This window comes from Terrapene carolina, unplaced genomic scaffold, assembly GCF_002925995.2.
Source record: "Terrapene carolina triunguis isolate 2854851 unplaced genomic scaffold, T_m_triunguis-2.0 Scaffold113, whole genome shotgun sequence".
Taxonomy (NCBI): domain Eukaryota; kingdom Metazoa; phylum Chordata; order Testudines; family Emydidae; genus Terrapene; species Terrapene triunguis.
In genome coordinates this window covers 20,080,248-20,152,336 of record NW_020664464.1, presented here as the reverse complement: position 1 = coordinate 20,152,336, position 72,089 = coordinate 20,080,248, and the positions used below count along the sequence as shown (strand labels likewise).

The window sequence follows — 72,089 nt, the reverse complement described above, 5'->3', positions numbered from 1 at the left end:
CTCCATCTAAAGACATGTCTACATGAGGTATTAGTGCATCCCAGATGTGGAGTAAATTCTGATACACACTAGCATGTCACACACTTGCTGTCTACGTGGACCCGGCTGGCATGCACTTAAGTTTCTTAATGTCTAAGTCAGTATGCACTAAGGAGTTTTTAGTGCACACCAGCAGGGTCCACACAGCAAGTATCTGCATGCTGGTGTGCACTAGAATTTACACTCCAGCTGGGGTGAACTAACATCATGTAGACAAGCCCTCAGCATTTATCTAATTTTGTAAAACCCTCTCTGTTGTGCCTCCTCTCTCTAGTGAATATTTACTGAAGGTAAATGCAATAGTGTTGACTCTTTTAAAGAAGAGAACAAAACAATTTCAATGCAGGCAGAGGAACTGGATTTTAGAGCAGGCAGAGTTGGGCTTTAAAGAGAGCTGGTTTTAACCTTAACCATAGCAGAGCTGGGGCTCTGCTATAACTGATAATGATAGAAGCTAAGATATGAAGTGGCCTTCAAAGGAGCCTGCAGTTGATGATAATCTTTGTGCAATAAACTTTTTTCAGCAACTTCTAATTTTTGAATGGGAAGACATCTTGATGACTTATGGCTGAATTATCAACTGCAGTCTGATTTAATATCCTAGAACCACTTTACTCTAATCAGTTTGATTAAAACTTTTTTTACAATGCAGTCGGGGGGGGGGAGTGAGTTTTACATGAAGTTGTGAAAGAATAAGACTGAGTCATTCCTTGTGGGATTTGTCAGTACCAGTGTCTAGGCAATCAGCTAGTACTACAGTGAACTGCTTAATGGTAGCATCAGAAAGAAGCTAGTGCTTATTTTCTTGCAATGATGAATATAAACTGAAGTTACTGCACTGTAACCTACTTTTAATTATTTTGCATATTAATGACTCTCCAGATACTGTACTTAGCAGGTCTCTAGAAATGCCTACAATAATGACCTGTTTTATTAGTGAGAAACTTAATGGAAACTCTACTAATTTGACAGCTTACAGCAAATAACAGAAAACATGTTACCCAAAAGGCCTCCAGCAGCACAGAGTAGCCTTTTTATAATTAGGAAATGAATTTGTTAGCACTAGAGAAAATTGACAAAACTTCTTGTGTTGTGAAATAGTTGCTGTAAAATGGAAGTAAAACCTCTCAGTGGACTTACAAATGACTTGACTAGCTATCTTGACTTCAGATATGGGGGTGATCAACACTGGAACCTTACACTGGCATAGCTATGTCTCTCAGATAAAAATCCACATCCTGAGAGATGTAGCTCTGCCAGTGTAACACCTGTGTAGAAAGTGTTGGATTGCCAGAAGAATTCTTCCCTCAGCCTACTTACTACCTCTCAGAGATCAACTGCAGCACTTTCATGCCAGCTGAAAACTGTGTGAGCCAGCATGGAGAATTTTGTGTATTGAACTTTCTCATGTTCTTGTTTTTAAATAAAAAAAGTTTATGTACAGATGTGAGAACTGTACCCATTTGAATTATGGATGTTTGTCTGACACAGATAGCTTTGTCTGACCATTTAAAAACTGCTCCAGAAGCTTCACTCAATACAGTATCTGTGTAATTTGTTTGGAGACTGAGGTGGGAGCACTTTCCTTTTCCTCTTGGCCTTGGTAGGAAATTATCTTCCACTGAGGTGTTTGTTCAAGTCATGTATAGATGGGTGAGAAATACTATCACATGCCTTTATCTTTTGAAGCAGTGGGGGATGGAAGGAAATTGTTGTGAAATGCTCCGTTAAATCATGCTCGTTAGAAGGAAATTGCAGAATTGAATATCGAGCCATACTGACTTTAAATGTGCAGACTGGACAAAACAATGGTAATTTGCCTTCAAGATTTAAGAAATACCCAGTACGATAGTGTCCATTCCCAGCTCCTGCTGATGGGAACAAAACACCTGTCATCTCATTGGAGAAAGTTTGGCATGGAGGAGCACGAGGGCTTGTTTCAGTAGTGCATGGTGCCTGCCATATCTCTCATTGTGTTCTTGGAGCTGTTCTGTACAGGCCAGAAGATGGGTGGAGACAGCTGGAGGGGTGGGGAAGATGGGCAGCTTCAGTGGAAGCTTCCTGCAAGCTTCCACTAGCAGAATTGATGCATCCTAAGCTACAAATAAAGCTACCCTCCTGTGATGGAGCTGCTGGGAGGCAGCTGTGGAAATTCCCCAGGATGCAGTGGTGATGTGGGTGTAATTCAAAAGCCCTGAACACAAATAAGGGTTGACTAATCTCTAATGCATAAGCTTTCTAATGAGGTCACAAGAGACAAACCTCATGAAGGAGGCTGGCTGAAGCTAAGAGCAAGGATTTTTAGAGCTGCTACAGAAGGAAAGAACAAGCGGTCACAGATAATCTCAAGTCATAGCTATTATCTTGAAGAACCTGGATTCATTGCTACCAATTTTTAGTCCTTTTAATTAAGGCTTAACCTATTCCAGCAGAGCTTGTCTAATTATAGATAATGTTTAAATGCTTTTTGTATTTTTCTTAAATAGTGAATATCTTGTAGACTTGAGACAATAGTGGCTGTATGGAAATCTCAGAATGAAGGATCCTCTATTTTCAGGATAGGGGGAGGAAGAGGAATCAGGCAGTTAACTGGCCACTAGATCAAAACAATTGAATGGAACTGTAGTCTCATCCAACATTGGAGAGTTTACTTTGTGCCATCCTAGACCTCCATCTTCTATAATAACTTTTTTGGAAGGGCCAGGAACAGTGCTCCTAATCTTACAAAATGCCATACAATAGAACCGCAGATTTACAAACACCAGAGTTACAAACTGACCAGTCAACCAAACACCTCATTTGGATTGAAAGTACACAATCAGACAAAAAAAGCAACTATAGTACAGTGTTAAACATAAACTGCTAAAGAATACAGGGAAAGCAGCATTTTATTTCTGCATAATAAAGTTTCAAAGCTGTATTAAGTCAATGTTCAGTTGTAAACTTGTGAAAGAACCATAACGTTTTGTTCAGAATTATGAACAACCTCCATTCTCAGGGTGTTTGTAACTGAGGTTCTACTGTATTTTTGTTCCTCATGAGAATCTCTTTCCATTGCTTTAGCTATGGAATAGCTGGTTCCACCAATGTGACAGGAGACCAAGTAAAGAAGTTGGATGTCCTTTCCAATGACCTGGTGATTAACATGCTCAAGTCATCCTTCACTACGTGTGTTATTGTGTCAGAAGAAAACAAAAATGCTATAATAGTAGATGCTGAAAAAAGGGTTAGTAACTTACAAAACTTGTCAATACTTGGATTCAAGTTAACTTTTACAAATACTTTTCTTCAAATATGTAAAAATTGAACTGGAGTTAAAGATTTCAAAGGCACTTAGCCAAAGATGTGTGTGGTTTTTTTGTTTGTTTGTTTGTTTGTTTGTTTGTTTTTCCTGGATACAGGAAAATATTGACAGCTACATTTTCCATTCACTCCTACCTGGTTTCTTTCCTCCAGTTCTGCTCCCACATCTTTTGAGCTTTTCTTCCCCCTTTAGTCCTAAATTCGGTATTGTTTGTACTTCCTAACCTCTGGAGCAATTTGTATGTGTGGGTTGTGGTTTTTTTTCCTCCTTCTTCCCCCAGATGGTTCTCAGGCAGGCTCTTCCTATAACATTTTTCTGACTATTGGACTTATTTTTATGGATCAATCCATAAAGGTCCTTCCTCAGGCAAACTTTTCACTGAAGTCAGTAGGAGTATGACTCAGCAAAATCTGAGTGAGGACTTCAGGTCTGACTTAAAGAATTGACGGTGTCATTGAATTGTAGTATAAGTGTGGGTTTTGTGGGTTTATTTTAACTGCTTTGTAGTCTTTCCTAGAAATATTAAATTTCTACCAATGTTCTCCTGCCTCTTCAAAAATAAAAACCAATAAAAACAAGTTTTTGAATTTACTATGTGGCCTATACAGCTGCATTATTTATATGTATTTGCAGGAATGTATACACTTGTGAGAGCAGTATTTGTGAATTGCTCCTGACTCATTTTGATGTCACCATGCCACAATTGTGGTGGTGGTTTGCTAATTTTTTCCTAAAGAAATTTATCAAAGTACAATAGAATTTGTTTTGTTGGAACACTTTGGTGCCTTATGTCCCAATTAAACAGAACCTCCAGTTGAAAAGGCTAACAAGACTCAATGCTGGAGCACCTTAACTTTATTTTTTTTAATTTTATCTGAGACTCTGTGTTAAAGCATTTTGCTGCTGAATCTTAGTTAACGTGCTCTAGCTAACACAGAAGTACTGCCCCTGTTAAAGAGCCAGCACTGCTATTAAGGATTGCTGGACTTAAATGAGCTTCTGGGATCATGATGATTAAAAGGATACAATCCACTTAAACACTTCAATTTTTTTTTACTTTTATGAACTACAAGTAACTTGTAAGTAAAAGATTAGAGAAATTTCCCTTTGTTGGTATCCCTTGTGTGAGTCTTTCATGCAGCAGCAGGAGGATTTTTTTTGTAAATGATGGTAAAGCCACAAATTGGCAGTGGGATGTGTGAGCAGGTGTAACAAATCTCAGTTTGGTGTTTCTTTGAAGTACACTGTACATTATTCAGGAGTTAGGTGTTGTTGTTGACCAGGTAGGTTGTTGGGTTTTTTTTTAATGGCTCAAATTATGAGCCTAAACAAAAACCAATCTCAATTTTTCTCATGCTACTGTGTAAATTAAGGCACAATTTCTTTTTATAAAAGATGAAAAGGTAAAACACAGCTAGGGTGCTAGGTGTTGCAGGGCCTCCCTAACAGTTGCTGCTTACTGTAAGTGTAGTAATAACTAAGCATACAGTGAGCTAGGGATGACCTTTTAGCGTCAGTATTTTTCTTTGTGGCTGTAGCAAGACTTTACTGCACTGCGTGTGCCATTACAAGAACAGTGGCATCATCTGTTCTTTCAGTTAAAGATTTCCCAAATTGTTCATACAGACGCTCAAGCAATTAGCGGTGAAAACTTAGCCAAAAATAAACCATCAAAATAGTATTCCACTTCTTGAGAATATAGCTCCATAACATTCCCTTAGGGCTTGTCTACACTTACATTTTATAGCGCTCTAACTTGCTGGCTTGTGGGGGTGAAAAATCACCCTCTGAGCGCAGCAAGTTTGAGCGCTTTAAAGCGCTAGTGTGGACAGGCTCAGAGCGTTCGGAGCCGGGCTCCCAGCACTCGGAGCTATTCCCCTCCTGGAAGTGGATTACCAGGAGAGCTCTCTCATGACCACAGTCAGACCTCAAAGCACTGCTGCAGCAGTGCTCTCTCTGCAGTGCTTTGAGGTTTCTAGTGTATACGTAGCCTTAGTTTAAAATGTTCTTGGCTAGAAATTAGTCTGAGTAGATTAGGTGGCAAAACACTTATTTGGGGTAGATGGGCAAATAACTAAATCCAGTTCCTCTGTCTTTATTTTCCAGGGTAAATACATAGTCTGCATGGATCCTCTTGATGGCTCTTCTAACATTGACTGCCTTGTTTCAATTGGAACTATCTTTGCCATCTACAGAAAGGTAAAGTGGGATGCTGTCATGCTAAGACAGTTGGGGTCGGGGGCGAGTAGTAGTTCTTCACACTTAAGCAGCTCATGATGGAATAAAGTTGGATCCGAAGACTTAATGAAATCCAACTAAATCTACAACTGCTCAGTTACACAATACCTTTGAGTGATACACAGCACTTGGTTAATAGACCTACATACATGCAATCCTGACATACTCAGTTAGCCAGTTAGATTCCTCTAACAATGACAAGGATAACAGGAGTTAAATGCTTCATACTCACTCATACAACTTGAGACCAAACGAAACACTAATTTCATCTACCTGAGTTACGTGCATTCTTCAATTAAACTGGTTCTTCCATCTTGTACAGGTAGTCCTATCAGCCTGAGGACTGGCTTCCAAGATGAGATTCAGTTTGAAACATTGCTTGTAAATTTAACATGCCTAATTCATTCTGAAAGATAAGTCTCATTTGCAGGCATATGAAATACAGGATTAACATGTCTCAGTCATGGAAACTACTGTGAATTCAGACAAGACACACTGTCCATCTTTAACCACCCTGACCCAGGTTTTGATGCACCTGAAAGTAACTTCTTTGGGCTCACTTCCCCTGGGAGCAAAAGAAAACAAGTTCTTGGCACTAATCAATTGTAAACATTATGACCAAAGTTCCACTTTGGTTTTTTAAATTCTGCCTCAGATTTCTGCATCAAATTGAAGGTACTCATTATTAAGGCTACATTTTTTTAGTAAAAGTCAGACATTTTATTAAAATACCCGTGAATAAAATGTGGGGGGGGGGGGGCAGCACACAGCCTGGGACCCCTGATGGTGCAGGAAGGAGGGGGGTTGGTGGGGCCAGCAGGCTCCTTATCTGGCTCCGCACCTCACCCCCATCAGCAGCAGGCACCGCGGTTCCTGGCCAATGGGAGCTGCGAAGCCAGTGCTCTGGGCAGAGGCACGCCGCAGAGCTGCCTGGCTATGCCTCTGCCAACAACTGAGTGAGGGGGATGTTGCTGCTTCCAGGGAGCCCCCCAGGTAAGCGCCAGCCAGAGCCCACCTTAACTCATCCCATGCCCCAACCCCCTGTCCCCTTCCACACCCAAACTCTGCTGAGGGGTAGGGGGGTTGCGGGGTCCTGAGACTCCAGCTGGTGCACCTGGCACAGGAGCTGCCTGAGCTGCCCCTGAGCCAGGCACACCAGACACTGCAGAAGTCACGGAATCCATGACAAACTCTCAGCCTTACTCATTATCACTTTCAAGACACTACATATTTCTACCCCATCTTATTTCCTGCATTCCACCCTAATGTTTGACTTCTCACTTTGGCCCTGATCCAGCAAAGCTCTTATGAATGTACTTTAAATTTAAACATGTGAGCAGCCCAGTTGACTTTAAAGTTAATCATATATAGAAGAGCTTTGTCAGATCAGGGCCTGTCTCTCCTTTGCTTTCATCATGAATTATTTGTATAACTATAGCACCTAGGAGCCCTAGTCATGGACCAGGACCCCAATATAGTAGGCACTGTGCAAACACAGAACAAAAATGGTCCCTACCCTAAAGAGCTTAGTCTAGTATATGACCAGAGAAAAGATGGCTGGGGGGGGTGGGGGGCGGAGAATGGGGATTAACAAGAAAACAATGAGATCAATGCCTATCATGCTGACCAATATTGTATCACCACATGAGCAGCCTAATAGTTGTGAAGTTTTTGTCAGCATTACAGAACAGCAGAGTTTTAAGGAGAGACTTCTGATTTTTTTTTCTTTAATTAGTGACCTTACTCTAGCAATAAGCTAAAACAGGTATCAAGTTATTGCTGCTCTTCAGCAGTTGAAGGCATGCTGACTTAGGCCTGGTGTTCCAAAGGCATGCACTAGTAGCCTGTTATAGCAGCATATGTTGTTGTGGTTCTATTACTGTAAATAAATGAAGCTTATAAAATCAGGGCTTTGGAGCGGAGCCCGGGGCTGGAGCGGAGCAATTCAAAAATTTGATTGCTCCAAATCCCTGTAGATCAGTGGTTCCCAAACTTTAACAACCTATGAACCCCTTTCACCAAAATGTCAAGTCTTGCGAACCCCCTCCTAAAAAAGAATATTTCCAGGGATTTTCTCCTTTACCTAAGTATAAATTATAAAAGCAGTGATCTTGGAAATATAAAATTTGTTTTTGACATGCTTATTACACACTATTATCATTTATCATTACAGTATTTTTATTACTGTATGAAAATGGCAACACTCTTCCAAGATCTCACTTTCGTAGCTTGTATCACTTTGAATAAGCTTGTTATAAGACAAGGCTCCTATGTTTCATCAAGAAGTATCAGATGTGAAACAGCATGAAGGTATCTAAGAAGCCAACTCAAAGAGTTCCTCTTATACAAGCATTCAGGTCTTGAGCAGTTCAAGCAAACAACGCACGTTACAACAAAGCTTAAACTTGTTCTTCATAATAATTTAAAAAACAATACTAGCTGCCTATTTAATTTTAAAAACAGCAAAAAATATCCACCTCCCTTTCCATTTCTTATAAGGAGTCTTGAAGTTTAAATCTCCTCAGTGTGATAGATATGCTTGCTTTGATCTGCTTAGCTCTTGGAAGTCCAGGGGCTCCGTGCTGCCCGGGGTCCCTAAGGACAGCTCAGTCCGCCATTAGGGAATTTTTTCCCCGAGAACCCCTTGTAACATTTCACAAACCCCAGTTTGGGAACCACTGCTGTAGATGAACCATAGGAATTTTTAGTTTAAAAAAAAAAAAAAATCTTGACACTCTTCCTTCCTATTCCAGGCTTCCCCTGAGGAACCTTCTGAGAAAGATGCTTTACAGCCTGGACGTAATCTTGTGGCAGCTGGTTATGCCCTCTATGGGAGTGCCACAATGCTGGTGCTAGCCATCGAATCTGGTGTCAACTGTTTTATGCTTGACCCGGTAAGGAAGCATACATCTGGTATGAATAGCTTGCTCTTGTAGAGATAACACAATTCCAGAACAAATGTTTCCTAAGTGGATCAATATACAGAGCTGCTTCCAAACTAAATCTTAACATCTGAAGATGCAGTACTAGTAAGAGAAGCAATGGGAGTTGATATGCCTATAAAAATAGAATAGATAAACCCCCAAAGGCTTCTGGCATTCTTCCCCTCTGCTGGAGACAAAGTGGTCATTAATAATCTCACTCAAAATTGATATTTAGTCAGAATAAAGTATACATGTGCCACCTGATGTGATGAATATTTAAGCATTTTTTGTATTTGCAGAATTTCCCTTAAGACTGTCTCTTGTAGTTTAGTACATTCCTTAACTCTAGTACCTTTAATCTTTTAGTAGGCTAGAGATGCAGAAATACATTTAATATTCTCTTACGCTTACAGATCATCGTGATTGTTTAAAAGAGTAAGTATGGAGTGTGTATGCATGTGTTTGACATCCTAGAAGCTATTGGCCATCTGACTTTTGAAATAAAGTATGTTTAAGGTCACACAGTGCGGTTGTCTGCAGTGATTCAGTTTAATTTAAAGCCATTCTATTGTAAATCTGGTTTTGCCAGTTACTTTTACCAATAGTAAGTCATGTTTGGAATATGCCATGGCAATAGTTTCAAGGAAGTAGAATTTGATGTTTTCCATATAGTAATGGTTTAAATGTCTGCATGTATTACCAACTTTTTAGTTTGTCTACAATTTTTTTTTTCCCTCCTACAAATGTTAAAACTTACTGCAGTAGAGACTAGATACCTTAGACATTTAGTAATTATATAGTATACCTTTGGAGGGCTTTGGAGCTGTGCTCCGGCTCCGCTCCAGCCAAAAACCTGCAGTTCCACTGCTCCGGAGCTGCTCCATGCGCCACTCCAAAGCCCTGCTATATACAGATCCTTTCATCACTACATTACTGTTTTCATTCTGGTCAGACTAATAGTGTCAAACTTGTTACCATCTCATGGCTAGTCAAATTGAGTTAGAAATGTCAGTCCAGCTCCTAATGAATAGGTCTTCTCAATCCCTAAAACCTGCCCACAATTGCACCTGGGCCATCAGTTGTAAAAAGAAAACAAAGAACTGAGTGGACTTGCATCAAACTACTCTCTTGACACAGGATAATTATTTTGGAGATGGGGAGTGATCATGTTAAGAAATTTGCATGAGTCAGGTCTTTTGGGATATCTTATATGAGTACGCAAGACTTTTGCTCCAAGACTACAGAGCTGTACTCTTTCTCCCACCCCCAAGTACTGAATTGTAAAAAGAAAATGGAAACTTCAGTAGGTTTTCACTAAATTGTATGTAGCATTCACTTGCCTTTAGCCTTGGGAAGAACATGCACACAGTTATTGACTTGCTTTCTCATTATTGTCAGGCAATTGGGGAATTCATTTTGGTTGATAAGAATGTGAAAATCAAAAAGAGAGGAAATATCTACAGTCTCAATGAGGGCTATGCTGCATATTTTGATCCTGCAGTCACTGAATATCTTCAAAAGAAGAAATTCCCTCAGGTAAATGTTCACTTTCTAGAGAAATTTTTCTAAGATAAGCAAATGGTCAGTGCCTCAAACTTTGACACCCTGCACGTATGCATGATAACTGAATGTAAATGCCAAAGTTAGACAAGACTGAACACTAATAGTGTACAAATCAAAGTGCACCAACTATTCCTTAGGCTTTGTTTAACTTGGCAATCTCTGAAGTCATTTTATGGATCAGTAAGCCACCATAGCTGACTATTTGTTTATACAAAGTTAGAGAGCTTGTTTTTCCCTCTCTCATATACTTTAAGTCCACCAGCATTTTGTGTTAACTTCATTTTTGTTAGGGTAAGGAGCACCACACCACACTCAAGAGTGGCTGATTCAAAAGTTTCAGCAGCTAGTCCAATTAATGGTGATAACCATACAACCTCCACCCCCTTTTTTGATAAAGCACTTGTATTTTTTCATCCTGTTTCCCTTGCTGCTGTAGCCAGTGCTGGGTCTAGAAAGGAGTTGGGGTTTGAGGCTATGCTCTATGGTGGCTGAGTGGAGAGGAACTCTCATCCAGTGCTATAGGAGCAGCACTTAGGAGGAAGTGAGAGGTCAGCTCCTTCCCTCCCACAACACAGGTCCATTTGATGGTAATTGGCTGGAGTACTGAATGGGTGTGGAAACAAGACTTGTGCTTAGTGCTGCAGGAAGTTGACTATGATGACTATGACTATCCTCTTGCTTAAAGGACTACTCAAATGGCAGGGTCTGTTTTAAAGCTATGTGAATACCTGCCGTGAAGCCAGAAATTGATAGGTGCCAATAAGAACCTAGATACATTCCCTCTGTCATACCCAACTGGATGTTAACTTCCTCCTTAATTACCCAGATGGGAGTCTGGCCAGATCCCCAGAGCTACCACCCACTGTTAGAAAACTCACATGGGAACCCTAGGGACAACAGGTGGCTTTACATCTTATCTATGTTCAGTGCTAATTGCATTGGCTGAGTACTACCTGATGAATACCTTAAGTCAGGGGTGGCCAATGTGAGCCTAAGAAAGAGCCAGAATTTACAAATGTACATTGCCAAAGAGCCACAGTAATATGCCAGCTGCAGCCCCCCCATCAGCTCTGCCTCCTCCCACCCACAGCGCATCCTGCCTGCCAGTAGCCCCGTGGATCAGCACCTCCCCAGGCCTCCCCCCTACTGCAATCAAATGTTTCATAGTGTGCAGGAGGCTCAGGGGAGCAGCCAGGGTGCAGCATGGGCCTTGAGGGAAGTGGTGGAGAGGGGGCAGAGCCAGGGGTTGAGCAGTGAGTGCACATACACACCCCTGGCACATTGGAAAGTTGGTGCCTGTGCAAGGAGCCGCATATTAATTTCTGAAGAGCTACATGCAGCTCCAGAGCCATGGGTTGGCCACCCCTGCCTTAAGTTAACAAAAAACCCTAAGGTTTTATTTAACTTGTCAGAGCTAGCAGGACCTTGAATTGATAAACTGACCCACTGAGAATCTTGATAAAATTAAGAAGCTCTTTGGAGTTAGATCTGGGCTAACTTCAAAAATCAGACTGAAGTAAAGTCAGCTATTGCAAACGTGAAAGATGCTGCTTTATCAGTAGCAGTGTTCTATGCAGTGATTGATCTTCCTTTGCTATCAGCACAGCTATAATAGGACATAATTTTTTTTTTTTTTTTTTTTACAATACAACATGTCATCTCAAAGACAGGCATATTTTCATGTGGATTTTTATAGGGTTTTAAAATAAACTTAGTTCTCACTTGACAGCTTTGGAGACACATACACGTTACAGTGTGATATCTGAAATTCAGGCTTCCCCATACTGCCAACTGTCTCTGAGCTAGAAAACCATCTCCAAAGGTACATCTACACTGCAGCTGGGACTGTGCTTCCCAGCTAGGGTAGACAAACGCATGCTAGCTCTGCTTGAGCTAGCATGCTAAAAATCGCAATGTGGCTGGGGGTAGCCACCTGATTGCAAACCCAGCTGGATGCCAGGGTATGTAGCTGGGTGGTTAGCCCAAGTTGCCACCTGTGTGCTACCTCTAGCCACATTACTATTTTTAGCATGTTTGATCAAGCAGAGCTAGCATCTGTCTGCCCCAGCTGGGCAGCATGCTCCAAGATGCAATGCAGAGTCACCCTAAGAGTAGGAAGAAAGTCTCCACTCTCATTAAGTCTTTGATTCCTCTCTGCTGAGAGGGCTAATAAAAGCTTTCACAAAACTTAAGAGGCTACTAACAAATCATTCCAAGCAGATAATTAGATAACCTTTTTCTCTGTCCCAAATCCTCTTTGAATTGGTGGCCTTGAGGGGAAGTGCCACATCTCCTTGCTAAGCCATTCACTGTTAGTTTGTGAAGATTTTTCAGAGGAGAACAAAGCCTAAAGAAAATCTGTCAGTCTAACTTTTATAGTTTCTGTCTGCCTAGCTTTAAACTAAATGACCTAGCTTTCAGCCTTCTGGCTCAATCCTCTGGTTTCTGAGGGCATGTCTTCACTACCCGCCGATCCGGCGGGTAGCAATCGGTCTATCGGGGATTGACTTACCACGTCTAGTGAAGACGCGATAAAATCGATCCCTGATGGCTCTACCGTCGACTCCGGAAATCCACCGCGGCAAGAGGCGGTAGTAGAGTAGACGGCGGCGCGGCAGCGGTCGACTTGTCCCCGTCCTCACAGCCAGGTAAGTCGACCTAAAATACGCCACTTCAGTTACGCTATTCACGTAGCTGAAGTTGCGTATCTTAGGTCGACCCCCCGCTGTAGTGTAGACCTAGCCCCAGAGGGGATGCTTTTAAATGTTACTTGTCCTGAAGCTTAGTCCAACTGCAGGTTAGAAGCTACAACATCACACTCTGCCTGCTGCAAAGCTGAAAACTAATTGGAGCCAAACCAGCACTTCTCTCTCCACAGCAATCTGTGGGGCCCACTGCCACACTGGTTGTTCTTGATACAAGGGACTAGTTAGACACCATTCAGATATCATGAAGAGGCAGGAGGATGGGATGTTGAATCCCCTGCCCCTAATCATATCAGAAGGAAAGGAGTTGCCAAGGAAAAATCCATGACAAGAGGTACCAACACAGAGGACTCTTCTCCCCACTGCATTTAACCATCGAGCAGAGTTTGGAACACCTCCCCTGCCACCAGTAGGGTATGAAGGGCAGAAGTAGTCCCCACTGGAACCCATAGAGCAGTGGTCACCACCCGTCAATCACGATAGACTGGGAGAGTCTCCAGGATCGACCAGTCAATCACAATCTCCGGCCGTGGCAGCGCAGCCCCACACTGTTCCCTGAAGTGGCCAGCATGCCCCTGGGGGGTGAAGGGAGAGCAGAGGGGGGCAAGGGTCTCCACGTGCTGCTCCTGCCTGCAAACACCGCCCCTGCAGCTCCCATTGTCCAGGAATGGGGAGCTGTGGCCAATGGGAGCTGCGGGAGCGGTGCCTGCAGAGGGGCAGCCTGCAGAGAACAGTAGCATGCAGAGCCACATGCCTCCCCCAGGGGCCGCAGAGGCACGTTGGCCCCTTCTGGGAGCGTCATAGCTACATGGTGCACTACTGGCTGGCAGGTTGGGGGGTGGCCTGGCTCGTGATAGGGAGGAGGTGCTGACATGCTTGAGTGGAACCAAGCCCCACTGGGCTGCCGACCAGGAACCACCTGAGGTAAGTGCCCCCCTCCCAAAGCCAGTGCCCCATACCCTCTCCTGCACCCCTACCCCAACCCTCACCCCCCTCCCAGAGCCCACACCCCCTCCTGCACCTCATACTCTGCCCCAGCCCAGAGCCCCCCTCCTGTACCCAAAACTCCCTCCCAGAGCTTGCACCCCCCCCCATGCCCCCTGCCCCAGGCTCAGCCCGGAGCCCCCTCCCACACTGCAAACCCCTCGGCCCCAGCCCAGAGCCTGCACCCCCTCCCAACCTCCTGCCCCAGCCTGGTGAAAGTGAGTGAGGATGGGGGGGGTGGGGTAGATCCTGGATTGTCCTTAAATTCAAAAAGTGATGTTGAGTGTAAAGAGGTTGGAGACCACTGCCATAGAGCAAAATACAATAAAACCTCTATTGACAAACACTAGCCTTATGAACCATTTTTCCTGACTGGAGGGAGTGTGGGGGAGGGAGGTGGAAGTACTAATAGTACTACTACTAAGAATAATTAATAGTGACCTCAAATGTCAACAGCCCTTCAGATTCCAGTGCATTGGAAATTGCTTTTCAGTGCTTTGAAGGACATGAAGAAAGTGATGATGCACTGGTACCTACTGCAGTTTTGAGATTTTGCAAGTTATGAATTTGATCCTCCCCCATTAGTTCATAAAACAGGGGTTCTGCTATAGATCTGATTTAACTTATAGCTCTGAAGTGGTGTGATCTGGTGGGCACAACTTGATGGAGAGGAGCTAGGAACAGCACTGGGCTTGGGGTTTTTTTGGTTTGTTGGTTTGGTTTTTTCTGCCCAATGGAAGATGGCAACTCTAGTTTCTAACATTGTCGTGTCAGTACTAAGAAGGTAGCATGCTTAAGGCTCTGGAATGGGAATCTGGAGTCCGTGACATATTTGTCTCTGCCACTGACCTTTTGTATGACGTAGATGCAAAATGACTTGCCCAGTACCTCTGTTTTCCCATCTGTAAAATGAGGATGATAATTAAGCTTTCTTTGTAAATTACTTTGAGTTCTGTGGATGAAAAACACTATGCAAGAGCCAAGTTATTACCACTAAAAAGCTAACAAGATTTAATCAAAGGTTGTTTATCAAATGTCTTTATACAGGATGGCAGCTCTCCGTATGGTGCGAGGTATATAGGTTCTATGGTAGCTGATGTACATCGTACTCTAGTGTATGGTGGAATCTTTTTATATCCAGCCAACTCCAAAAGCCCCAAAGGAAAGGTAAAAATGAATTAACCTAATTTTAGAAAGTATGTAGTCTGATGCAATCAGTGTTGTCTAAACTATTCTAAGACTTTTACAAATTAACAGCCAGTTTTTAAATGTTTTATAGTGCACAAATTGCAAGAATATATCTACTGCCATGGCTTGACACTGCAGGGTTTTTTTATTTTTTTAAGTAGCATTAAAACACATTAAGAACTAGGTGCTCCCCCAATAAGCCAGTCAGTTCTGCCCTCTCACCATATCATTGTAGGATTCCTCTGCTGCTCTCCTGGTTGTGCCAGAGACCCAGGGGTTCCCACCCCCCTAGTCTCTCCCAATCCCCTGGCCTCTTTCATAGATTCATACTTTCCAAGGTCAGAAGGGACTATTGTGATCATCTCCTCTCACCTCCTGTATAATACAGGCCACAGAATTTCCCCAAACTAATTCCTAAAGCATATCTTTTAGAAAAACATCCAATCTTGATTTAAAGATTACCAGCAATTGGTAAATTGTTCAACTGGTTAATTACTCACTTAATGTACACTATTTCCAGTTTGAAATTGGCTAGCTTCAACTTCCAGCTGTTAAAATAAAAATCTCCTGGAGATGCCTTAAAGCAGTGGTTCTCAACCAGGGGTACACATACCCCTGGGGTACACAGACCTTCCAGGGGATACATCAACTCATCTAGATATTTGCCTAGTTTTACAATAGGCTACATAAAAAGCACTAGCGAAATCACTACATACAAACATTTCGTAGTCAATTATTTGTTTATACTGCTCTGTATACTATACACTGAAGTGTAAGTACAATATTTATATTCCAATTGATTTTATAGTTAAATGGTCAAAATAAGTAAGCAATTTTTCAGTAATAGTATGCTGACACACTCTTTTTTTGTATTTTTATGTCTGATTTTGTAAGCAAGTAGTTTAAGTGAGGTGAAACTTGAGGGTACACAAAACAAATCAGACTCCTGAAAGGGGCACAGTAGTCTGGAAATGTTGAGAACCACTGCCTTAAGGGAGCTATTGCTTGCAGACCATTCTACTTCTTGTTCCTCTACTCTCTGTCACCACTCTCATTCGTACTCCACCCTCCCATCCTTACAGAATTGGTACAGCTCAGTCTGCTCTCTTCTCTGCTTTCCCCTTTCTCCTCCCAAGAATAGGGGAGGACAACTGTTTATTCAGCAAAATTTCAATCTGTTTTGAAAACTTCTGGGTGAATTATTGCTTCAGCTTGTAGATAAGACTCAGTTATTCATTACACAAACAAGTACACAATCAGTTTTTCTCAATGCAAACTTCAGTGACCTGTAGTTGTTTTTAAACTTAACTATTCATTAAGTGTTGTGCACACCGTCACTCACTCTACAGCAGTGATACTCTACCCCTTTCAGGAGGCTGTCTCTTGCAGATCCCTAAGTTTCACCTAACTTAAACTATTGCTTACAAAATCAGACATAAAAATACAAGTGTCGCAGCACACTATTACTGAAAAATTGCTTACTTTCTCATTTTGTATGTATGAAAGTTGTTTGTACTGACTTTGCTAGTGCTTTTTTTTATGTAGCCTGTTAAACTATGCAAATATTTAGACGTTATTGTACCCCCTGAAAGATCTCTGCACACCCCCAGGGTACCCATGCCCCCCTGATCGAGAACCACTTCTCTACAGTACTCAGCATTCACTCAAGTGCTGCACTATGCCTGCAGTTAACAGGAAGGTGAACAATCTACATAAAGAGAGCACGTGGTAACACTATGTTCACAATATGGGAGATGGGGACAAATATAGACAGTGATGTTTTGGCCATACTAGGAAAAAAGGGACATCATGTATAAGCTTGATCTTTGCTTCAAGAGGTAAATATGAAATATTTACTGCTGATTTTTCTACTTAGTATGATTAATACTAGAAAACTTTTATATACATTTTATACAAAATATCCTGCAATAACGTACTCTAGTGGTCACTATAATTTTGGCTTCTGTCTTCCAGCTGAGGCTTCTCTATGAATGTAACCCCATGGCCTTTGTAATTGAGAAGGCTGGGGGAATGGCTACTACAGGGAACCAAGCAGTGCTGGATATAGTGCCTGAGGATATCCACCAGAGAGCACCTATTGCTCTGGGATCTCCTGATGATGTGCAGGAATACATTGACATGGTCAAGAAGCATTCAGCCAAGTGAAATAGTCTTGCTGCAGTACAAAGAAGTGCCTTACAATTGGACCAAACATACTGTGAAGTACTACTGACCTAAGCTATTGTAGGAAAGCAAGAGAACCATATTTTCATTGTGTTTACCAAAAAATAAACTGTTAATATGTGCAACAAAAATGCATTTTTTTCACTGGCATTAAAGCAAAACTTTAAGGGAATAATGTGCTTCCTCTCTTACCTCATAACTACACAAAATCCACCATATTTGATAAAGAAGTTTTGTGTTGTAGGTACAGTGGCCATTTGCAGACAACCCCCTCCTACCCCCACCCCAACATCCCATTTCCCTCCAGTGCTAAAGAATGCCACAGCAGAGGGCCTTTTACAGGGAACACCATACTTTTCTGAAAGATTTCTCCCTGCAGATGGCTGACTGCAGTTTCCTTGTAGGCTGACTTATTGGGCCTTGTAAATACTAGAATCTTCAGTCCTGTTGCAACATTTGTAAATGCTAATCTAGATATTCCACAAACACTTGTTCCAGGACACAGATGTTTGTTCCTGATTATGGTCAACCTAGGATCATTCTGATCAGCAACAAATATTTGTGGTGCATCTAGATTAGCATTTACAACGGTTAGCTGACTGGCATTCAACTCTAGTCTAGATGAGGCCTTTGAGGCTAATCTGGATTTGGAGAGACTATGTTCAGAGGGTATAGCTCTGCTGTACTTAGCTCTCTGACCAAAAGCAGGCTGCTGCATGTTGAAGCCTCACTGTTGCTGACAAGTTCAGCCCCAGTTATTGTTCCTAGAGGTGTCTTGAAAGCATGGATTATGATAACAGGTGTACAGCAAGACGTGGTTTGTTAGTGAAGGCACGGAAAGGCACTTTTGTGCCCCTCAAGCAGCCATAAGTCCACTAAGACCTTCCAGAACCACACACTAACCTGCAATTGGTGAGCTCCTATGAGTGCTCCAAAATCCTCACTGTCTGCTCATCAGTCTCTGGATAGAGTGTAGGGTGTGTGTTATGACCAATAAAGCCCAAAGCAGCCTGGGACCAGCCTACCTGAGGGAAGCGCCTCTTCCTGCTGACCACAAGAGGGACCCTCCCCCAACAAGAGGGAGCAACTTGCAGGGCATTCTGAGGGCTCAGACTCTGGAACTTGCTCTCTCTGGTCTGAAATAGTCTGAATTTGGTGACCTCCAAATATATGGCAAGATGTATGATACGGTTTTGGGAAAAGACTAAGGGTATGCTTCCCGGCATGATAAAAGTGGATGTGTAAAAGGAATTTCTGTATGTGTCTCACTGAGTTCCTGTTGAAATAGCTCCTTAATGCTGCTGAGACTTCACTGCATTATTAATGTTGGGGCTCTAGAGCCTTGGGTAAGCATATTTTTGTTTTTAAATCTAAACAGAGGCTGAGGACATAGCTCCTACCAGCTCTCTCTCGAGGCTCCCTGCAGCTTAGAAGTGTCTCCAGGGTTTTTATATTTAAAATTCGCATTAGAGTGACTAGCCAATCCATGCACATGAAACGACAGGTACAAGGGGTACTGTACCTGTTAGTATTTCCTTAGCTGTATCTTATGCTGAACTACATCAGGAATTCCTAGCTGGCCCATATCTATTTTTAAAAACTACACCCTGGCAGAAGGTAAAGGTTATAAAATGAAGGACAGTACTGCCTAATCATAGCAGTTCAGTTTTTAGATTAGGTAGTGGGGATTTTCTTTTGGGGAGGGAATGGAGAGAGATACAGACTGTCATTTGAACAAGTTAGTGTTGAACGTTAAGGGGTTGGTATTAGCTGTAAGGTATACAGGGCTAGTATGAAAGCTCACATGACTTAGATTGCTTTTTAAATTTGTTGTAACCATTTACAGAAAAATCTGCAAGATACTTATAAATCCATTGGCAGAATTAGCCGTTCATACTGAATGGAAGTGAAAAGATTACTCTCACTGGAGTGTAAATCTTTAGCTGCAATTGCCATATTGGCTACTCTTCTGCTAAGACATTGAAGAACTTTGGCATTTGGTGAAAGGTCATCAGCTCTGATTACAGCCTATATATGTAACTCAAACTACTAACATTTAAAATTTGGAGGGGGGAGGGGAGGGGAGGAGAGGGTCCAGGGGTGTCATGTTTAAGAAGCAGCTCTAGCCCCCCCTCCTAATAGAAATGTGAATCATTACCACTTCTTTTGTAGTGATTGTCAGGCAAATCAAGAGAAGAATCCTATCAAACTGGATCTTGACAAGGCTTTATGTATATTTTAAATTATTTTAAATGTCTATAGCACCTCTATCTTAAGGGCCGCTCAAGCATTTTTATGAACATAATTGCACACCTGAGAGGTTTTATTCCCCTCCCTCACATTAAACAGTATTGATCATTCACAGTATTAAACACTTATTTTGGCCACCAAAACAGTTTGAATACCTTGTCCTATGTGACCTTGCACATCTTTGGCAGAACCAGGAATAGGACTCAGATTTCCTGATACCCGGTCTTGTGCCTTAAACACCAGTTGATCCTTCCTCTTTGTTTCCACTCTGAACCCACCACTTGTCTACAATAAATCTCAAAGTTTGCAAGTAGACTCATATGTGGAAATTAATGCAGTGTTGTAGGGGTGTATGAGTGCTCGTTTATTGCCTTTCATTTTATAAATACAAAGCATACTGACATTTATTACCTGCTTTAAGATTTAATGGACTTTGCACCTGAAAGAAAAGTTCAAATAATGGTTCTATTAGCTTCAACAACACCCTTGAACCAACTAAAACAAATTTTTGATTAGAATTCTTTACTGAACTTTATCCCCATTCCAGTGTGGGGACATATAGATACATGGGTTCTGAACCTGGGATAAGTGGAACAGGTGAAGTGGATCATAACCATCCTGCCATTCTTGTGTTGCTAAATGGACTGTGGTTGGATGGGCCCAGCAAGATTCTGGCTAGACAGGACAGAGGTTTAGGGTTAGAAGGATTCCAGTATGGAAATGGTTGAGAATCACTGCTTAAGGCTGCATGTACAACTTTAACTCTGTCCCCTTGTGAATATGCAGTATAATAGTTTAATCACACTCTTCCTGAAGTAACAAAATATTTTAGGTTTTTCTCTTCATATGGAGTCTCTTCAAAGAAAGAAAAGTCGTACAACCTGGCAAAAGATGCTCCAAAATATCACAATAGTCAGCGGCACTGCTATGGGTACCCGCATGGCCCCACAGTATGCAACATTTTTATGGCTGACTTAGAACAACGCTTCCTCAGCTCTCGTCCCCTAACACCCCTACTCTACTTACGCTACATTGATGACATCTTCATCATCTGGACCCATGGAAAAGAAGCCCTTGAGGAATTCCACCAGGATTTCAACAATTTCCACCCCACCATCAACCTCAGCCTGGACCAGTCCACACAGGAGATCCACTTCCTAGACACTACAGTGCTAATAAGCAATGGTCACATAAACACCACCCTATACCGGAAACCTACTAACCACTAAACTTACCTACATGCCTCCAGCTTTCATCCAGACCAGATCACACGATCCATTGTGTGCAGCCAAGCTCTAAGATACAACAGACAGAGACACACACCTACAGGATCTCTATCAAGCGTTCTTAAAACTACAATACCCACCTGGTGAAGTGAAGACACAGATTGACAGAGCCAGAAGGGTACCCAGAAGTCACCTACTACAAGACAGGCCCAACAAAGAAAGTAACAGAACGCCACTAGCCATCACCTACAGCCCCCAACTAAAACCTCTCCAGCACATCATTAAGGATCTACAACCCATCCTGAAGGATGATCCCTCACTCTCACAGACCTTGGGAGACAGGCCCCCAACCTGAAGCAAGTACTCACCAGCAACTACACACCACACAACAAAAACACTAGCCCAGGAACCAAACCCTGCAACAAACCCTGGTACCAACTCTGTCCACATATCTATTCAAGGGCCACCATCATAGGACCTAACCACACCATCAGGGGCTCATTCACCTGCACATCTACCAATGTGATATATGCCATCGTGTGCCAGCAATGGCCCTCTGCTATGTACATTGGCCAAACCAGACAGTCTCTACGCAAAAGAAATAAATGGACACAAATCTGACATCGGGAATTATAACATTCAAAAATCAGTAGGAGAACACTTCAATCTCCCTGGTCATTCAATAAAAGATTTAAAAGTGGCAAACCTTCAACAACAAAAAACCTTCAAAAACAGACTCCAATGTGAAACTAAAGAACTGGAATTAATTTGCAAACTGGACACCATCAAATTAGGCCTGAATAAAGACTGGGAGTGGATGGGTCATTAGAAAACCTAGTTTTCCCATCCTAATTTTCCCCTACTGTTACACCTTCTTGTCAACTATTTGAAATGGGCCACCCTCATTACCACTACAAAAGTGATTTTTTCCCCTCCCTTGGTATTCTACTGTTAATTGAATTGTCTCGTTAGACTGACCCCCCACTTGGTAAGGCAACTCCCATCTTTTCATGTACTATGTATATATACACCTGCTACTGTATTTTCCACTCGATGCATCTGATGAACTGGGTTCTAGCCCACGAAAGCTTATGCCCAAATAAATTTATTAGTCTCTAAGGTGCCGCAAGGACTCCTCGTTGTTTTTGCTGACACAGACTAACACAGCTACCACTCTGAAACCTGTCAAAATATCACAGATACTCATACTTTGATTCATGTGCTTTGAAGTAAATCATGATAGTGCTAGATGAAAGATAGAAGAAAATATTCTGGAAATTATCAGCATCTTGGAGGACAGAGGTAACAGAGTTGATAGCTTGCACTCAAACCTTGTGGAGATCCATCTGAGTAACTCAATTTGCCACTTCATATGCTCCTTCCTTAGAGATACGACAAAGATCCCAAGAGCTGAAGTCTACCAGATACAGCATGCACCTATCCCTTGCCCCTTGGTGTCACGTAGCATTGTCAGCTTTTGATTTTTAAAGGATAATAAAGTTCACAATTGGGGCTAACTTTTTCATACTGTGTGCTTTTTGCATCTACACTCTGTGTGTCCTTACTATCTTATCTGTATTGAGACAAACTATACCATGTGTAATTAAAATGTTAATATCAGCTCATGTGTAATTATCAGGTTACAGAGCATCTGTGCTATCAGTCCTATTTCACTTGCATTTCTCTGTCCACACACAGCAGTATTCTAACAAATAATACTACTGCTTGGCTCTTATATAGTGTTTTTTCATCAGATCTTAAAGCGCTTCACAATCATAAGGCTGTCCAAGCATGCTGAGAGTGTAATGCAGTTGCAAGTTAGTGCCTGTCTATATTAGAAAAGTTGCACCGGTGTAACAACATTGATTTTTAAATCAATCTAGTGACATCGCTGCAAACTTGTGGTGTATAGAAATGCTTAAAGTTTAACTTGCTCTTGTAAGTTATTGAATAACTACTTAGCCATATATCAGGCCTTAATTCACCAGTGCTTTTCACCTACACTGCACTGTAATATTACAAGTTAGCATGGACTAAGAAAGAATGATAGTTGAACATGATCACAGCAGGCTAACAAGGAATATAAGACACCTTTAGAGAAAATTTGTAGCAAATCAATGTGTAGATGCTAAGCATGCTAGTGTCTAGTTATATAATTTAGCATGCCAGAACAGTTTCCATGAGACAACGAACTAAGCCTCACACTACCCATATGAGGTAGGTACTTTAGGTACTAGCCCCTTTTTAACAGTGACACATGTTTGAGATGTGATTTTTCAGAGGTGTAGCACTCTGCAGCCCTCCTGCGCCCAGGGAGAGGCCATGCAACTTCCAGTGACTTCACTGGGAATTGTGCAAGTGCTGAATGGTAATGGTGGTGGTGGCGTGGGATATACATGTCAAACTAGATGGTTTGATGGCCCCTTCTGGCCTTTAGCACTATGACTCTAAATGCCTTTGAAAGCTAGGCCCTTTGTAACCAGGGAGCTGAAGAAGCATACCAAAGTGGGACAGCCAGCAAATACCAGGTGCCTCATGGCACTGATCTTTGCTGCCCAGCCCCCAACATTGTGGGCAAAATTTCCAGTTCAAAAACTTAAACTTGGCTATTGACCCCGCAGCTAAATTGCCTAGTCTGTGTTGTACTGGAAGAGATCACTAGTGTACCGAATTCAGAGTGCTTAGTGTGATTTGCAGCAGAATCGATTGCATAAGGAACTAGCGTATTAACAACGCTGTTGCATATCTTCTCCATTTGAAATTTGTCAAGAGGTTGTCAAATAAGTGAACTGATTTATCTTTCAGACTGTCAGCTGGAGCAAGATGTAATTCTAGTTTTGTCTTTGTTACAGAGCGTTCCCCTACCTATCTGCTGAATGGCACTTAACTGACTTGCTAGCAAGACATCTGTACTAATAACCTTTCACTGCTCTCCACGCAACAGGACTAGTATTATGTTTGCAAATCACTAGATTAAATATGTGGTGGTGAAGGGGAGGAGGGTAGTTTTTCAGTAGTTGTCTCTTTCCCAAGCTGCTTTTATGCATCCTGGGAGATCTACAGAACAGGCAGACTACACAGCTATTTCAAGCATTTAAATCACATGGGCTCAAGAACATTTTAATAAACCACGTCTAGCACACGAGCCAACAGCGTCTCCTTAAAATACAACAGCTACTGAGGAGAAGCAACGTTGCAGGAAAGCAACTGGTTCTAACTAAAAAGATAACTTTATTTGCCAGCAGAGATGTCAGACAGAAGTCCCTTCGAAACAGATATGTTAACCCTTACCCGATACGTTATGGAAAAGGGACGACGCGTTAAAGGCGCTACAGGGGAGCTGACACAGCTGCTCAACTCAATGCTGACTGCCGTGAAGGCCACCTCCTCTGCAGTCAGAAAGGCAGGCCTCGCCAACATGTGAGTCCTATTTAGACATATGGGGGAAGGGAGGAGGAGGAGAGGGATTTGCCTCCACATGAAGACTGGGGAAAGGGCAAGAGTTTTGTGAATTTTTTCAAAAATTCACCCACTTTAAATTCAATATGCTTCTTTTAAACCATGTAACTGAAGGTATGAATTCTGACCCCAAAATCTAGCAAAATGATATTGGAAATGATGTACATGCCAGAAGGGGGAGTGTGTGTTTATGGAGAATTTTAAAATTGTTCCTGAAATGTTTCCTGAGACTAGCTGTGGTTCTGCAAAATTTCAGTTTAAAAACAGTCAAATGAAAGCAAAACAAAAACCTAGTGCCATTATTTCCTGTCCTATTCATCTTATCTTTTTTAAATGGTGAAACTGGTGTATTTGTAAGTCTTAGAAAATTTGAAGACTATCACATTTAGATATCGTCTGCTAACGTCCAAACAGATTGTCACAGCTAGCGTCTGAACTGTGGAAAATCAGGGTTTACCTTGGGAATGCTGATGTCCATATCCATTACTACAGTACTAACAATATTATGATTCAGCAGTGCTAAGAGAAGGCCATATACTGTCCTTCTTGTGTGTATCCCACTCCCTCGGGTGTCAAGGTCACCCGAAAGTGGTGTGTGGCCCTATGTGAAGGGCAAACACAACCAGCTCGTCTGGCTTCTGGTCTATTAGAAGATGGGAACTGAGGATTGCCTTGAAACGGTCTGAAATGACCTGACCTGTTTTTCATGCATTGGCTCAAAATAGACACTGATGCTGGTCCTTCAGTAGCAACGTGTCAGTAGAGGCTGGGGGCAGGAAGATAAATCTAATAAAACTGTATAATTTAAATATATTCTTGTATATGTGTATGGTGTGTACACTTAATTCCGAGGGTTAGTGATGTGGCTATACATGTATAATGACAGTAGAATACTCCATTAAGCAGTTTATTCCTATATACTCTATCGCAGAGGAATCTCTAGTACTTTGCATTTCTACAGCATCCTCATTCAAGAATCTTTATGTCCTTTGCAAACTATGAATTAACATCACAGCACCATGTGAGCAAGGTATCATTATCCCCATTTTACAGATGGGAAATATAATTCATAGAGCAGTTAGGTGCTTTGCCCAAGGTCTCACAGTGAGTCAGTGGCAGACCCAGAAATAGATCCTTGACTCTCATAGAATATCAGGGTTGGAAGGGACCTCAGGAGGTCATCTAGTCCAACCCCCTGCTCAAAGCAGGACCAATCCCCAACTAAATCATTCAGCCAGGGCTTTGTCAAGCCTGACCTTAAAAACCTCTAAGGAAGGAGATTCCACCACCTCCCTAGGTAACCCAGTCCAGTGCTTCACCACCCTCCAATGAAAACGTTTTTCCTAATATCCAACCTAAACCTCCCCCACTGCAACTTGAGACCATTACTCCTTGTTCTGTCTGCTACCACTAAGAACAGACTAGATCCATCCTCTTTGGAACCCCCTTTCAGGTAGTTGAAAGCAGCTGTCAAATCCCCCCTCATTCTTCTCTTCTGGAGACTATACAATCCCAGTTCCCTCAGCCTCTCCTCATAAGACATGTGCTCCAGCCCCCTAATCATTTTTGTTGCCCTCTGCTGGACTCTTTCCAATTTTTCCACATCCTCCTTGTAGTGTGGGGCCCAAAACTGGACAGTACTCCAGATGAGGCCTCACCAATATCGAATAGAGGGGAATGATCACATCCCTCAATCTGCTGGCAATGCCCCTACTTATACAGCCCAAAATGCCATTAGCCTTCTTGGCAACAAGGGCACACTGTCGACTCATATCCAGCTTCTCGTCCACTGTAACCCCTAGATCCATCTCTGCAGAACTGCTGCCTAGCCATTCGGTCCCTAGTCTGTAGCAGTGCATGGGATTCTTCCATCCTAAGTGCAGGACTCTGCACTTGTCCTTATTGAACCTCTCCTGTGCTGTAACCACTAGACCATTCCCCCCCCCCCCAATCTTTTGTTGATAATAACTGAAGCCAAACTGTTTTCACTGACATGACAAAGGAAAAGTTGCATTCTGAACTTTTGTGGTATTCCAATTTTTAAAACCCTAAAATACATAGTAAATAATAATATATAGATAAGAAACAGAATTTATTCTTAACCTAAAAAAGACATGACTAATGTTGCAACATTACAATTCCTCCCTCAGAACTGAAGCATCTAGTATATTGAGAAAGAAAGGCCTCTCTTTGAAAAAACAAAAGTTTCAGTAAATAATCCAACAATCATACATCCCACTGATCTCATCAGTCATGTCATACAACCAACCATGAGCTTTAGGAAATTTCAATGACCAATTGTAAATCAATCACTAGGATTGACATCCGTTTATATTTTCAATGCTATCTTCACATGAAAAAGGGCTAGAAATTTTTTTTTTTTTTAAAATGACAAATGAAGTTAAATAGGCCTGCCATTTCTAATTCTCCCAAATAAGAGGGTATGGCGTGGCTTCTTTAATATTTAGAAAGTTAACACCGACTTTTTGAAAGTTTTCTATTCACCAACAAAGGAAAAGATTTTGAAAGACACAGGAGGGCAGTTAGGAGGCAAATTCCATTTGTTTCTTTGAAAATAAAATACTTATACATTACATATGTGAAATCTGAGCAGATTATCTTGGAGTGGATACATAGCTGAAGTCATTTGTTGGGCTCTGCAACTAATTGTGAGCTTACTGAGCTGCACTCTCTTTATATCAACTAAATAAGTCATCTTTATGTCATACATAATCATTTAATAAAACCACATACTGTGAATAATAGCATGTTGTAGCATGCCCCAACAATCTTAATAGTGAAATATCACTATGAAAGACTTAAAAATACCCTATTTAGAAATCACTGTACTTATATTTCATGGGTCATTATTTCCCTTCCCTCAACTGGGGAGTCTCCAACTTTTTCCAACAGAGAGAGCTGCTGCGAGTGACAAAGTGCTTTAGAGCAACAGCTGTGGTAACGTACGTAAGCAAAGAGTGAAGCAATCAGATAGGGAACTCTGCTTATTAGCTTTAGTGTCTGGCCATCTGTTGGCAAACACATGAAAACATGACCTTTGTTTCACAAGAATTTATCTGCTCCAACCCCTTGTTCTCTGAGCGTCAGTCCTTTGTAAAGTCTGAATATTTCCAGGTGCAGCAGGAAGTCGCACTATGGATTCTGTTGGTGGCAATCTTCCCTCCAACTGAGAGCTCAACTAATTCCACAGAAATCCTCAGCATGGCACTAACAATGCATTGTGATATCATAGGCCTGGTCTACACTATGACTTTAATTCGGATTTAGCAGCGTTAAATCGAATTAACCCTGCACCCGTCCAAACAACGAAGCCATTTATTTTGAAATAAAGGGCTCTTAAAATCGATTTCTGTACTCCTTCCCGACGAGCGGAGTAGCGCCAAAATTGATATTGTCATTTCGAATTAGGGTTAGTGTGGCCGCAATTCGATGGTATTGGCCTCCGGGAGCTGTCCCACAGTGCACCATTGTGACCGCTCTGGACAGCAATCTGAACTCGGATGCACTGGCCAGGTAGACAGGAAAAGCCCCGCGAACATTTGAATTTCATTTCCTGTTTGCCCAGCGTGGAGAGCACAGGTGACCACAGATACCTGTGCTGATGAGCTGAGCTAACCATGCAGGCCGATAATCGAAAAAGAGCACCAGCATGGACCGTATGGGAGGTACTGGATCTGATCGCTATATGGGGAGAGAATTCAGTGCTAGCAGAACTTCGTTCGAAAAGACGAAATGCCAAAACTTTTGAAAAAAAAAAATCTCCAAGGGCATGATGGAGAGAGGCCACAATAGGGACTCAGATCAGTGCCGCGTGAAAGTCAAGGAGCTCAGACAAGCCTATCAAAAAAACAAAGGAGGCAAACGGTCGCTCCGGGTCAGAGCCGCGGACATGCCGCTTCTACGCCGAGCTGCATGCAGTTCGAGGGGGGGCCGCCACCACTACCCCACCTCTGACCGTGGATTCCGAGGCGGTGATAATTTCATCAGCTACACCTGAGGATTCTGCGGACGGGGAAGAGGAGGAGGAGGAGGACGACGACGAGCTTGCGGAGAGCACCCAGCACTCCGTTCTCCCCAACAGCCAGGATCTTTTTCTGAGCCTGACTGAAGTACCCTCCCAAGCCAGTACCCAAGACCATGACCCCATGGAAGGGACCTCAGGTGAGTTTACCTTTTAAAATATAAAACATGGTTTAAAAGCAAGCGTTTTTTAATTATTACTTTGCCCTGAGGACTTGGGATGCATTCGCGGCCAGTACAGCTACTGGAAAAGTCTGTTAACGTGTCTGGGGATGGAGCGGAAATCCTCCAGGGACATCTCCATGAAGCTCTCCTGGAGGTACTCCAAAAGCCTTGCCACAAGGTTTCTGGGCAGTGCAGCCTTATTCTGTCCTCCATGGTAGGACACTTGACCACGCCATGCTTGCAGCAAGTAATCTGGTATCATTGCATGACAAAGCCTGGCAGCGTATGGTCCCGGTGTTTGCTGGCATTCAAGCAACATCCGTTCTTTATCTCGCTGTGTAATCCTCAGGAGAGTGATATCGCTCATGGTAACCTGGTTGAAATACGGGAATTTAATTAAGGGGACAGAGGTGGCCGTTCCTACTGGGCTGTTTGCCTGTGGCTGAAAAGAGATCCTTCCCTGCAGTTAGCCAAGCACAGGGAGGGGGGGAATTGGCCCTGAGCTTTTCGCGTTTGGCTAGCAGGGATCTTCCCTGTTACCAGCCACGCGGTGGGGGGTGGGGTACAGCGATCATCCCAGATAATTCATGGCGGGGGGGGGGTTAGTTTGGTTTCTGCAGGAATCTTCCCTGATACCAGCCACGCGGTGTGGGGAGGGATAAAGCGATCATCCCAGAGAATTGGATGGGGGGGTTTAGTTTGTTTTCTGCTGCTGAAGGTTAACAGGAAAACCGCAGCAGTCAATGGGCTTTGCTTGGTATGTGGGAAAGGAGGGCGCAGAAGCCGAAAGACAATGGCTTACCATGGCCGCATGCAAGCTGAATTCTGTTGCCCGGACCTGCGTCTGTGATCTCTAACACCAAAGCCACAGGCACTCAATATTAAGATGGAAAATGCGACCTTGTACTGAAATCACATGTGCTATGTAATGTGAATAGTGTTGTTTATCATGAAAGAGTATAAGCATTGTTCTGCAAAATGTATCATTTTAAAAACTTCTCTCCTTTTTTTCCAGCCCTCCCTCCAGCAGCTGCAAATTTTTCAAGCCTCCCTCCTCCGTCCCGAAGGCTATCTCAGATAAGCGGCAGAGAAAGAGGACGCGAGACGAGATGTTCACGGAAATAATGGAATGCACCCGCAATGAAAGAGCTCATTTGAATGAGTGGAAGGACACAGTATCTAAATTTAGGAAAGATGCCAGTGAACGTGAGGTCATGAGGGATGCTCGAGATGAGAGGTGGCAGGCTGCAACGCTGGGGCTGCTGCATGATCAAACGGACATGCTCCGGCGTCTGGTGGAGCTTCAGGAACGGCAGCAGGATAACAGACTGCCGCTGCAGCCGCTGTATAACCTCCCTCCCCCCTCACCATGTTCCATATCCTCCTCACCCAGATGTGTAAGAACGCGGGGGGGGGGAGGCTCCGTGCACCCTCCCACTCCACCCCAGTGGACAGCCCAACCAAAAGGTTGTCATTATATTGAATTTTTTCAGTGGCCTTTTACTTCCCTCCTATCCTCTTCCCAAACCTCACCCAGTCGGTTCTCTCCCTATGTTTATAATCAATTAATAAAGAATACATGATTTTTAAATGATAGTGACTATTTCCTTTGAAAGCAAGATGGGGGAAGGGGGAGGGTGGGTTCCTTACAGAGAATGAGTCAATAAAGGGGGCGGGTTTTCATGAAGGAGAAACAAACAGAAATTTCACACTGTAGCCTGGCCAGTCATGAAACTGGTTTTCAAAGCTTCTCTGATGCACAGCGCTTCCTGGTGTGCTCTTCTAATCGCCCTGGTGTCTGGCTGCGCGTAATCAGCAGCCAGACGATTTGCCTCAGCCTCCCACCCCGCCATAAAGGTCTCCCCCTTACTTTCACAGAGATTGTGGAGCACACAGCAAGCAGAAATAACAATGGGGATATTGGTTTGGCTGAGGTCTGAGCGAGTCAGTAACGATCGCCAGTGACCTTTTAAACGGCCAAATGCACATTCTACCACCATTCTGCACTTGCTCAGCCTGTAATTGAACAGCTCCTGATTCCTGTCCAGGCTGCCTGTGTATGGCTTCATGAGCCATGGCATTAAGGGGTAGGCTGGGTCCCCAAGAATAGCTATTGGCATTTCAACATCCCCAACGGTTATTTTCTGGTTCGGGAAGTAAGTCCCTTGCTGCAGCCGTTTAAACAGATTACTGTTCCTGAAGACGCGAGCGTCATGAACCCTTCCCGGCCAGCCCACGTTGATGTTGGTGAAATGTCCCTTGTGATCCACAAGTGCTTCCAGCACCATTGAAAAGTACCCCTTGCGGTTTATGTTCTGGGTACCCTGGTGCTCCGGTGCCAAGATAGGGATATGGGTTCCATCTATCGCCCCACCACAGTTAGGGAATCCCACTGCAGCAAAGCCATCCACTATGACCTGCACATTTCCCAGAGTCACTACCTTTCGTAGCAGCAGCTCAGTGATTGCTTTGGCTACTTGCATCACAGCAGCCCCCACAGTAGATTTGCCCACTCCAAATTGATTCCCGACTGACAGGTAGCTGTCTGGCATTGCAAGCTTCCACAGGGCTATCGCCACTTGCTTCTCAACTGTGAGGGCTGCTCTCATCTTGGTATTCTGGCGCTTTAGGGCAGGGGAAAGCAAGTCACAAAGTTCCAAGAAAGTGCCCTTATGCATGTGAAAGTTTCACAGCCACTGGGAATCGTCCCACACCTGCAACACTATACGGTCCCACCATCTGTGCTTGTTTCCTGTGCCCAGAATCGGCGTTCCATGGCTATAACCTGCCCCATTAACAGCATGATCTCCAAAGCACCGGGTCCCGCGGTTTGATAGAATTCCATGTCCATATCCTCATCACTCTCGCCGCCGCGCTGCCGTAGCCTACTCCTCGCCGCCTGGTTTTGCAGGTTCTGGTTCAGCATAAACTGCACGATAACGCGCGAGGTGTTTACAATGTTCATGACTGCTGTCTTGAGCTGAGCGGGCTCCATGCTTGCCGTGGTATGGCATCTGCACTGTTCACCCAGGAAAAAGGCGCGAAACGGTTGTCTGCCGTTGCTTCCCTGGAGAGGGGGGAGGACATACCCAGAACCACCCGCGACAATGTTTTTGGCCCCATCAGGCATTGGGATCTCAACCTGGAATTCCAATGGGCGGAGGAGACTGCAGGAACTATGGGATAGCTACCCACAGTGCAATGCTCCAGAAATCGACGCTAGCCCCGGTACATGGACGCACACCGCCGAATTAATGTGCTTAGTGTGGCCGCATACATTCGACTTTATACAATCGGTTTCCAAAATTCAAATTATATAAATTCGAATTAATCCCGTAGTGTAGACATACCCATAGCTTCCAATCCTATGCTGTGAGCTCAGGGGCTGTGCTCCTTCCCCCTATCCTGTTATAGCTGCAGTTCCATTGCCAGGTGTCGCTGCTGTGCAATGGCAGATGCCCCAGTGCGGCTCTAGTACACTCCTTGAGGGCATCAGTGCAAGGAAAAAAACCCATCAGGGAGAAAGTGATGGACTCTGGGGCAGTGGAGGTGACAGCAGCGGGCCCCCATATTCTTGGGGGAAAAGAAAAGGCGTCAAAGGAGACACAAGGAAGGACATAGAGTTGATGGAATCACTTCCCATCCCAATACTCTATACATTAAAACAGCTGCTCCATTCCATCTCAAGGGTGGATGCATTTCTGTGATGAGTGAAATAATCCGTGTGTGTGTCTCCCTCTCCCCCCCCCAAATCCCCCTCCAAGCCCCAGATGTAATTTCCACAGCAACCACTGAAGCCATCACAAACATTATTTGTGGTAGCAAAAGCAGCAGCAAGAACAGAAGGATATTTAACAAACAAAACTCCTGTCTTCAAGCAAATTTCCCTAAAAACAAGGGGAAATAAATTTTGAAAATCGTCAAACTATAAGTTTTCCATGAGGAATCAACAACTCTTTCTGAAGTGCAGTCACTGATTGACTGCAAAATGGAGCCATCTGGTGGTATATATGGGTCACTACATGAAGTAGAAGCCCTTGCATGTGGAAAACATTAGTAAGGCATATTACCAAATGGATTAATTTGTGTGCCATTTGGGATCTCTTTAAAATTATGGCTAGGATCTGATATAAAATTTGACATTAAGCCTACTTCTGTTTTCTATAAAGGAAGTCTAAACCAACCGCAACATGCGCTCATTCTGATTTTAAAAAGCAAAGTATGCAGCACATTTGGTCAAACCCTACTGACTTCAGCGATGGGAGCAAGATCAAATCACTTGGATGGCAAGTGAAGAATTCCTAATAAATATTCTGGGCTTGATGCCGTATTCTTTGCACATCCTGGTTACTTTCATCAGCTTTGCGTGCACAAGGAATATAACCATGTATCTTCCTGTGGGAAGCTATAACAGTGTGCCCTGCAGTCTTGCTTATGTTTAAGGTCCATGGTCAACAGTGAGGCTCCCCAGACAAACATAGTTTAAGAATAAGTAGCCAGAATTTTTGAGTGACTAGTGATTTTAGGCATCTTTTAGGGGGAGGGGCCCTACTTAAGGCACCTTAAGGTGGCAAGCTGGGCACCCAAAAACTGAGTAACCCCAAGAACACTACTTCATTTTGAAAATCTTGGTCAGTACTGTATTTAAAAAAACAACACTCATCATGCTGTCCTGAGGGAGTTGGAGAGGGAGAGAAAGAGGGAGGGGGAGCACAGTTCCCCCAACAAGGGCTCCAACAGGGAAAAACACTTAAAAAAAAAAAGTTTTAAAAATCTGAGAAAATAGTCCATTTAAGGACTAACCACCTGCCCCTTTATAAAAACAAAGTATTTGCTTTATAGGAGAGCAATAAAATGTTTGAGGATAGAGGAGGGCAATTCTGGTGCCTGGGGTATTCCTCAGAGGTCAGTCAGTTAAGGTGACTTTATAGTGGCTGAACTGCCATGAAGAGATCACAGCCCAGAACTGAAGCCACAATCTTTTCCTCCCTTGGGCAGATTTTCATTTACCATCAGGAATGGATATCTACAGAGATATTTTAAAGACTTGGTGTATGTGGGAGGTGTGGAGGGTGAGAGATTGGCAGGGAAAAGCCACGGTCATCACTTTTCCGAAGTCTTAATGTTCATGAACATTATGTTCCTGTCAAAATTCAGGCCTGTCTTGTTGCTTTGAGGTTTCTTAGTGTTTTCACTGCCATGTACACATCCTCCTTTCTTTAGGTATGGAATAGCAGGAACTGTGAACGTGACTGGTGATGAAGTGAAGAAGCTGGATGTGCTATCCAATTCTCTGGTTATTAACATGCTACAGTCCTCCTATGGCACCTGTGTCCTAGTCTCAGAGGAGAATAAAGATGCCATTATCACTCCACAAGACAAGAGGGTCTGTATATGTCTGTTCTCTCATTTAGCAGCAGGTGGTGCTGTTATTCCGAGTATTGAAAAAGAGGTTAGGGACTATGTTACCTGTAAGAAAGCAAAAAGGCACAAGTTCCTAAGCAATAGCAGAGAATCTGCATATTATTCTACTGCTTAAATAATTAGTTATAGTGGGTGAGCGGTTTTCAATAAGTAAGGAAGTCCTTGCAAAGGATTCATAATTAAAACTGGGGGAATAATTATTTGTGAGCATGTTAGTGAAACTGGGATCCCAATTGAATCCTACCATGTTTGGACCCTTTTTTGAACATTGGTGTGACCTGTTTTTGTTTGCATGAATATTTAGCCAGGACTATAAGGAGTAAAGTGCTACTCAGTTTGAGCAAGGCTGGCAGAACTGGGCTCTAAATTAGCTACCCTAAGAGAACAAATGGCTACTTCTGTGATTTCCAGATGTATGGCAATCATCTTCGATTATGATACCCCTCCATTAATTTAACATGAAGTCCCAAGAAAACACTAATTCACAGTTCAGGATTTCGATTAGCACTCCACCAAAAGCCAGCCATCCCTGCCTCCCTACCCTCAAGCCTCGCTTCATAAATCCATTCATTCAGCTCACAATACAATTTAAACAAAATTTGTTCAATAAACCAAGACAAAAACTGGAACAAAACCACTCAGTTCCTTTGCTTTCACACTATGCCCTTTCCTCACCCCTGATCTTTTGTGTAGTTACATTGTCAGCTGTTTGGGCAAGCCCCTTCTCGCTCTGCATTTCGGTGATGTGCTATACAGACTACAACCGTATTCGGTCTGGATTTGTCAAGGGCATTTGGTTATCTAAATGTTGTAAGAAAAAGATGGTGTTTACCAAACAAAGGAAAAAGATACAGCAAGTCAGCATATTTAATACTCCTCTTCTCTCTCCTTTTAGGGTAAATATGTGGTGTGCTTTGATCCACTAGATGGTTCTTCCAATATAGATTGCTTGGCATCAATAGGAACGATATTTGCTATCTACAAGAAGGTATGTTGATGAACAAAACATTTCCTATATATCAGCTCACTTCACTTTCTTTTCCACTGTCTTTTGAATAAAAAGAGCTTTAAAGAGACAGTGATATAGATATACAGTGAATATATATTTATATCAAATAATGGGCTGAATTTTTAGGAAGAAGCACACTTAATTGTCCACATGAAATTCTTAGGCCACAGCACTTCCTTCTGTATCACACAGAGTAATTAAAACAAAAGTGGCTTCTAATTATAAGGCAACTGGTTAGCTACATCAATCCTATTTACTCACTCCAGTGAGTGCTGGGGGTGGGGTGGGGTGTGGACAGGACGTAGAGATGGGCCAGAGCTCCAGTGTCAAGGTGCAGAACCAAACTTACTTAAGGTTCAGGAATGTTCAGGTCTGGAATATGGGTTCCTGTCTATCTCTACAACTCACAATGTTTGTTTGCCCACTAGGGAGCTACATAGAGTGCCAAGTTTCAGAGTGGTAGCAGTGTTAGTCTGTATCAGCAAAAACAATGAGTAGTCCTTGTGGCACCTTAGAGACTAACAAATTTATTTGGACATAAGCTTTCATGGGCTAAAACCCACTTCATCAGATGCATGGAGTGGAAATACAGTAGGCAGGTATATATATTACAGCACATGAAAATATGGGAGGTCAGTGCTAACGAGGCCAATTCAATCAGCGTGGATGTCGCCCATTCCCAACAGTTGACAAGAACGTCTGAGTATCAACAGAGTGGAAGCCATTTAACCACCAGCATTTGCCAACAGTTAGAATGATGTCAGTTCTCACAATTTTACTGCAAGTCTCGCAATATTTGTTGCTTTTATGCCCTAGCTCACAGAATCATATGATGACACGAGACACTCAGTTCTCTTTCTTTTTCAAGGTTACAGCTCTCATGTTTGCAAAGAAATGCTTAAAAACATGAATCCTAAAGGCTAAAGGCAAGATGCCATGATTACCTCCTACACTTAGAACAGGAAATTACTACGTGGTGTCCTCTTGCTTCCCCTTGAATCTCCTTTCACCAGCAGGAATATTATTTCCAAAACTCAAAAAGCTTTAAGGAAGCAAAGCCGAGATAGGTGGACGGATCATCTGGCTTAAGTCAAAAGATCAGGTGCCTTTAAAACTGACTTCCAGGGCCTTAGCTGTCAGATCCTGTTGAGATGTTGTGTAGGTTAAGCAGTGTGTTTGTTAAGAGATGATAACTGATGCTGTTGTAATATGTGAACTCCTGGGAGTGTGGTGGCTTAACCCACTTTTTAGCATAACTGAAAATTATTATTTTTGGGGAAACATAGCAGCCTAATTAATCTCTTCTCCTCCCCGCCCCTCCACACACACACACACACACACACACACACACACACAGAGCCTGCATGAGTCTACATCCCACAGCTGTCCTGTGACATTCCACTGCCTTTTTTGTAATATTGTCAAGATCTCCAGTCAAGTTCTCTCACTATCCATCAGTTTAACAGTGCATGTCATTTTCCCCCGGTACATGAGAAGTAAGGAGAGGGGGAAAAGGGCAGATGCTAATTATTGATCTTTACTAAGAGAGGCATAGTTTAGTGGTCTGAACGCAAGATTGGGAACCAGGATTCTTCAAGATCTAATCCCAGCTCTTATAGTGAACCCCCTCTCCTGGGCTTTGGAGAAGTCACTTATGACAAAAATTTCAAACTCAGTTTGTATAGTGTATTCTGAAAGAGACATTAAAACCTCATGGAACTGAGAAGTGCGCAACTCTGCATATTGACGGCAGCAAAAGGGACTTGGTGCAGACAACGGGGTTCCAGATCCAGGGTGAGCCCGTCATCCCCCTGGCAGAGGGGCAGGCATACCAGCACCTGGGCACGCCAACAGGGTTCCGTGTCCGGCAGACACCCGAGGACACCATCCAGGAGATCTTGCAGGACGCCGCCAAGATTGATGCCTCCCTGCTGGCACCGTGGCAGAAGATAAACGCCCTGAACACCTTCCTGATCCCACGCATCTCGTTCACCCTAAGGGGATCCGCCGTGGCGAAGGTGCCCCTCAACAAGGCAGACAAGATCATTCGGAAGCTGGTGAAGAAGTGGCTGTTCCTTCCCCAGAGAGCCAGCAGCAAGTTGGTCTACATCGCCCACAGGCACGGCGGCGCCAACGTCCCCCCGCATGGGTGACCTGTGCGACGTCGCGGTGATCACCCACGCCTTCCGCCTGCTGACATGTCCCGACGCTACAGTGAGGAACATTGCGGCGAACGCCCTGCGTGATGCGACAGAGAAACGGATCGGCAGAGCCCCCTCCAACCAAGACATCGCCACCTTCTGAGTGGCTCCCTGGATGGGGAATTCGGACGGGACGGGAGCGACATCGCTTCACTGTGGTCCCTCACTCGCAATGCCACACGTCGCCTGGGGAACCGCATTGGATGCCGCTGGGAGTGGTGCGAGGAGCGCCAGGAGCTGGGAGTCCAGGTGCCGCAGATCAGGTCCGACGACAACACCATCGTCACCCCGATGGCCAGGGGCTTGCTGGAGAGGACTCTGAAGGCCGCCATCCGCTCGCTGGACGTGGAAACCCTGAAGCGTAAACCGGACCAGGGTAAAGCCTTTGAGTTGACCAGCAAGTGGGACGCCAGCAACCACTTCCTCGCCGGGGGAGGCTTCACCCGTTTCGCCAACTGGCGGTTCATCCACCGTGCCCGGCTCAACTGCGTCCCACTCAACGGAGCCATCCGCCACGGGAACCGAGACAAGCGTTGCAGGAAGTGTGGCTACTCCAACGAGACCCTGCCCCACGTCCTGTGCAGCTGCAAACCCCACTCCAGAGCCTGGCAGCTGCGCCACAACGCTATCCAGAACCGCCTGGTGAAAGCCATCGCGCCACACCTGGGGGAGATCGCTGTGAACTGCACCATCCCCGGTACCGACAGCCAGCTACGACCTGACGTGGTCGTCACCGACGAGGCCCAGAAAAAGATCATCCTCGTCGAAGTCACGGTCTCCTTTGAGAACAGGACTCCGGCATTTCGCGAAGCCCGAGCTCGTAAGCTGGAAAAGTACGCCCCCCTGGCTGACACCCTGAGAGCGAAGAGCTATGAGGTGCAGATGGATGCCCTGATTGTCGGAGCCCTGGGCGCCTGGGACCCCTGCAACGAGCCTGTGCTGCAGACCTGCGGGATCAGTCGACGCTACGCACGTCTCATGCGGCGCCTCATGGTCTCAGACGCCATCCGATGGTCCAGGGACATCTACATCGAGCACATCACCGGCCACCGACAGTACCAGGAGGCGTGAGCCAGAGTGACATCGTTCTCCCACTACGAGAAAGGGACCAAGTGACCTTCTCCGTTGGATCATATGAACTGGAACCATAAACTCCCTAAACACTAAATCTCACCAAATGAGGGTCAGTCCATCCTCATCATCATATCCACTCATTATTATCCACACCCGAACATAGCCACTTTATGAACTTCATACCCTCATATCTCAATGTCTGTACTTTGACCCATCAACCTTTTACCCACAATCGGGGATATTGCAGATTATGTATTCCTCATGCCACTTTACCTTAAACCAAACTTTGCACCCTCGATAATCTGTATGTTATTCCCTGATAACCAGAAACTTCTATGCTCAAACTCTGTTCACAATTTATTTTTAACATCATCTTAATAAAATTTTTAAATGTATTCTGAAAGAGACATTAAAACCTCATGGAACTGATTTCATCTACCTTGCAACAATGAAGTTCTGAACTGATTTTTCCAAAGTTTAAACCTTTGATTCTATGAAGTCAGATATTTTGAAGCCTATGCTAAGACATCCCCTATACCATAGCCAAAATATTGTTGAAGGAAAATACTCAAAGGTTGTTATCAGGCTTCTGCCGTCTGTCTGTTTTAATTCACTGGTTCACTTTTTATTATACTTCACTAGGGCAGAACTATTCCACAGACTTAAAAAGCCAATGAAATAACCTCATCGTTTCCAGCGTTTTATTTTTACCTTTGAACAGATCTGCATTTCTTTGTGGAAGTGTGTTTGACTCTGAACTTTCTTTCCCCCTTTGGTTGTTCAGAGCACAGACATGAACAATAGTTGAAAAACAAGCTGAATTCTGGCCAGCGTCCATTTCCCTAGGGAGAAGTTCCTTTGCTTTCTCAGAATAGCCCATCATTGTTTAGTTTCTCACCCAGGAATATTAGGGGTGCGGGGGAGAGGAAGCATTCGTTAGTGATGAGTCTGCAACAATCATCTCAGATAAATATACTGTATTTGAAAACAGTCTTCCATACAAGATTTATTTACATTCACTTTACATAAACACCAGGGTCTAAGAAGGTCTGAATGAGAAGCCTCTTTTTTGGGGTCAAACACACACACACACAAATCTGGCCATTTTTAGTGTGTGTGGGGGGGGGAGAGTACAGAAAAGTTAGGCATTCATAATATTGTTTGCAATCTGCACATAAGTGTATTTTTTAGATTTAATTTTGCAAGTAAGTAGTCTATAGTGGACAATTATTGCTTTGATGTTGAGATGTGTGCATGCCATAGGCATACAATTTTAAAACAGAAGGTTTTAAGGTATAAAAGCATAAAAAAAACATGCTGTTCATGGCAAGCTAGCTGCTTTTGAAAAAGATTCTTTAGGAGAGAGTTAGCAGCACATAATCAGTATTAAGGATCTAAAATGTGCACTCTTATTAATTTGCATTCATTATGTACACTGTAACCTTTCTGAATGAGCTGCTCGGCACTGAATCATAATTAGTTATACCATACCAAATGGGGTAAATAATTCTTTATCATGGGTCCATAATATGTGACTACATGTAATTTCCTATGAATGCATTCACAGGAAATTACAACATACACGATGTCTTAGGTCCTCAGGAACCATTAAGGTGCTGTGTCTCGGTATTGAGAATAATATGCCATGTAGCTAATTCTGTCTGTTCTTATTTAAGAAGAATCCACCTTCCAAAAAAACCCCATAACCCACCACCACACAAACAATTAAGGGGATTTAATTTCTTTCTGTAAATAGTTGCCATCTTGCTACATATTGTTAAACAGTTGCTATATTTCACCAGTGTAGAACTGGTTAGAAAATGAGGCAGTGCGGGGAATGGCAAAAAAAAAAAAAAAAAAAAAAACCTGAAGATTTTCAGCCAAATTCCAAGTTTTTGGTCAAAAACTTTTAGCTGAAAACCAAAAATTTTGATTAGAAAATACTGCCCTGGTTCTCATGAGAGTTGTCGTTTGAGTGCTTCATGCCTCCTTTCTTTGCTATTGGTTGGGCTCCCTGGATAAACTACATCACCTCTGACGCACAGTGGTCTCCCCTCTTGTTCAGCCACCACAGTGCATCATAGGGCACAAGCTTTTCAGGTTTGGGGAGCTTTGTTTTTCAACAAAGTCCAAAATCTCCATAGAAAGCAGACGCACTATCCTGGAATGTCCCTTCGGTAAGACCTGGTGTTGAGGCACTTCTGCCTCAGTTTCCCAAAAATGATCTTCGGTCTACTCCTACTGTAGAAGCAGGTTGGCCTTCCAGCCAACCCACTATAAAGCATTCAATTCCTTCCAGGCTAACAGAGTCCCTAATTCCAAGTCCAAAAATAACATCAAAACAAAAGAGTCTTCAGCTTCTCTGGGCCTTCAGCCTCCTTCCTTACTGGCAGGCTCCCAGTGGCAACTGCCTATCTCACTACCTAACTGCCTGCTCTTGGGCCCCAATCAACCCAGTCGTCCAGGTCAGATCTATCCTCCTACCAAGACCCTCTGGCAGACTATAGCCCTCAGCCAGTTTCACAGATTTCAAGGCCAGAAGGGACCACTGTGATCATCTAGTCTGACCTCTGGCATAACATAGGCCATAGAACTTCCCTAAAATGAGTTGTACAGCAGATCTTTTAGGAAAAACATCCAATTTTGATCTAAAAATTGTCAGTGATGGAGAATCCACCATGACTCTCAGTAAATTGTCCAAGTGCTTAATTACTCTCACCATTAAAAATTTGCACCTTATTTCCAGTCTGAATTTGTCTAACTTCAACTTCCAGCCATTGGAGCATGTAATTCCTTTCTCTGTGAGACTGAAGAGCCCATTAACAGATATTTGTTCTCCATGTAGATACTTATAGACTGTGATCAAGTCACCCCTTACCCTTCTCTTTGTTAAAATAAATAGATTGAGCTCAAGTCCATCACTGTAAGGCATGCTTTCTAATCCTTTAATCATTCTTTTGGCTATTCCTAGCTTAAGCTCAGCTCCTTCCCCCATATCTGGCTAGCCACAGGAGACACCCCCCACCACCCGCACTTTTCCTCAGCTGGTCTAGCCATCCATCCATCCAGCTTCCCCCTCTCCATGGACTTCTGGCAGCCTTCCTCAGGGAACTCACTCCCTACTTCCTCTTCCTCTTTTAAGTCTCACACCCTGTACAGGTAGGGCTGGGCTAACTGGCTGGGCTAACTGGCCCTTAAAGGGACAGGTGGCCCTGTTACAGACAAAACCCCTATTTTCCATTGAAAAACAATTTTAAATAGTAAAATTTTGACCAACCCTAGCTAGGGCGAAATCCTTAAGTTGTTATTCAGTTTCTACTCAAACTAATGAAATCCAATTCCAATCCATGGGAGTTTGTTTGCGTGAGTCAGAAATGAGTAAAAGCTAAACAGGGACCTCAGGACTGTGACTAAAGGTCTCATTCAAGTTCCTACTAAACAGGTGTCATCACAAAAAAAGCCACCACAATTGACAAACTTTTTTGGCAAACAGGCCAAAAATCAAGGGTGAAATCCTGGCCCCAGTGAAGTCAATGGCACTATTTCACCCTGAATGAGCATAGAGAATAACAATTCTCAGAATTTATCACAGAGTCAGAAAAGGTAGATGTCAGAGACTGGGGGAAAATTATTATATCAGCTACTCTGCCTTCCTGCCAGAATACTGGTGTGTCCTACTAAAGTATAGCTTGTAATGTTTTGTCCAGTGTACTTTTAAATCTCCCAAGCAATGGGGCCTCCATCACTTCCCTAGGAAGACTAATCCAAAGTCTAATACGTCTATTAAGAAGTTTTTCTAGCGTTTAGTGCAAATTTTCCCTTTAATAATTTAATACAATTACTGCTTTTGTATCCATTTGAACACCCTTCAAAACATTCATAGACTTATGTCCCTACCTCTGTCATTTCCTAGCCAAGCTGTAAATATTTCTCTCTTTCAGTCTTTTCTCTTAAGTCAGGCCCTCCAGCCCCGATAACTTTTGTTGCTTTTCTCTGAACTCCCTCTAGTCTGTAAATATATTTCTGTCAATGTGGTACCTAGAGATAAATGCAATTTTACATACAGTCTTACAGAGAAGGACTATGTCAAACACCCCCTCTCTTCTCCTTGATATGACGTTTCTGTGAATACAGCCCAAAATTCTACTGGTCTATCTTGCTGTCACATGGCATAATGAATTCATGCTAATTTGTTGTTCCCTATCACCCTTAGGTCTTTTTCAGCATTATGGCTTCTCAAGTTTCTCCTTTTCATTGAATAAGAACATTTGAATAGTCATTGCCCAGCTTGATATATCATCTTGCATTTTTTTCTGCTGTTTTCTGCTCTCTCTTTAGGTCCTTTTGAATTATGTCTCTGTCCTCATGGACATTTGCAGTTCCTGCCAGTTTAATACCATCTATGAATTTAACTCACATGTTGCTTACAGATCTCTAAAGAAGATATTACTCTAAAGAAGAGTAAATAGTACCCTGTACATAGGGTGCTTAATATTAATGTTTGTAAAAACAGTAAAGCATTTTATATGGCTTGAATAGGAATGCTCACATTGTTATTTATATAATGCCGTAAATGTGTATGGTGGTTTATAAATAAGGCCGAGAGGACTGAAAACTGATTTAAAAACCACAGCAAGCAAAACCAATGATAAACAACAAAGCTTGCTGTTGTGGAGAGGTGCGTACTAGGGAAATTGGCAACTGCTTCCGGGAGCTGCGTGGAACTTGGGAGCCTACCTTAGCCCCAGGCCCCTCCTGTGTCACCGACTCGACTTTTAATGGCCCAGTCGGTGGTGCTGACCGGAGCCGCCAGGGTCCCTTTTTGACTGGGCGTTCTGGTCGAAAACCGGACACCTGGCAACCCTAGAGGACGTTATTTTAACAGTTTTTCATTTAAATTTGAGTTCTGCTTTTATTGTTTTCCATTAAGATCTCAACCTTCAATATTGTGATAATTCTTTCCTCAGACAACAGAAGAGGAGCCTTCTGAAAAGGATGCCTTGCAGCCAGGACGAAATATTGTTGCAGCAGGCTATGCCTTGTATGGCAGTGCTACGCTGGTGGCTCTTTCTACCGGGCAAGGAGTGGACTGCTTCATGCTAGATCCGGTATATACAAGATGTTAATTACGATATACATTCTTTTTGCCTTTTAGTATTTCATATGCTAGGCTTTACTTATTTTCTCATTCCAATCTGGTCTAGAGAATATTATTTGTGGCATTCTCCCTTTTGACCAGGTCCTGTTTTAATCCATCCTTGTCCTACTGGTACTTGGTAATACAAAACCACGTTTTGGGAAGAAATTGAGACCTTGCCCCTGTGCATTCATCTTAAGACTACATCACAGCCCTATACTGGGAAATGTTTAAGAAAACTCATCAGTGCCTTTGCCCCCAATTAAGGGCCCCACCCTCTTTTTTTTTTTTTTTTTTTTTTAAAGGGCCTCAGTTTAGCTTTTAATTCAGCAAATGCAAATATTAATTATGGGTATAATTCATACACACTTATACCCCTAACTTCCTGACTGCATCTGCAGGTTAGGTAGCTTTATTTTAAGTGCTTTGACTTGCATACTCAAATATTGCAAATAAAAAAAACGTGCCCATAAACCTGCAGACTGCTTCTCAAAATCAGACACCAGAAGCCCAGACAGCATTGTCCAGGGAGCTTGAGAAGGAGAAAGGAGATGGCTCATTTGGAAAGTCAGCACAAGATAGGTAACAATATAAAGGTTTTATTTAATCGATGGGTGAAATCTTGGCTCCATGATCTTAGTGCATTGACTTCAGTGAAGGCCAATATACCTAAGCTCTAAAAGTAACTTACTGAAGAGATTATACCAAGCAGACAGACTGGGGACAGAATTGATGTGAGTGCTGAGGGAGGCCACTGAATTAATTAATTAGCATTTTCAGGTTTGGGAAGAAGCTGGAAGCTCCGAATCATTAGGCAGATCTCATGCAGCAGTGGCCAAGGTCAGCCTACTCAATATATTTGGGATGTTAGCAACACTCTCATTGACACACACACACACACACACACACACACACACACACACACACACACAGAGTGAGGGTGCGCAGGGGCAGTTAAAAAAAAAAAAATCAAAAGACAACCCCAAAAATCAATTAAAAAAAAAATCTCATGATCTTGATGCCAGTCTCATGACCTTTTCAGGTCTGACTCATTTTTTAATGCATTTGGGGTTAACAATACTGGACTGGTATTCATTTTATGACAATTATTTCTGAGATTATTTTTGCTCACATTGAAGATATGGCAAATCTTCCTGTACCTAAAGCAGCTTTCCAGCTTGGATCGGTTTGAAACAATGACAAGTCATATAAATGAATAGTGATTAAAGGACCACGTTGTGCTAAAGTCTTTCAAACTTTCCTTTAGCTATCCCACTGCCTGCTAGTAATTGGTGCACCTCATTCTTCTGTAGGCCCTTGGTGAATTTGTTCTGGTGAATAAAGATGTGAAAATCAAGAAGAAAGGGAAGATCTACAGTATCAATGAGGGTTATGCCAAGTACTTTGATCCTGCGATGACCGAATATTTACAAAGGAAGAAATTCCCTGAGGTGAGAAAATAACAGCTTTGTAATCAGCTAATGCAGCAAGGGCTCATGCTGCTTTGAGCAAAGTACGGCTCAAAGAGGAGGATAGGTTTGATTGTTTTGCTGAATTAAACTCCTTGACCTTGTCAACATTATCTACAACCTGGTATGTTCTGGCTACATGGCTAAAGTACTTTGGCTTCCACTACTCTGAAAATCCTTTATTACTTCAACCTATATGGTAGCCAAACTCATCGGCATTCTGTAATAGTTTGGAGGAAGATGTGCTAGATAATAAGAGCCAGAGTTTTAAAGAACCTCTGAAATTATGCATACAAAATTTGGACATGCACCTATTTTCAAATATATTTGAATACTACCTCAATCAATAACATGCACAATTATCCATTTTGGGCTAGATTTCTCACTACTGCTCAGTAGGTTGCATTGAAGGGCGGGGTGTAAAAATCCTCCCCCACAGTTGCACCTTTGTGCAGCAGCAGGGTACAGCTGCAAATCCAATGCTTCCCAAAGTGCAGACTGCTCCCTCCTAATGCCTCATGGGGCACAATACAACCCCAAAAGACAAAGAGGTGGACTCGTGCCCATGCACCCTTCCCCCATAGGGGGCGTACATTGTACCACCTGAACAGGTATAGCTGAGGGCACGCTACCCTCTACATTCTGCTGCCGCCTGGAACTCCGCATCTGCAATGCCTTCAGCATGGATCAGTGCCTAATAAGGCATGACTGAGCCCTTTGTGAGTATGAACACGTACATGCACACATTTTGCCTGTGCAGTTTTGAAAAGTTCTTTGAAAATGTGACTGTGTAGGTCCAACAAGTCACTTCAAAATGTGGTAGACTATAATTACTCAAGTTTGAATTTCGTTAGGATGCTAGAATTAACCCTACTCTTGCGAAAAAAGATATCGGATTTATGTCTCACCTAAAAGACAGTGCATCCAGTAGCAAACTTCCCCAGAGCACTATACTGAGGCACTGGTTCAGTAATGGCACAGTAGCACAAGAGCCTACTTGCTATACCACCATATGTTTTGCTTGGAGAGCGCCTGTCCAAGTACTGGCACAAACTGATGCTGCTTAGTTTGTCAAGTCTGATGGGATCACATCTTTAGATAAGGTTGCAGGTCATATTTCTGTGAGGACTTCTTGGTAGGCTGTAAACTTACATCTTGCTACACTGAACAAAATGGGTACAGTTTTGCTCTGCGTCTGCCCAAGAACTCTGCTTTATTGCTTTAAGTTGTTACTATGAGATATGTTGTATTAGAAAGCTGTGCGTCTGCTTATGTGGTTTTATTTGAAACAGAGAAGTGAGGGGTTTAGTCTAGTTTTGAGGGAAGTGGAACCCAGTTTACAGCCTTCTTGCTTCCTGAAAATTGCTTCTTTATATATGAATCCTTCAATCCCCCAGATCAGAACGTAATCTACATTTTATAAAGCCACCTGACTGTTGAAAAAAGTGTAAACTGTTTGTTCAAGGAGCAGAGCTAGCCAAAAGGAAAATCATTATGTTTCATACATTTCAATTTCAAAGGGTGAAAGAAAAACATCAAACAGTGCAATCCAATGACATTTCACCAGAACTCTGTCAATACCTTTGTGGAGTACCTGTAACTTGTCACACGGTTCTATCATATGACTCAAATCCTGCAGGAGTTCAAACTTCATTTACAAAAACATATTGTTTAGACCTTGCTCTGTGCTATTGTTGCAAACCGGCTGTTGGAAGTGTTTCTGAACTAAAACATCTAGTCAGCAGCGGGAATTTTTTTAACTTTAAAAGGTAATACTGTGTTAATGCAGTCACTACTCACATCTTCTGGGGAAGGTCCTATAAAAGATTTCAGCCCAGTCATTATTGAATATTTAGTCCACATCAGAAAACCTAGGGGCAGTTCAGCATGACCAATAGTTCCTCAGGAAAGGACAAGCCATTATGGTGCCATCACTTCCACTCGAAGAGAGGGCTTTCTTCATCCCTGCTGCAGGGTTTGGGCTCCAGAGAGCCTCCAAAAAAAATAACACAAGGGAAAAAAACAAGCAGCTTCTGCCCGTACAATCTTTTTGGGCTGCATTAGTTTGAAGTTGAAGCAAACAAGATGTAGGGCCTAATTCAGAAAAGCAGCGTGCAATTTTGCACATGCGAATAATTGTAGGTGCAATTTCTCAGGCATAAATTCAAAGGCTTTTAGACATCTTGCTACTTTGTCACACTGTCTAATAACCTGATTTGCAGGCTCAAGTTCCTCCTCTATCTTGGTGGGTCCTGCGCTTATTGGCGGATTTTCTTGTCTCAGAGATTCACCATGTGGGTTGGGGAACAGCCCAGAGACCTTCCCCTCTGGAAGAACCCACAGTCCACGTCAATTGGGAGGTTTGGGGGGAACCCGGGCCCGCCCTCTACTCCGGGTTCCAGCCCAGGGCCCTGTGGACTGCAGCTGTCTATAGTGCCTCCTGTAACAGCGGCATGACAGCTACAACTCCCTGGGCTACTTCCCCATGGCCTCCTCCAAACACCTTCCTTATTCTCACCACAGGACCTTCCTCCTGGTGTCTGATAACGCTTGTGCTCCTCAGTCCTCCAGCAGCACACCCTCTCACTCTCAGCTCCTTGTGCCTCTTGCTCCCAGCTCCTCACACTCACACCACAAACTGAAGTGAGCTCCTTTTAAAACCCAGGTGCCCTGATTAGCCTGCCTTAATTGATTCTAGCAGCTTCTTCTTAATTGGCTCCAGATGTCCTAATTAGCCTGCCTGCCTTAACTGGTTCTAGCAGGTTCCTGATTACTCTAGTGCAGCCCCTGCTCTGGTCACTCAGGGAACAGAAAACTACTCATCCAGTGACCAGTATATTTGCCCTCTACCAGACTCCTGTACCCCACTGGTCTGGGTCTGTCACAACAGCTAGATGCCAAAAAAAAAATGCACTCACGGTTATTTGCAGATACAAAATCAAAGACTAAGATAAAAATGAACTTTCTGGGCAATTCCAAGTTGGAGGCAGGGGAGGAGGCTGAAGGAAAATTCCCCACTGTTTCCTCAAAGATTCCTAAATGAAACATAGAACCCTGCTTCAAAAAGGACTTCATATTTGCCTCTGTGCATGTTCTTATTCTTTGCTATGCCATATTAGTAACTAAGTTAGTTAACTAATTATTTCAATTACTGTTCATTTTCCTGTCCCTTATATTTATTGATCTCTATTACCTCTTTTCTCTTATCAGTTCCACAACAGCATCTCACCTTTGTTTAGAAGGGCACACTTCTTGCTTCAAAGTCAAATGCAAAGGCCCTAGACCAATCCCTCTCTTCTGGAATGTGACTACTATCCATGGCAACGGTGCGGGGATGGTGGGAGGGAGAAGAGTCCAGAGCAGGGGTCGGCAACGTTCGGCACGCGGCTCGCCAGGGTAAGCACCCTGGCGGGCCGGACCAGTTTTATTTACCTGCTGACGCGGCAGGTTCGGCCGATCGCGGCCCCCACTGGCCAGAGTAAACCTAAATCTCTTGTTAACCACCACAAAAACTCTGGTCTGCTGCTCAAGCTTGAATAGCAGCTGCCACCTGAAGAGCTTCCTGTAGTGTGTATAAAGGAGTATGCTGATTCTAACATGCACTCCACTATGGGCAGTGTTATGGAGGAACCGAGTTTTGTACATAAGAAGATAGCTAGGGAAACCAAATTTTACTTTAAGCCAGAGCTATGTCTCCCTTCATAGGAGATCTTCTTTCTAGCTATGCATCTAACACTACCTCTGTAGAAGAAAACAGGTGCCACACAGATGAGTAGATGTGCATGGGTTGAGGAGAAAGCTGATGTAATACTGTGGGAAAATACTACACGACCTTCATGTTTTGAACCATTTAAATCCATTTGGTTTAAGCATAAGAGACTCGTAAATAGGACCCTGTGAAAATCATGATTTCACAGACTGCTTGGAAATAGCAAAATTAGCTAATACCACCATTTTTCCAACAGGGAGGCAGAAGTGGGCATCTGTGTGAGTGATGGTTTGATGCTTGGTGTGGCTCATAGCCCATGGCAGCATCATGTCAGAGCAGCAATTTGGGTGGGGGACTTGGCATCCAGTTTTATGTGAGGCACAGTAGCCAGCACTCCTGCCTCTTGGAACACACACTGAGCTGCATGGAGCATGATACTGGCATGCACGGATGCCTGCTTCCGCCACCCCACTGTTGAAAATATCGCATCAGTTCTGGGGGTGGTGGTACTCAGTGGCCATGCATATGCTGCAGGGATCTTGGAAATCTCTCTCTCTCTCTCTCTCATTAGGACCCACTGAGCCAATATCAAATGCTCTCCAGATGCACATACAAATTAGGCATTTCTGAGAGTCTAATCAGAGGAAAAAGTATTTCACTGGCATTCATGTCTTATCTTTGTTTGAGAGGGAAATCTGGGCATTGTTCCAGCCATCATGCAGCATACATTAGCTTTCTCATCTGAAAGAGAAACATATGAGATATTCAGTTGCAGCTGTGAGAATGCCAGACTGTATCATAAGGGATCAAACAAGAAGTAAAACTTGAAAACTAAAGGGAATACTGAATGTACACCTGCTAGTGTCTTGTTCCTAAAGGGAAGTCAAAGGTTTGCTTTTGTCTGTTTCCCAGGTCCTTGTGGTGCAGGTGACAACTGCACTAAAATGAAGCAGTTTCTATTTTCTATTATTTGTAGCATGATCATGCATTCAGCTGTGTCTGTATCAGTTATGTTTCTATCATGGTAAGAAACAACCAAACCCTGATAGAGGAAGCAGGATTACCAGCTGGCCTGCCTATTCCCATATACTGTACTCATGATCATCACATAATTCAGATAACTCAAACACACTAGTGGAATGTGGTCCTCTATGTCATAATACGCACAGAAAAATTCTTTTTCTTAAAAGGACATTATTAAGGTTGCAAAGTCAAGCACTCAAAAGTTAGAACAGAATCCTGGCATTTCCTGTTCTTTTAAGGCTGCCTATGCAGAATTTGGCTCCCTTGTGCTTATGGATTGTGATATAGTCTTTAAATTACTTGATCACATACTATTTTTAACAACAGGACCCCTAACCGCATTCAGTGCACAGGTTGGACCTGGCTCTGGGGATGAATAAGGATTGTGCAATGAAGGAGATTTGTCTGTAAAACCCCTGCCTCCTTTGTTGCAGAAGTTGGAAGGTGTATACTGATAGAGGCAGAGGATCAGAGGCGATGCATGCAAGGACCACATGTCCCCCAGATTTTAAATGGACACTGTCAAGTTTGATAGGCATACATTTTCTTACTGCTCTCCCAAAAATGACATTTTCTGTGATAAACATTTTCTGTGCCTTCCAAAAAGCTAAAAGCAAACAAAACCATACTCTCAAATAATCTCCAAAATAAGTCTGCAACAATCCTAAAATCATAGCACCTATTTGGGAGCAAAACAACAAGAATCCTCAGAGAGTAGCACAAGGATAGATCCCCCTTGCTCTGCTCTTCCTGCATCTCCATCCCTGGAAGCACCTGACTACACTCATTTTTCTGATCACATGAGGAAGCAAGGTTATCAGCAGTCTCAGTCCGTGTTGGCTTTCAAGACAGAGCAAGCAGGGAAGTTGGAAAGATGGTATCAGGGTCTCATGTACTCAAATTGCCCGCACATATGATGCCACAAAGTTACCATGAGTGGCTCATACTGCCCAGGGAGAGTTTAAAAACTGCTGCAACTACTTTGGGGTTGCATGGACATTACTACATTTTATAAGAGACTCTATCCTTTTGAGAAAGGGTGTGTCAAACTATAGGCCTGCTAACATTTAGTGTGTCCAGTAAGTGGTCAGGGATTTAAGCAAACTTTGATTTCGGACTTGTAACAAAATGAAGAGGGCAATGATACATTGCAGTTTTGCCAGCTACCCAGCCTGGCAGTGTTACCAGTTTTGCCTGTTACTTTGGGGTATGCTCATTTATTTGGGTTACTCTTCTGGGGGGAGGGGGGAATTCTGTAATTCTATCAATGTACTGCTTGTCTCACGTGTGTTTTCATATGGAGCTCTACTTCTCCCTTATGCAAGTCCCCTCCCAATGGAGCTATCCTGCAGACCTAGGTTCCCTAGGGCTGGATTCCTCCAGCCCCAGAACCGGATGAACACACCCACACAAACAGAGCAAGTCTGAGCGGAACGGGTCAATCAGCACTTTCAAGCTGCCACCCTTACGTGTCCCAGATTCAGCCCGTCCCTATCCCCACTCTCACATCACAATTGTACTGGTAATAACCTACTTGATGAGCAAACCCCACAGTATTTTGGGCGCTGCAGGGGTCTTAAGCTTAGGTAAAAGAACCGTTGCTGTAGAGTAAATGGGGGAAGCTAAAAACACAAAAAAGAGTCAAGTTCAGCAAGAGAGAGAAGCAACCAGCTTAACCATAAAAGTTATTTATTGAATAATAGTGATAACTACACAAGGAGGGCTAAACCAACATAACAGTTACATTATTAAAAGTTAATACCTAAGGTAGAAAGGAAAAACACAGAAAGAGAGAGAGAGAGAGAGAGAGAGAGAGAAGGGGATTTCACCCACTCCATGAGGCTTGAACTGGCCAGGGTTCCCAGGTGATGATGGTAGCTCAGGGTCCTGAGTACTGGAGACAGGCAGAGCCCCCAGCACGATCAGTCAGGAGAAGATGGAGTCCCAGTGGAACTGATGCATAGTTTGAATCTAAGCATCAGAACACTTACTTGAACATAGGTAGGGGGGTTTTTTTGTAGAGAAACAACAATGGTTCAAGGGAGAACACTAGATTTGTTTATGGGTAAACTAATGACTCAAGGATTTTCTTTAGGCTAGACAATAGGAGCTGATCACTCTTGGTTATGGGTGGTGTTTTCTTCCAGGGAGCTCACAATGCAACTAGACTGCTTCAGTATTTTGGATATCAATCAAGGATTCATTACTAGCATTGGCCTGATAACTGCTGAGCAGGTTTGGGCAGGCGTAGGTTCATTAACATCTGGAGCAGAGATTCCCATGATGCAGTGCTTCCCTGCTTTTCTGGTCCCAGAGTTCAGTGCGGTTCTCTGTTCTTCATTCTGTATGCTAATCCCTGTCTCATCTTTCATGCAGATGAGGCTAGGGGAGTTGTCTCTGCTCTCCATTCTGTATGCAAATAGAGATGTCTTAATCTTGTCACCCTTGTCAGGAGGGGTCTAGGTGCATCTCCCAATGCCCTTCACTGCTCTCTGCAAGCCTTTTCTCTGATCGGTTTTGGTTCAAGCAGAGTCTGGTGTGTGTGTGGGGGGGGGGGGGGGTTGTCTTTCATGAGTCAGACAGGCTAGATACTACACCCTGGTTCCCCAAGAACACAGAGCTGACTGGTATCCGCAGATATAACAGCTTTAGCTTCAAGGTCTCCATCTGTTTTACAGGATGGCAGTGCCCCCTATGGCTCTAGATATGTGGGCTCGATGGTGGCTGATGTTCATCGCACCCTGATGTATGGTGGGATATTCATGTACCCAGCTAACCAGAAGAGTCCTAAGGGAAAGGTAAACTGTTTGTCTTCTGAACTTACTGTACCTACTCCACTGCTTTTCCAGAGTGTGTGACAGAATGGTTATAATTTATGCATAGTGGCTTAAATATAGCTTTTCTTGAGCTGGTTTGGGAGTATATTAAGGGACACAAAGGTCAAAGTTTTTACAAATTAGATTTGGCCCAACTCAACAGTGGTCCCATCTAACATACTTCTGACCTTTCAGAGTCATCCCATTTATTTTTGTGTTTTTAAACCAATCATTGCATTACAGACTATGCACACATCCTTCAGTGGAGCCAACTTTTAATTCACAGTCTCCAATGGGGATTGAACCTGGAATCTCCAGCACAGAACATACAGGCCTCTACCATTTGACCTAAAAATAGTTTTTTTACTTGGTAGTGAGGATCAAGCAGTTATAGTAACTGGAGCCAACCACTAGAGTGAAACATCACAATGGGTCCTCTGGGAAAGTATTCAAAATAGTGTAGGACTTAGGACTTGTCTACGAGGTGGAGTAATGGCAGGGGTATGATTTTTAAAGCACACTAACCTCTTGCACAGTAATTGGTCCATATAGATTCTGCTGATTCACTTTAATGTAGTGCTATTTGAAACAGTACTACATTAAAAAGCACTAGGGAATCTTTAGTGTGCACCACCAATGTTTACACAGACCAGTTAATGTGCAACACATTAGTGCGTTTTAGATATATCACCCTCATAAAGTGCATTACACCACCATATAGACAAGGCCTGAGTCTCGCGGTACATAGACTGGGTCTGCTGTACTGACTCTGCGGCCTTGTCCTTACTGAAGAACACTGCTACCAGAAATCATGTTTAAATACAGCTGAGCTAGCAAGCACTGTTTCCTTGACCAGTGTGGACAAAGATATTTTGTCCCACAGAACTAGCAAAGCTGCCATCATGATGATTATCTATCCAACTATACAAACCACCTTGGGACAGGGGACTAAAAACTCATCTGAAGAGGCCAATCAATAAGTCCTTGTTGAAAAAGAGGAAAGTAGGGAAATAGCTGGATTCACACCATGTTGCCAGTGCAGGAATCCCCTCATTATGCAATGATTTTCAAGATTTGTTTTTAAGCCATTCCTGGTAACATGGTTCCTGGGACATATTTGCTCAGAATGTTTGAGTGTTAAAGGCCGTCTGGAAGGGACTGGCCATTTATTACAGAATTTGTGGGATGGTCGTGTGTGTGAGAGAACCAGCTTTACAGATTTTCTTTTTCAGGTTAAGTCTTTATATTTGGAAATTATATAAAAGCAGCTGTGAAGTGAATGAGATAAGAGACAGGAAAAAAGGGACATCCTGAAGGTACTGGCAGGCATATACCGAGAGGCAGCATACACCATACATTGTGAAATACATACTGTGCTCTAAACCTCTGGGCAAAGAGTATGTGTACATGGGATCTTCATTTTATGTGAACAGCTGTGCCAGATACTATTAAAAAAAAAAAAAAAAAAAAAAAAAAAAATGCTAAAATTTTACTTTGTGCTCCTTTTTTGAAGGCAATAGCAGTTTCAAGGTGATTTCATTTCACAGCTTTAGAGAAAGCAAGGAACAAATATGGAATTAAAGGGTTTACACGTGTAAATTAGCCTCTAGTAGCTAATGGCTGACTTGGATTGTGTTGCCATGGAGGAGAGGGAAAGGTGACAATTAGCTCAAGACTTTCATTCAGGAAGCCAGGGTGTACTGTGAAGGTGATATATTTAGGTGCTGGAAGGAGAATTTTGGAGGCACTGTTTTCTCAGTCCACTTCCAATAATTTGGTTTTTAATATTGGGGGGCAGAGGAGGTTGCTTTTAATGGCTATTCTACAAACAAAATAAGGGGCTGTCACTTTCAGTTAAGAGTGAAAAGGGCTTGTGATTTGAGGTCAAGTATCACCACCACTTTTTCTAGACCGGTGTCTGCCGCATGTAGTAGGTTTGTCCATAAAGATCAATTCATCCAAAGTCACGGCTGTTCCGGTTTGAAAGACAGTACCACGGCAACTGTTACCCAGTCATCCTCCTTTACCCTGTGAACATCCCCAATGCATAGGCAGAGTGCTGAGAGAGCAAATATGTGGAGTTATACCTGGGATAGATTTACTCCATGGATTTTGGAGCTGAAGCGCATGATGAGCATGCTAAATGAACAAGCTAGTATAGCACAAAGGCCACTCCCTACAGGTCAAGATAAAAACAAGAGTGTCAAGTGCTCAATATATACGAGAGTTAATCTTTGTCTCTCATATTGAAACAAACAGTATCAGCCTATTTGCAGATGCTGTTTTTAAACTGGAAATGTTAACCAAATCATATTTTTGTGGATCTGATGTTCATAATGCTCTTATGAATTACAAAACGTTAATGCATTTAAAGGAGGGAGGCTTGGATGCAGTCAGCTTTCTGAACAAAGGCAAGAAGTATGCTTTTGACCCGGACATGGTGATGAATGAGGACAGACACAGGGATGGATTTTAAGCAGAAGGCCCACAACTTTATTAAACCCAACACAAGGGAGGGGAACTACCTGCCCTGTCACCCAGACTCTTACTTAACTGCCTGTATGTAGTTCCAGGGCAGGGTTAAAGACCTCTACCATATAACCCAACACTCAGGGTAGACTCAGCTTGCTCTTCTGAATCCTACCACCCACCTCCTCCATGCCCTTGTGAAGGCAACAAAGGCTACCAAAACGGGAGGACTTCAGCCTGCGTAGGACACAAGGTCCTGGTCTATCCCGTGAGCACAAGGCCCATCAGCAAATTCCCAGAGCCATTCCTTTTAATTAGACTGGAAACCAGCCACAAGTTGCAATAAACGAACATCCCTACCAAATACTACCACATATTATTAAATCCTATTCCTATTTAGCCTAACTGTGCCTCCAGGATGCTGTGAGGAAGGAAAAACATAAACAAAACCCCCAAAACAGGACTATGCCAATTTGGCCACAATTGTAAGAAAAAAAATTTTTGACCCCAAAACAGGCAATGGGTCAGACCTGCAGCATCTGCAAGACACAGCTCCTAAACTATGGGTACAGGGGGTGGTGGTAACAAGGGTTGCTGAAATAGAGCAAAAAGAGGCTCCTCAAGGCCTGGCCTAGGATTTAAAATTAATGAAAGGGGAGAGCAAAGGACCAATCAGTTTCCTTCCTCCCCTGGCTGGCTAATGAATGGAGACTCGGGGGGGGCGGGGGACACTCCTGCATCCCCCCAGCTAGTGCCTGCTCTACTTCCCCTTTCTACTGGTTCTATCCCAATCACTGCTGGTCCCATCTAGTTTTCCAGCTGTTGAGATAGATGAATGGCATTCTTAAGGTTTACAGTCACACCAAAACAGTGACAAACCCCACGTGATTCTGCAGTGACACCACTGCTGTTTTGTGGCAGGTTTTCTTTTTTGAATTGACCATGCCATAAAGAGACTACAAAGGCCATTGCCCCCATGTTACCTGTTAGCTGGACATTGTATACTTAGAGTGGCATTGAAACAAACTTTAAAGATAAGTAAGAAATAAAGTTAATGCTATGTACATTGCTTAAGTGTATGAAATCCCTGGTTTTATTGCAAACAGTGTGATCACCGAAATTATTACAGGGTTGGTTGTATTCCATGACACACTTCCATTTCTCCAAAGCACATTCTGTTTTTGGGAGGGTGCTTTACATTTGTATAGGCTTTTCCATGCCACACCATTGTATCTCAATACCTAACAAGCCTGTAAGATAGGAAAGTATTATTATCTCTAGTTTGCAGATGGAGACGTGAGGCACAGAAGGAAGACATAAGTGTTTTATCCAAGCAGATCTCCCAAAACCAAGTCCATTAACTGAACCTTGTTAAATCACCAGCCTTTCATTCCCCTTTACATACTGTAGTTGTTCCAATGCCACTGAAAATATTTGTATAGTGGGGATGCTGAGAGCCATTGAGCCAAACTGTAAACCTTCTATATGATGGAAACCACTTCAAGCCAAGGGGTGCTGCCACATCCCTAGACCCCTAGTTCCAGGACCCCAGAGTTTTTTGACATATGACCCAAATGTACTTGCTTTCAAACTGGAACATTTTTATGATGACGTCTGAAATTTCTGTTAACATTAATAGGTATTGGGGGCCTAATTTCCTTCACACTAAACTGAAAATACATTTCTAAAATAACCATAGTTACTTAAAAGTTACTATCTGCATGAACTCAGCTCACTGTAACAGGTTTAGCCGCAGTTGTGCAGTGCTGCAATCAACTCCTGACACTTGAGAATGTCAGCATCAGGTTTCAGACTCCAAAATATCCTGAGCAAACACAACTGTCCAAGCTCCAAGATAACAAATAAGGCCTGTGGGAAGGTGTCACCTTTGCTAGTTTAACCACTTCACTGCTGCATGCAGCCTCAAGAACCTCGTTAGTCCGGCAAAACCTATTGCCAGTGCTGTCCCACCTACTGTGTACCTCAGCTCTGAAATGCTAAAATTCCACTGGAATATTGATACTTCAGTGCAATGTCACTGCATTCTTCTACAGAAGCTGCAATGGAAGCCAGAAGAGAAAGTTTTAAAAATCTCACAATGGGAGATGGGAACATGACGCAATATGATGCTTATGGTGGGGATGTTATTGTTAAAGAAACCCTGAAAGAAGGTTGAATAAAGAGAGGCTGTAAAAGAGAGAGAGTTGAAGAACACAGTGGTTAAAACACTGGCAGATGGTCTATACCAGAGCTCCCATCATTGCTAACACCAATGGAACTGTGGTAGCTTCTCTAGTGGGAGATTTGCAGAAGCTTGCCAAGGTCATAAAGGGAAGGTCAACACTTAAGTTCTGCAAAGTGCTTTGTTGTTATTTCCCCCCCAAACCGTCCTGTATTTTGTCTTTTCTTACAGCTCCGTCTCCTTTATGAGTGCAACCCCATGGCTTTCATCATTGAGCAGGCTGGTGGGATGGCTACCACAGGGTCTGAGCCAGTGCTGGATGTGAAGCCTGAATCTATTCACCAGAGAGTCCCATTGATTCTTGGTTCCCCAGATGATGTGCAGGAATACCTCGCTTGTGTGCAGAAACACCAGAAAAGCAGTTAATGGCATTCACACACCAGATGTTCCTCCCACACCGGCTACATCACTTTCCAGAAAGAGCAGCAATCAGAAGACTTTGGTTTCCGGGATATCAGTTCCCCCTTTCACTGACAATGGAAATAGTGAAGACTGTTCCTAAAGGTTTTAATTCCCCTTGAATACAGGTGCAAAAATGCTTTAGTCTCAGTTTCTGTAATACAAGAGTAAAAGCAAAGTCCTAATTTTAATACTAACAGTATCTACTTGCTTAATACTAAAAAAGGAAGTGAATTGTTTGGGTTACACTCTATTTGATCTGAAGCTAAGTGTCTGATAATGCAGTAGCTGGCATTCTTTGAGACAAAGCATTTTTATATCAACATTCAAGACTTCATTTAGAGACTATCTGTATTTTCTGTTGGAGATTTTGTTGCGGGCAATTATTTTGTCAGCCCTCATACTACCACTAGTCTTGTGATCTGAGTGTGTTTATGTTCCAAATAATATTTGCCTTGGGTAATTAATAAATATTAAAATTGAATTACCTTTCCATGGGAATGGAAAAATGCTTGATACGGTGCTTGAAATCATTCCCACTTCCCTTCTGTCCAGAGTCCCATGTAATTTCACACAAGCTATTACCACACAGCAACTGCCACATCTCAACTTTCCTTCTTAATGAAAGATTTCTCATGTCAGATTTATATTTACTTATACCCCTCCAGCCATACCTGGTGGGGTCTTTATCTAAGAACATAAGAACGGCCATACTGGGTTAGACCAAAGGTCCATACAGCCCAGGATCCGGTCTACCAACAGTGGCCAATGCCAGGTGCCCCAGAGGGAGTGAACCTAAGAGGCAATGACCAAGTGATCTCTCTCCTGCCATCCATCTCCACCCTCTGACAAACAGAGGCTAGGGACACCATTCCTTACCCATCCTGGCTAATAGCCATTAATGGGCTTAACCTCCATGAATTTATCTAGTTCTCTTTTAAACCCTGTTATAGTCCTAGCCTTCACAACCTCCTCAGGCAAGGAGTTGCACAAGTTGACTGTGCGCTGTGTGAAGAAGAACTTCCTTTTATTTGTTTTAAACCTGCTGCCCATTAATTTCATTTGGTGGCCCCTAGTTCTTATATTATGGGAACAAGTAAATAACTTTTCCTTATACACTTTCTCCACACCACTCATGATTTTATCTACCTCTATCATATCCCCCCTTAGTCTCCTCTTTTATCTACCCCAGCTAATTCTAGTACATCCATCACCTTGATATCCAGGTGCCTGTCCCATGTGTATTAATGTAAGCTATTGCCTTGCAAACACATCATCATCACACTGACTGTATTACACTTCATCTACTTTTTTCTTCTCATCCCTCATTTTGATTTTTTGTCCACATTTAGACCATTACAAGTTGAGAATTATACTCAACAAGTGAATTCACTTACATTTACTGTACTCATGCACTTGTAATACATCCATTTGTAAAGTGGCATGGGCTATTCAAAACACCACATATTACTCATATATAGAGCCCTGCGTGGATACAAAATTTGTATCTACATCTGATCTGCGATCCACAAAAACAATCCGTGGATATAAAGCAGATATCCGCAGATTTGCAGAGCTCTACTTACATTCAGTAATGTTTTTCATAGGGGATGGAGCTACTTTGTGGACCCAACATGGATTTAGTTCCAATGGCGCTGGAACACTTTTTGGAGTGGGGGTGCTGAGCTGCACCCCCTTACTTCTGTCCATGTTCCTAACCACTCCCTAGAGCCGGGAGTAGGACCATGGCTCTGGGAACGGGATGGGAGACGTGGTGGCTGGGATCCCGCATGCGGGGCCAATGGCTGGGCGGGACCCTGGGGCTGTCAGCAGAGCCCCCAGTCCCCTGGTGGCCAGGACCCCACACGCAGGGCCAGTTGCCAGGACTCTGCAGCTGAATCACACCCTGGGCTGGCAGCGAGCCCCTGGGCGCAGTGCCAGAGGCTGAGCGGGACCGGCGGCCAAGCAGGACCCAGGGCCGGCAGCAGAGACCCCAGATAGTAGTGGGGCCGGCGGCCGGGACCCCGAGCAGCAGGGTCGCAGGGCTGGGACCCTGGGCGCAAAACCTGGGGGTGCTGCAGCACTCCCCGCACCCCTACTTCCCATGCCTATGTTTGGTTCACAGACTCAACTAATAAACAGCTATCAGCCCTACCCCATCTACTGCTCAATTACTTTAAGGTGCAGTATCACCCTACAACACAAAAATCCAGAGGAGAGCAGCTATAGATGCCTCCCCCTGCATTCCAGATGAGAACAGTTACTGAGGCAGGATTCATCCATTTTGCCTCAGTCCTAAACAAGCTATATGTGCAGTGGAGATCTTCTATTCAAAATGAAGGGAGACAGTTATTAAAACTGCCTGTGATTGTTTGATGGTGCTACTATGCCTCTATGAGCTGCAATTTTCAGAGCCTCAGATCTCAGCCAAATCAAAAGGGATTTTCATCAGGACATTGAGAAATCTCTCTCCTTCTTATGGACCATTTCAATGCCAAATTTGAATTTTCTATTGCTACACACTTCAGCACTGAACCTGTTCGAAAAACGTTACAAAAATGTTTTCTAATGGGAAAAGTATTATTTTGGCTCTGGCCTTTTTTCTCAGAGATGACTTAACTGTTTATCCTGGAACTATGAACAATTTTTCTTTGGCTAGAGTCTAGGGCAGTGGTTCTCAAACTTTTGTACTGGTGACCCCTTTCAAATAGCAAGCCTCTGAGTGTGAGTCCCCTTATAAATTAAAAACACCTTTTTATATATTTAACACCATTATAAATGCTGGATGCAAAGCAGGGTTTGGGATGGAGGCTGACAGCTTGTGACCCCCCATGTAATAACCTCGCGACCCCCTGAGGGGTCCCGACCCCCAGTTTGAGAACCCTTGGTCTAGGGCTTGAAAAATGAGATTTAGAATGGAAATGTTTAAACTACTTTAATTACATAAGCCACTGTCACTTCAACTAGAAGTGCAATTGATCCTCTTTATAACTGTAACCTTTGGAGCTATACTCTATTCAACAAAAGTAGCTATACAACAAAAGTAGAGGAGAGAAAGGGTCTGTAGAAAACAGACACATGCACATTGCTAGCCTTACCACATTTCAGGACTGTTACCTTGTTACTGCTTCAGCTGAAGGCTGCATTTTAAAACAAAAAACTCCACTCTGCCCCCCCGCTTTTTTTTAAAATGCCACTGAGTCTTCTAGTATTGCAGTGGAAACAACCTTCGAACAACATCTATACCATGTACTTGGTTGCTCCAACTTCCCTTCCTTATCTGCCTTCCCCCTCCTCACCACCAACCCTGGAGCAACCAAAGCAGTGTTTAATTCTATGAGATATAAGAGGAGCAAGTAGCCAGAGAGAACTGAGAAGTCACCATGACAGCATTAAGGCTACGTCTACACTGCCTGCCTGAATCGGCAGGTAGAAATCGATCTCTCGGGGATCGAATTATCGCGTCTCGTTGGGACGCGACATTCGATCCCCGAATCGATGCTTGTACTCCACCAGGGGAGGTAGGAGTAAGCGCCGTCGACGGGGGAGCCGCGGAGGTCGATTTGCCACCGTCCTCACAGCGGGGGAAGTCGGCTCCGATACGTCGAATTCAGCTACGCTATTCGCGTAGCTGAATTTGCGTATCTTAAATCGACACCCCCCCAGTGAGGACGTAGCCTAAGATTATAACCAAGGCAGCCTTAAGGTGAAGCATATTAGATTTATAATGTAATTATACACTAATTTTTAAAACATTGTTATTCACTGGAATGCTATGAAATCTCACCAGAGAAATTAGCTTCCATTTCCAGCAGGCACTGATTTATGTAAAAAGCTCTATTCGGTCATTGCATTGGAACATTTAGCTGTTTTCTTCGCCAGCTGAATTATTCTCTTGCAGTTTTAAAAAATAAAATTAAACAAAAGACAAACAAAAACAAAGGGCTCGTTTACACACAGTTTTTGTACCGATTTAACAATATTGACTTAGAAACCAATATAATATCACAGTACAGCCTGCTAGTGCAGATTCAGTTATACCAGTATACAGGTGCTTGTATTGATATACCCAAATAAACTCTACTGATATAAGCACTTTCATACCAGTATAACTGAATTCATACTTGGGGTTGCACTGATTTACCAATATAGTTAAATTTTTACAAAAACTGTGTAGATCGCATCTTAACTTCTCTAAATTCTTTGCCACATTCCATATTCATGCTACCAGCCTCTTCCACTGGAGGATCCGGTGCTGGACAAGGTACCTTATAAGCTCTTAACTTCCAGTCTTGTAGCAATTATTAGGCGATAAAGCCCACAATCTGTGGATTATTGTTTAATTGGTAGCTGACAGAGATTAAGACCTTGTCTGTATTTGGGATTTGCCCCAATTCAGCAACTGGATAGCTGCACTAATGCAAATCCCATGTGTAGATAAAAAAAAACCTCTGATTTTCACTGGTGTAAATTCTAGCTTTCCTTGTCTACATTTGGGATTTGAACTGGTGCAGCTACTCTCTCTCTCATGTTTTTATATGGCCCTTGTTACTCTAGTACCTTAGCACTTCACAGTCTTTAATAGGTCTATCATCACAACATCCCGATAGATAGGGAAGTGTTATTATCCCTATTGTACAGATGGGGAACTTAGGGCTTGGCTACACTTGCCAGTTACAGCGCAATAAAGGAGCCCCGGGTGCTCTAGCTCACTCCCTGTCCACACTGGCAAGGCACGTAGAGCGCTCTGTCTCTGCTATCAGTACAGCGCTGCTGGCACTCCACCTCGGCGAGAGGAATAACGTTTGCTGCACCTTGGCTACAATGCACGGGCGTCAGTGTGAACGAGGTGTTGGGTTACTGTGCTCTGATCGGCCTCTGGAAATGTCCCATAATCCCCTTATGTCAAGTGGCCACTCTTGTCATTGTTTTGAACTCCTGTAGGAATGCAAAAATGCCCTTTCAAAGCTCTGTTTCTGACAGCCAGCGTGCAAGCCATTAGTGTGGAATGCTGTGAGTGAGAGAGAAAGGTGGTGGGGGGAAAACGGGGGTCTGCTGCTGTCTGAACTTACAAGACAGCATGTTGAGATGCTCTCAGCTCACCAAAACCCCACTCTCTACATACAAACAACACATTCCCTGGCACACTCTACCCCACCCCCCCCAGGGTCGGCGAGTTGTATGGGCCCGTGGTGCCCGGGCTCCAGCGAGTTCAGGGCCCGGGGGGGGCCCGGCTCCACCAATGTTCACGGCCAAGTCTCTCCTCCGGCTCCACCTGCCGCCCTGGCATGCCTCCCCTGAGTGTCCCTGGCTGCCCCCTGCAGCTCCGTGCTGCATTCCCTCGCCAGCTGCTGCCGGCTACAAGGGAGCAGCGTCCCTGAGGAATGCCTGTGGAAGAGGAGGGGAGGAGCCACATGGCAGCCCCCACCTCCAGCAGGCAACTCTGAAGTGGGGGGGCTTATCCTGGCTGGACCGCCTGAGCAGCAGCCGGGGGAGCTTGGGTGAGTGTCATGCCAGGGGAGGCAGGGAAGGACCTCCCGTCCCCCGGAGCTCGCTGATGCCAGTAGGGAGAGGGCTAGGGGGAGTCCTCCTCTCTGCCCCCCTGCCCCAGCCCCGGGGCAGCCTGCCTGCCGCACCCCCTCCTACACCCCAACCCCCTGTCCCAGCCCAGAGCCTGCACTCAACACCTAAACTCCCTCCCAGAGCCCATACCCCTCTCACACCCAAACACTCTCCCAGAGCCTGCACCCCCTCCTGCACCCCAATCCCCTGCCCCAGCCCAGAGCCTGCCCCAGCCCAGAGCCTGCCCCCAAATTCCATCCCAGAGCTCACACACCTCCCACACCCAAACTCCCTCCCAGAGCCTTAGGCAGGTGTGTGTTGGGGGGTGGGACTTGGACGCATTCTAGGCACCACCAAAAATTATACAAACCTGCTGTCCCTGCACTCCCCCATTTGAAAAGCATGTCGCAGTCACTTGAATGCTAGGATAGCTGCCCATAATGCACCGCTCCCAATGCCGCTGCATGTGCCACAAATGTGGCCATGCCAGCGCGCAAGCAGGTGTCAGCGTGGACAGACTGCAGCGCTTTCCCTACTGCGCTCTCCGAAGGTGGGTTTAACTCTCAGCGCTCTACACCTGCAAGCGTAGCCATGTCCTTAAATTAAAAGTTAGAAACTAAGCCTTGGAGGCTAGTTGTTAGCACCCTTATTACTGAACTCTCCTTCCTCTACATTGGTGACTGGCCATTAGTTACTGGAATCAGGGCAGGTTCCCAATGCAGACAAAGCTTCAACTGGTGAAATTGTTCTGAGGTAGATTCAAAAAGTCAAAAATACTGGCTGATTAGATTATGCCACATGCCTAGATCCCAGAGATAGTAAACTAAAGGACTTGTAAATAACAGGCTATTTTTGAAGCATGTGGCACAGAGAAAGAAGAAGTATGTCAATTTCTTCTCTTCAAGAGAGTTATCAGTGACTGAATAGGGGGACCTAGGGATAAGCCGAGGGACATGGCCATACCGTGTCCTCACTGCTGCAGGGGACAGGATGGAAGGAGGAGTGGCCAGATTTGGGATGCAGGAGGTGGAGCAACATGGATCCATTCTTTACTCTCACAGGAATCTCCTCTAACCCATGGGCTGGGAGACAAGATCCTTCTTAAACCACTGGGTATGTAGAACAACATGTCAAATTTGATTTTGGAATTGAAAGTATCCTTTTCTAACAAAATACAAATTCAGACCTCTTCCTCAGAGTTATTTTGAGAAAACACAAACCATGCACTCTGGCTGAGGCTATGTCTACAGTGCTGCAGTAGAGCCGTATTGTAGACATTTTCTACATTGATAGGTGTTTTTCCATCAATGTAGTAAATCCACCTCTCCTAGTGGTGGTATCTAGGTCAATGGAAGAACTCTTTTGTTGACCTCGCAGTGTCTACACCAGAGGTTAGGTCAGCTGACCTACATCACACGGGGGTGAATTTTTCACATGCCTGAGCAATTTAGGTACGTCAGTTTAAATTTTAAGTGTAGCTCAGGTAGGGTGACCAGACGTCCCGATTTTATAGGGACAGTCCTGATTTTTGGGGCTTTTTCTTATATGGGCTCCTATTACCCCCCACCCCCGTCCCGATTTTCACACTTGCTGTCTGGTCACCCTAAGCTCAGGTCTGAGAATGCAGGTAGTCTGTGTTGCATTTAACTCCACAAGAGTCCTGATATCACTGGGCCACAACCTCTTATCCATGGCTGGTTGCCAGGATGTGAGAGTACATGCAGACAGCTGAAGAAACTCAGACATGGTCTTTATAAATAAAGCGTCAGAGAGACCACATTTAGCAACTGAAACCCAATCAAATAGGGACATGCAGCCTTATTCAAGGCTGCCAGGAGAAATTGGGAACCCTGGGGGCATGTGTTATATACAGTAAACACTTTTTTTGCTGATCATATGTTAGCTCTGTCCATTTGGCACTGTCATGCGATAAGCTTTTTCATCAAACAGAAGCATTGTATTCCAGCTCAGCCAACTATCAACATGACACAATAGGTAAAGCTTTGACACTTGTAATTACCAGCTACAGGTAACAAACTCTGCAAATGTCTACAGTTAAGACATATACTTGAAGATGCACTTATCCCTATTGCTATATTTCTTTGTCCTTTTAAATTTAACATATTTAGAAAACAGAGTCCAGATGTAACAAATATTTGCTATGGTTTGGGGAACAACATGCAGAAATCTAGATTGGTTATATGTAGCTGGGATCTGATGATTAAAAAAAAAAAAGCTGCTTTTTTACTGTTGTCAAACTTAATTCTAAGAGAGAATTTCAATACATGTTAGAACCTATTTCAGGAGTAAAACAAGGAAACTATTGGAACCCTTTGATATCCGAGAATCTGAAAATACCCCTGGTTAAGCAAAAGAGAGCAAATTTCTCCAAGTGGATAATACATCTCCAGCAAGGGAAGGATTGTCTTGTGGCTAAATCACAGGACTAGGAATCAGAAGATGTGGGTTCTCTTTGAGAAACATGAGATTCTCAGACAATTTTGTTGCCAGAAACCTTCACAGTCTATTCACACACTGCTGCCCTGTTTATCCCAGCTCTGCAGAAAACTGTCTTCAGTTAGACAACAGCAGTAGCATAGAACAAACATTACGATCTATCAACCCATTCATTTCAGTGAGCCGTTAAAGTCAAAGCCTAGTTGGAAGCATTTAAATGCTGGCACTATTAGTCAAATGTAATAGTGTTAGGATTTGAAGAAAAAACAATTGAAGTGAGGGCACATTTTAGAACATTGGGTTTAGAAATATACTTGGTGCAATCCCACTGAAGCCCTGGGCTGTGTTATATTTTCCATTAATTTCCCCGGGGATAGCCATGGCCAGAGAGCCAGCAATGGACTCCAGGGTACGTCTATATTGCATTATAAACCCATGTCTGTGGGACCTAGGCTTGTGGACTCAGTGTTTACAAGCCTGCACTTGTAAACATATACCCTGCATTGTAAACCTGGGTCTATGATTACTGGACCTGGGTCTCAAAGCCGTGCTAACACATCCATACTGCACTATCCTAGGGTCCGGGTCTTCTGTGCTTGCTGATCCGATTCAGACTAAGGGCTAGTCTACACTAGCAATGCTAAAGCGCTGCCATGACTTGTGTGGTCACTTAAAAAAACAAAACAAAAAAACACCTCCATGACAGGCGTAGCTCCCAGCGCTGGTGCACTGTTTACACTGGCGCACTGTTTACACTGGCGCTTTACAGCACTGAAACTTGCTGTGCTCAGAAATTGCTGTAAATTGCCAATGTAGACAAGCCCTGATTTCTGTGTGGTTGGAATTGGGGCTTGGGCTCAAACCTGAGTCAGAACCTTGTTTAGTGTACAGTGTAAACATACCAGAGGCCATAGCTAAAACAGAGCCACAGGATCTCCATGCAAATAATTCTGGCTTCCCACAGAGCCCCAAGGATTTGCCAGATTTCAGGGCAAGATCCACAGCATTTTCCACAGGATGGGGACAACTCCTGCCCCCTTACCAGATAATAAGGGGGATCTGCACAAGGCACATCTACTTTGGGGAAAATTTCTAACTGGTTTCAAAACTAGTTCAGCTAAACCAATTAGACCCATAATGGTTACCTGTTTTAAGAAAGCCTGGTTTCAGTAAAAACAGATCAGGCTACCTTCAACCAGGTCTATGTTATAGTCCTGTAGAGAGGCCCAGGGAGGTTTCCTCCCTCCGAGACCCCCTGCTATGGGGCTTCTCCCAGAGAAGGGGATGATGTGGGCCAAATTTAGCAAAGTTTTGTTTCGCGTTTGTTTTGAGGCAAGACTGTTTCCTGAAACTCTTCTGCTAGCTCTGCCCATTCAGTACCATTTGTCAAAATGATTAATAAACATAATGAGTGTGAGAACACGCTCAAACTAGATGGAGTCCATGAAAATTCAAGTCTACACAATATTAAGTGAAGCTAAGCCTAAACGTTCTTGTCAGCTCCTTTGCAGCTCACCAGTGGAACAGTTTATCACTTGAACAGAAGGCTCCTTGGTAGAGATAAAATACCCACTCCATTACTCATTCAGCTATGTGCCGCCTTTGGGGAAGAATGCACTCAGCAGGCCTAATCCCAGCCCAGGGCAGGGTTGTTTGTGTCGCACTGATTCAGAGTTAAACTGAAATGAACTGTCAGCACATGCCCTGGAAAAAGAGAAGTCAGTTTACCTCATACTGAAACGGAGATCCTGGTTGCTCTGTGTCACACAGGGCTGCCGGGGGGGGGGGGGGTTGGGGGGGGGGAGGGGGGGGCAAGTGGGGCAATTTGCCCCAGGCCCCGGAGGGGCCCCCACGAGAATATAGTATTCTATAGTATTGCAACTTTTTTTTATGGAAAGGGCCCCCGAAATTGCTTTGCCCCAGGCCCCCTGAATCCTCTGGGCGGTCCTGGTGTCACATGTTTTAAAAAAAACCTAACTCCAGGATGAACACAAACATGCTCCATTCGCCTTGCACACCTAGTTTAGAGTCATTCTATCAACATTTTGCCCTTTTGATTCTTTGGTTTCCTGTTTTGTTCCTGCCTTGACTGTTTCCTTTGCCTTTTAACCTGCCACTATTTGCTACCTCAACATAAAAGAGAGTTGCTAAAATGAAAATACAGCAGAAATGTTAAATGAAAGGAAATGGGCCACTTTACAAACTAGACTTTACATAAAATTTAAACTAGTAGAAGAGAGGAAGTTAGATTTGACCTAAAAACCACCATTAAAGTGATACTTTTAAAAGAACCTAGTACCCTGCTGTGAGACCTTCAGCAAATAGCTTTACATCTGTGTGCCTGTTTCTCCTCCTACCCTTTGTCTGGCTTGTCTGTTTTGATAGCATACTCTGGTGCAGTTACTCTCTCCCTGTTTGTACAGTACCTAGCACAATGGGGACCTGATCTCAGCTGAGACAAATGCTAAATCATAACTCCCACTGAAGTGCTTGGGAGTTGCCTGTCTGCACCATAGGGAACAATCAGGGCTTCTTTTGAAATACAGTGCTATATCTCATGAGAAATGTGGTCTAATGGTCTGTAAACACAACTCAAGAGGCAGGAACCAAAGGTTCCCTCAGGCCTTATCTACACTAGAAAATTAGATCGGCTTAACTATGTTGGTCAGGGGTGTAAAAAATCCGCACCCCCTAAGCAGTGTAGTTAAGCCTACCTAAATCCCTGTGTAGACAGCACTAGGTGGACAGAAGTATTCTTCAGTCTACCTACCTACTGCTCTTGGGAAGGTGAATCATCTATGCCAATAGGAGAATCCCTCCCAGCAGCATAGGTAGCATCTCCACTGAAGTGCTGCAGCAGCACAACTGTGCCACTGTAACATTTTAAGTGTAGACAAACCCCGAGTTTCTGTAGGATCATGGGGAAATCACTTGACTTCTCTGCTTCAGTTTGCCATTTTTAGCTATGTTGCAGGTTGTTATGAGTTCTAATTAATGTATACAAATTGTTTTCAAGATGCAAAGAACAATAGAGAGCTAATTATCAATAGATTATCTCCTGCAAAATTAGTAGCACTGTCATATCTATAGCTTGGAAGACTTACCACCTGTACCAAGAGCACCTCTCAACCAACATTGTGCACTTGAGCTGGAAGAGCAGTTTGTGATGTTATTTTAGCACAGTCTGAAACAATTCAACATAGGAAGAGCAGGAATTCATAAAGAGATCTCAAACAGGACCTGTAGTTATAATAATTGCATTTCTGTAATAAATTTTGGTAGAACCATTTACCTGTGCTTCCCGGGACTTGTTCCAATGCAGTATCATGCTAAAAGCTATCCCCATTGAACGTCTTTTTTTCCCCTCCCCCCGAAATGCCTTATAACTAAGTAAAAGATTTAAAGAGTTCATCATCTAGCTTTGTCAATTTGCTTTCAATCTTGTGACTAAAACTGACAGAACATGAATTCACACCAGGGAGAGAAGTGGCAGCATTTAGAAATCTGCCTTGTGTAATTTAACAATCATTCATGACTCAGCAGCACCTGACCTGTCATTCTGAGGCCACCTGCACTACATTTAGCTTATGGACTTTAAACAACAAACACAGCCCAGGGAAGTTCTAGGATTAATGACCAGCTGCAAGGAGAAGAGCTGATGCCCCATTTCAGCATTAATTACCCAGAGAAGGCCTCAGGCTGTGGTAATTATCAGTGTTCAAAGCCACTGTGTTTTATTTGTTCCACTACCCCTCCATTTGAAAACACACAGTATGAATGTTAAAACCACGACATACGCAAAAGACTTTCTCTACTGCTCCTTAGACAGTCATTCCAGCCACCATGATACATAAACCAACAACAATAATCGTAATGGCTCCAAAGCTCACTCAGTGGAACCACTCTTACCACAGCGAGACTTTGTGTAAGAAAATATAGTGAACCAGCCTCCTCGCTGGAAATAGCACATAAATCTAGTGATGGAGATCCTCAAGACATAGAGTTCATTTCATATAAGCTTCTGGAAGCCTAGAAGCTTATCTGAATTAGCCATAAGGAAAAAGAACTACCCACCAACAGAGCTGGGGACCCGACCCGACCCTCCCCCAAATAGGCCCAGAGATAGACCTTCCTTCCAACACCATCCCCTCAGTCTTACCTAGAGATGTCTTCTAAGAAGGGTGGGGCTGGGAGAGGGAGCTCTCCCTCTTCATCTCTCATGGCCGATAGATTAACACTGTCCAACATTTGTGACCACTGCTTCCCAGTTCAGAATGGTGTGTGGAGCAGAGGACAATGAGTCCTGTGTAGGTAATCCTCACAATACTCGGTAGTGTTTTTAAAGGCTCAGCTCCTGCAGCCATTTAATTAATTAAGAATCTGTTTTCATTTTTTTTTTTTAAAGCAGGTTTCTAGACTTCATAGCTGCCAGGAAAAGCTTGAAAATATGAACCCCAAATGCTCAAAACCAGCAAGGCAAATGAGAAGAACCCAGTGTTTGTTATTTTTTATAATCTACTTTTAAGCCAGGCTCATGATTTTTTAGGGCCTGACTCTTGAGGTCTGGCAATACTGTTAAAGCACTCTATTCCCCACACACTCTACATAGTTACCAAGGAAACAAAGGTTTATGACCCTTAGAAAAGTTAGAGACCTTTTTTCACCCTATTTGATACAGAAAGAACAAACAAAAGATAGTCACTATTGCTGTGAAAACAAGTTTCAAATGGCTTCTACTGGCATTTCTGAACTCATGTGATGTGGTACACCAATCAGTGAGCCAGAGGAAATACCATGTGATTTCCATTGTTTGACCAATCTCAGACTGAAAGTGAAATTTTAATACTCCAGGAAAAGATTGAAAATATTTACCATCACACAGTAAAATTTTTGGTCACATTTGACAGAAATAAATGTGCATGAAAACTGGTTCATGGAAACTTCTCAATCTAAAGAAAAGGCAAGTATCAAGCATCTTCTAGTTTAGGAGGCTATTTTGCCTAAACTCGGCTTATCACACACCACAAGCCTCAGTCTGCAGTTTTGAGAACTTTGTGTAGCTAATCCACTTCTCTTGTTAGCTATTTCCTAAATAAATCCCTGCTGAAGAGTAGAGGATAAAACATTTATTTTTAAGTGACCAAAGATTTCCCCACACAGGCTAAGGGGCCACATTCAGACTTTACTGAAGCTTAGTGTATTTGAAGGAAAAAGTGGAACAGTGTGGCTCTCTGGTGCACTTTATACATATTTGATAGTCTCCTTTTATAAGTATGAGAGCAAATCTTACTTTAGGCCATGGAAGACTCTCACAGCAGGGAAACCAGTGCAGTTCTGCTGAGCCAAGAGCTAGGCTTACAGGGACTTTGGCAGTGGGGTTGAGAAAAACAGGGGCAGGAATAGTAGATCCACTATTTTGCTCATCTACTGGCTATTCACCACCACAAAGCAGTTATTCATAAACTGCAGGGTTTACTGCAGCCCTGAGTTTGCACAGAGCAGCTCTCTACTGCCAGGCTGCAGATAAGGTCTCCTTATCACTAGTGCCCAAAATGAATTTCCCAGGCTATGCCCTGGTCCAGAAATGGTGCATGGCACGCATCTCATGAACCCTACTAGATGCACCTGGAGCTTGTTCTCTTTCCAAGGAGGCAGGAGGACAGAACAAAAATATAAGAGCATGTCCCTACATGAGCAATTAATGTATTCACTGAAAAACAAAATTGGCTGTGTAAAAGAAAGCTAGGCCCTGCTTTCCTTTAGTTCATGTGACCAAAATCTATTCAGATCAGTCTCTCCACCTGCAGCATTACATTAGTCCCCTGTTTGGAGAGGACTTTTGCAAACTTCATATTCAGGCCTGTAAGCAAATCTTATCTTTCCACCCACATTCATTCATATTACCATTCATTCATTAATTGCAACCAGCTAAGAAATATGTGGTGCAGGTCTCTCCTATAACTGCTCGCTTTAATTGTGTGTAATGCTGTCCTTTCATCTAGGTATTTTAGGTACCCCAAGTTGCTTCTTGCAAACACAGTAAGTGCCAGTGCCTTAAAACAGCTTGTAGCATGCATTGCTATTCTCCAGAAAGGGAGAGAATGAGTGAGGGACATTGAGACCAATTCTTATTCAGGGATGAAAAGGTCCATAGTGAGCTTTCAGTCTGTTCAAGGAGTCAGTAAAGTGCAGTGGTAACCAGGAAGTAAAATGCAAGCATAGTGACATGATTATTACAGCTGGCTTGATCTGTTAATATCCAGAAATCACCATAAGTATTAATATTTAAAAATATGATAATCAGTGTTATACTTAATATAAATATGCATAATAAGGATGAATAACTATGAATTTATTATGGAGACAGTTACTAAATTATTGGAAACAGCAAACGATGTTACTTATATCCACAAGCGGGAGCATTGCCACAGTCCTTTTCTAATGTGATTACACAACTACCATCTTCTGATTGCCGTGTGTCTGTCTCAGGCCATGTTTGCTTGAGACTCCCTCAATCCATTTATTCACTAGAAAATAATTAATAAGGAAACATTTTACCTATGCAAACCACTGGTTAATTACTCACTAGAAAACTGTGCAACATCAAAAAGGGCTTTTGTAAGAAAACTTGTCCCAAATCAGGGTTTAGAGGTTAAGGTTCATGACAAAACTGGATAGCAAGTATTTTGTCATGGTAGCACTTGGGTTTTCTTGGAATGCGTTGAAAGACAAAGTTCAGTGATCACCTAATTTCATCCAGGAGGGGGGAAATAAGCTTGTTTATCAGTTTGTAAATGTCAAGTGATGAGCTGGTCAGCATTAGCAAAG

The 72,089-nt window shown here is 43.4% G+C and overlaps 2 protein-coding genes across 2 annotated transcripts in view; both read left to right on the top strand.

Moving 5' to 3' along the window:
- The window catches only part of LOC112104025 (fructose-1,6-bisphosphatase 1), a 20,485-nt gene extending 3,225 nt beyond the window's left edge, over positions 1–17,260 (top strand). Inside the window, exons 2-7 of the mRNA XM_024196097.3 lie at positions 3,103–3,265; positions 5,450–5,542; positions 8,335–8,475; positions 9,904–10,041; positions 14,805–14,924; positions 16,920–17,260. Of these exons, the coding sequence (XP_024051865.1) occupies positions 3,103–3,265; positions 5,450–5,542; positions 8,335–8,475; positions 9,904–10,041; positions 14,805–14,924; positions 16,920–17,111 (847 nt within the window). The 3' untranslated portion in view covers positions 17,112–17,260. The remainder of the gene's footprint in view (positions 1–3,102; positions 3,266–5,449; positions 5,543–8,334; positions 8,476–9,903; positions 10,042–14,804; positions 14,925–16,919) is intronic.
- Positions 17,261–23,656: 6,396 nt separating this feature from the next.
- On the top strand, positions 23,657–57,299 carry LOC112104021 (fructose-1,6-bisphosphatase isozyme 2). Its single transcript, XM_024196096.3, has 7 exons — positions 23,657–24,025; positions 33,494–33,656; positions 34,590–34,682; positions 42,946–43,086; positions 44,429–44,566; positions 51,995–52,114; positions 57,015–57,299. The coding sequence occupies exons 1-7, from the start codon at positions 23,853–23,855 to the stop codon at positions 57,207–57,209; spliced, it is 1,023 nt and encodes a 340-aa protein (XP_024051864.2). The 5' UTR covers positions 23,657–23,852; the 3' UTR covers positions 57,210–57,299.
- Positions 57,300–72,089: the final 14,790 nt, after the last annotated feature.

Bases quoted from the DNA above. Each gene is read 5' to 3' on its own strand.
- LOC112104021 (XM_024196096.3), top strand. From the start codon at position 23,853: ATGTCAGACAGAAGTCCCTTCGAAACAGATATGTTAACCCTTACCCGA. The intron at 43,087-44,428 runs GTATATACAAGA...ATTCTTCTGTAG, and splicing joins ACTGCTTCATGCTAGATCCG to GCCCTTGGTGAATTTGTTCT. The intron at 44,567-51,994 runs GTGAGAAAATAA...TCTGTTTTACAG, and splicing joins AAAGGAAGAAATTCCCTGAG to GATGGCAGTGCCCCCTATGG.